This window comes from Centruroides sculpturatus, unplaced genomic scaffold (genome assembly GCF_000671375.1).
Source record: "Centruroides sculpturatus isolate CEXI.00-Female unplaced genomic scaffold, Cexi_2.0 scaffold483, whole genome shotgun sequence".
NCBI lineage: Eukaryota > Metazoa > Arthropoda > Arachnida > Scorpiones > Buthidae > Centruroides > Centruroides sculpturatus.
Genome location: NW_019384741.1, coordinates 411038 through 483126, shown reverse-complemented (window position 1 = coordinate 483126; position 72089 = coordinate 411038). Strand labels below are relative to the sequence as shown.

Genomic DNA, 72089 nt, shown 5'->3' with positions numbered 1-72089 from the left:
GCTGAAGAATTTTTACAATTCGTTTCGGATTACCAAACCATTAAAAAAAATAGATGATAAGAAATTCGACAAATTGAGATCGGAAAAAGTAGCCAAAATCTCTCTAAAAGCACCGTACACGCGACCTCCAAAGTCACAATACGATGACTAACTGGATACATCACGGTATCGTGTGTTTATAGATCTTAAACTGATGGCGGCAAGTGTGGTGCCATCTATTACGAGGTTTTATTTTTAAAACGTTTTTATATTAAATTAGTTAATTAATTAATTATTATATAACGGCAAAAGGATTAATTTTCAGGAGAGAGAAGAGCTTTATAAAAAATTATAAAAGTTTAACTAGTCTAACGAGTAAAATTTTGATTAAATCCACCTTACTCTAGATATGATATATAACTCCCTCTCTTTCCCCACGCCTTCTACCTTTAACCATCAAAACGTAAAAGCATCAATCCCCCTTAACAGGCAAATCTGTCTGGAAAATTTCAGAAATTTTCGTCAAAAAGCGTAGGAGTTATTAAGCTTCAAACAGGGTGACAGAATCGTGCCCCACACACGCACATACCTACTAACACAAAAGAAAAAACGAATTTTTCTATTTCTTGAAGTTTCCCGAGTCCAAAAATATATATATATATATGCCTATACATATAAAACTTTGCATCCGTCTTTTAAGGAGGAAAAAATTCCAAAATTAACTTATATTATTTTAGACGTCATCATATAAAATTGGAACAATTGGGTATGGATACAACTTTGTCTAATAATGTAGCTCGATATTTAATTAAATATTCTATTCAACAAACTGAAACGAAGGTTTACAACGGTATGAAAACTAACATTATATCTTATAAATAATTTATAAAAATATATTACACGAACAACACAGTGTTTTAAATATATTTAGAAACTTATAATACGCCTACTTACGGAGAACTTCATAACGTACAGTATCTGTCAAAAGTTTTGATACCGAGTGTTATCTTTTATACTGTCCAGAAAGAAATGGCAAAGTTTTGCTTAGCTCCATTCAAAAATAGAACACCGAAAGATTACAAAATCGTTTACTCTATAAAGAATGGACTTTCCTCGTTCTACGAAAACAGCCAAGGATAACAACTAATTCACAAAACTTTGAAAATAGTGCGTAGATGTGATGTCGCCAAGACGTAGCATTTTTACAATTTTTTTACCTTTCGCAGACTTCTTATTTTCGGATTAATTAAACAACTTTTTCTGTCTTTTAATACGGTTTTCGAAAATTTTTCATCTATTTTCAAATATGTTATTTTCTATTTAATAGCGAGGTTGCGGCCGAAGTTTTCATCTCTAAAACGTGAACGTGAAACGTCGAGCGCCGCTTACAAGATACGGAGCTGGACGTTCGACAATCTCGCTAATTGCTTCAATTTTTAACCGTAATTTAATATAAATTATATGTTTGTTCCAACGATTAACAGTTGAAAAATCGTTTCGAATATGCTTTTTCGTTCGGATTTGTTATAAATATAATTTATTTCAAAACTAGAAGAATAATAATAAAATGGGTTTGCGCATTTATAATATAAAATTTTAAAATTCGATTAATTATTTTGTTTTAATCACGAATGTGACGAGACTTACAACGATTCTGTTGTGTCTGCGATAAACTGGATATATACATCGCGTGACTTTTGTTTCGTAGAAATTCTCACGCCTGGAGGAAGACAACTTCGGAGTGCAAAAAGGTTAACTCCTTCACCTTTCGATCGGCCGGGAATAAAAAGAAAGATAAATAAAATTTTAAACAAGTTATTCGAAACTCTAAAAAATATTTAATATTTTTTCCACACGGCCCAGGTACTCTGGTCCCACTCTGGTGTGTCGCGGCACACCGATTGGATAACGCTTATGTACACTATTGTGAGCCGCCGGGAAGGTTGAAAATTCCCTTCCTTTACGACAACGGGTCGGTGACCTACTTTCTTGTCAAGGATGCCGTTTACGTTCTGTCACGTGTTACCCGAGTGGAGGAGAGTCAGAGGGATCGACGATAAGACGATGGCACAGTCGAATAAACAGTGGCGTGCCGTGGGACATTTGATGATAGGAAAGCCGCGCTTCTATAAGAGGCCGACTTCCAGGTTCAATCAATTAATTCTTTCTTTAAATGTATTTTTAATAGATTATTTATCTGACGTACTTAATAAATAAACGAGTTCGATATAATTACCTCCGTTATTAGATCCAATATATTCCATACGCCCTCTAAATGCCGGTTCTCGCTTCGATAAAAACGTATAACATCTATTCATTTAGATATAATATATCTATTAACCGTAACTATCTCGTTATAATTTTCAATACAGTATTTATTTTATATTATTTACTAATGTTAAATTCTATTCCGCTTCGATTTTCAAATTGCTTCAAATACGAAAGAATCGACGATTTTTCGCGTTTTTGCCAGCTAAATTGTCAAAGCCACTCTTATTCCACACTCTAATTTCATTCGAAAACAGCAGGCGAGCCAACGAAACACTTTTTGCATTTTTACGCATTTACGGAGCCATTTTATCGTGAAAATGTTGAACAAATTTTTTTATCGAAGCGTTTATATTTAACTTAGGCATTGGCCTTTCTCTTTTAATAACGTTTTCTTTTTCATTATATTATCTCGAGCCAAAACTTTTTAAATATAAATTTTCAATATCGCAATTACATTCGGAATCGCTAGCCACGATATAAGGGCTAAAATTAAAAATAAAATTATAAAAACTTACTCGGTGAAATAAAATATAATGTGGTGGATATACGTACCCGGTACAAAATATTCTTCGATTGTACGAATATACTTTTAAAGAAAATTATAATTAAATATAGCTTTGTAATGAAACGTACGTACATAAAAATAACAAAATATTCTTTACTCTTTAAATCTTAACCACTTAGTCAAATAGCTCCCTACGAGTGGAATCGGAGACGGTCCCGCTAGGTGCGCGGTACGTGCATGCACGCGGGCTGCCAAATCCCGAGGGTGCCCATCCCGGTCAATGTCAAACGCCCGTTTATTCGCATTACTTCTTCTTCTTCTTCACATGCCATGCCCGGTCCCCCGGACGTTGGCGATCACCAAGGAGAGGGAGTTCCTATCTTCGGCCGTTCTCATTACATCCCCAATGTTTTGTATGCCTGTCCATTTTTTAACATTGTCCATCCATAATAAATGTCTTCGGCCTCGTTTACGCTTTCCCTCAATCTTTCCATTGAGGATTAGTTGTGGGATTTTGTATTTTTCTCCTCTAGTGATATGTCCCAAGTATGCAATCTTTCTGCATTTGATTGTTGACAGCAATTTTCTGTTTGTTCTTGCTCTGCTTAGAATTTCGTTGTTGGTCACTCGATCCGTCCATGGGACTCTCAGCATCCTTCTGTGAATCCACATCTCAAATGCCTCCAGTCTTCTTTCTGTATTCCTTTTTAATGTCCAGCTTTCCACACCATAGAGGAGAACTGACCAAATATAACATTCGGCCATGCGTTGCCGCAATTTCAAATTTAAATTGTCGTTGCAGAGCAGGGTTTTCATTTTTTGGAAGGATGTTCTAGCTGCTGCTATCCTGCATTTAATTTCTTTCCCTGAATCTATATTTTCTGTAATTATGCTTCCCAAGTATTTAAACTGTTTGACCCGTTCAATTTTTTTTTGGTCAAGAACAAGTTGTGCCTCTCTGTGTGGGGTCTGACTAAAAATCATAAATTTAGTTTTGTTTGCATTTATTTTGAGACCGGCATCAATTCCTGCTGAGTTAATTTTGTTTAGTAGTACCTGTAAGCCTTCTAGGCTGTCGCATATGATTAGTGTATCATCAGCATATCTAATGACGTTAAGAATTACGCCGTTGATTTTAATCCCATAATTTGAGTTTTCTAAGGCATTTTTGAAGATTTTGTCTGAGTACAGATTAAACAATAAGGGCGAAAGAATGCAGCCCTGCCGGACTCCTCTCTGTATTTCAATTTCTGCTGTTTTCATTGTTCCTAACTTGACTTCTGCTGTTTGACCCCAGTATAAATTTTGAATTATTCTGATGTCCTTGCCATCTAATTGAACTTGGTGTAAGATCTCTATTAATTTGGAGTGTTTCACACTATCGAAAGCCTTTTCATAGTCGATGAAACAAGCAAATATGCATCACTAGTATATCTCAAAAGACGCGACGGGGTTCTTGTAAATTTTAAACATTTCTCACCATAGCCGTAAAAGTCTAAATACGTTAAACTTAATAGATTGTCCGTCGTTTGTTTTCTAACTAATTCCTTTTAGGACCATGTGTCGTCGACGGAAAATTCCAAAATTTACAACTTTTCGGTCATTCTTGTCCAACTGGAAAAATGTCTGTCATTATTACATCTAATATTTCGAAGAAATCAGTCCCACTGTACTCGGCTAGAGATTGGTTCGGTTAAGCTTTCGTTTAAGTAAAATTTCGGCTCTTTCGTCGGGTTTTGTTTACGTCCCCAATTCCCCAATCGCTTAATTATTTAACTACTTAAGTAGAAATAAGTCGAAACCAGTTACTTCGTACTCGAATATTTGTAGTCTCGGGAGAAAGTGGAAAGACAAATTTTTATGACAAACGTAAATTGTAAATTTAAGGAAAATAAATTCTAGAGCTTTTTCCGTACCTCGCGCATCTCTCTCATTCATTAAATTTAATTGTAAATGACACTGTCGAAGTAACGGTTAATTTTTTTAACATTATACAAGAAATGTACAAGTTTTTCTTCTACATCCCCTTAAAGATGCGACGTACGAAATCGTAATATCACCAATTTAGCATTGAAATCCGTGAGTAATATAAAATCGGAGAGCGGAATAAATATATCAAATATTTTAACGGATTTTTTTAAACTCCCGTCAACTATACAGAAAAGTATCGTAAAAACATACAGGTAAATTCTTATCGGTTGGGTTAAGTTATAAATCTACTCGAGTATCGCGTAATCGGACGAGGGCGGCCAAGTATCTAGCGGGCGGGCGACTAACGGCCCGGAACCGGTCCCGGATAGAATTGGATGAGTTATACGCGTAGCAGCCACCCGAGGTCCTAGGCTTCCACCGGCTAAACCGCGTGAGGACGGAGGTCTGTGCTCCGTAAAGCACGCGCGCGAATCTGGCTTTTTGTATGCCAATGATACAACGTTTCCTCTCCGCTACTCCGCCACTAATATTCGAATATACGATAGCGATCATATCTTTTTTCTCACGTGTGGTATAGAAATTTGTAATAAGATACGTAATGCGGTTATGATAAAATATTGCGCGATTATTTTCGTATAATTAAAATTAATATGTATTTATTTTTTTAGAAAATAAAAGGAAAGCGGCGCATCCACCGCTCCTAATGACGGCACGCCACTGCGAATAAAGACACCAGTTTTAACAAAACAAACCGTTTATTAAAGTCAAGTAAAAAAAATTTCTAAGACATTAACCTTCTAATTCGCGGAGGAGAGAGAGAGAGAGAGTTTACAATAACGCTTTCATAGCTCCTGAGGAGACATCAGTGTAATAATTCTTCGGTAAATTTCGGGGAATTGGCACAGGTCCTACGGGGCTCGCAAGAGGTCTGGCGATACAGCAGTATTCGACTTCTGTTGACAAACTTCGAGCGACTCCCCAGAGAGGGGAAGGAGGATTGCTGTTATACTTTTATGGTGGGAAAATAGACCGGGTGATCAATTGTTTTAGCAGGTGTGAAGGTTAAAGTTGGTGTTAGAATGACAACAATATGACGAATTTCGCCTGTAATTGTAAACTAGACACGGTTTTATCGCGAGAATGTTTATGTTTGCAGGAAGGGTTATAAAATTCCCACGGACTCTGTAGTTCGTTTCTGTAGGTAAAGGATTAAATTCTTTTATGAAATTACATAAACTTCGAATTTCACACTATCGTTTTCATTTCGGTTTTCCGCTAGAAGTTATTCCTGTCGCAACGTGGAACCCGTCTACGATAAACTATATCGGGATCCCTATTATGAATTATATATTTTGGCAGACCGCTATTTTAATTTTCGCTCATTAACAACAATAATAGTCACCATTCGATTTATTGGTTATTGATTATTGTTTTCCCGGCTATTATATATAACATCGGTCGAAAAATGACCTTCCCCCGAAGATTTCTACATTTTTGTACTCGGGAAACCTGGAAACGTCGAGAAACTTGGAGGATTTTCTGTATGGCTGTCAGGGCGTATACGGGGGAGTTAATTTGTTCGTCCAATTTGTAGCTTAATAGCTCCCGTGTCTTTTGTCGAACATTTCTGAAATTCTTCGGGATGGTTTGTGTATAAGGGTCCACGATGCTACTAAATTTTGGCGATTGAAGAAATGGGGGTAAAAAGATACAGAAGTGTAATTCGTCATGTCTCCAATAGGGCCGGACATAATGAAGATTTTACTCGTTGTTGGAATTTACATTTTTTTTAATTTTTTAAAACCATATGTACCCTCAAAACGATGTTTTATGCCATTTTATAATAATTAATTATATGTTATTAATAAAATATCATAAGAGATAGCGCCACACGCAATTTTGAAAACAGTTGACATAAAATTACGCAAATCGTCAGTGAATTTTTTGACGGTTTCCGTTTGCGTTAATTTCAAAAGTTTTGCTAAAATAACACAAGCGAGAAGACATAAAATTTAATAAAAACAGTTAACTTCTTTACTTTTTAAAAAGTTATAAAAATAGAACATTTTAAGGTAAAATATACAAATCTAAAGTTTAAATTAGTTTTAAAAATGTTTTAAAATATTTGCCGGCTAATAAAATAAAACCAATTTTAGAAACTCGCTTACGGACCCCGCAGATCTGTAGATGACAGTTTCTTAAGTATTGACATGTATGTAAGTTCTTCGTTTAGTTCGTTACTACATTTTAATAACTTATCGTAAGTGTAAAGAACGTGGTACGTTTACTTTCTCACTTCCTATTATTCAACAAGTTTCAATGCGAGTTTAACTTATCTGTACAAAAATTATGTGTTTTCTTGCTATTTAAAGAAATAAAATGTATGATATTTAAAATCAAGACGTATGATAAGTTCGATACCGTTCTGGCCACCTTTGCCACTCTTCCCGGCTAAAAGGTCGCATAAGACATTCGCTGATTTCATTTTGTCAGCCTATAACCTATTCGCATCCTCTCGTATACTTTAAATCGTTTCTAGATTACTTATAATAATCGATTACGAACTAAATGCTACGATCGCGTTAAAAGATGTTTAGTGTGTTGTTTAGGGTGGCGTAACCCACCCTCGAAACGGCAGATAACTTGCGTGACGATTTTGCAGTTTGCAAATTATTACTAAATATTTAAGCATTTTCTATTGTTTAGTCTTTCGAAAACAATAAAATTCTCTAGTTTCGCTCTTATCTGCTAAGATTTATTCTTCGCAATCCGCAGGAGGCATAATTACGCCGAACTTTTAGTCTAGCTCCGGTTTTCCTGTGTGTAAATTGATTCTTTTTTCGTATACACACTCCTGTTTTTCTCTCTAAAGAGTGGATTAATACGTTGCATTATTTTTACTAATCGTAATTCTAAATGTGGTAAACAAAAAATAAAGGTACAGTACCGCACATTCTTCTTCATAATTATTGTTAAGTAATTAAAAATTAATATAAAGTTAAATAATCGTTTTATTTCAAATTTCACCATTAACAGTTTCAATCAGTTACCTCCTCGCAATTTTCCGTCATTAATTAGCGCTTACTGTCTGTACGAGTATATTTGATTTAGAAACATCAAAACTTCGATTATATCGTCTGTTAAAAGTAAATACGTGGGGCGTCTGTCGATCAAATAAAATTAAATCTATCGACTCGTAAAGAAAATTAAAGACAGTACCAAGTCGTGTATAGAAATTGGCAACATTCTTCTGTTTCGTATTCACATTGTTCGATTACTTTAAAAAGAGAAAAGAAAATGAGCTTTAAAACTATAAGAAACTAGCAGGTAGGCCCGGCGTTGCTCGGGCAGAAGTAACGATAGCGAAGATTAAGATTATTACGTTATAGTCAACCTTAGCCGTTTGCAGAGAATGCAAGAATTGAATCCCCCTGTTTCCGGACTAATTAGAGGATTTTTAGATGGGTCTAAAAGTATGTTCGATTTCCCGCTAAACGAAAAGACTGCATCTGCGTCTTGCACGTCGCTTTCTCTTAACAATTCCATTGTTACGTAACACTTCCATTGTTGACACTTCCATTGTTACCTAACACCGCCATTGTTACTTAACACTTCCATTGTTGATGGAAGTGTTAAGCACTAATACTGTTCCTCTTCTCCGTGGGAAGGAATTTCGAAAAATCCCTTCTTAGTGTGCGTTCTCGTGACGTACCCTAACTGCGTACCAAATTTCAACATTCAACCCCTAACCGTTTGGGCTCTGCGCTTGTATTATTATTATTATTATTAACTCGTTTCCAATATATAGGCCCTATAAAGATTAATGGTTTGTGAAGAACGATATAAAGAAAACAAAGGAAAAATCAGGCAAAAATACTGCGCAAGAGACAGGGTGAAAAATAATACAAAGATACAAAAAAAAAAAATACATGGAGGTAGGAAGAAGTAAGGGGAAATGCGAAAAAGAGTTTCGTGGATGTAGATTGAAAACCTTGCAGGATATTTAATTGTATTATGTGTTGGCGGAGAAAAACAGAAGAGACTAAAATCAAAGAAATGAGAAGTACTAAAGTCTCTAATTTCTGTTCGGCCTCTCCACTCAACAGAACGTGAAAAGTGAAATTGTGAAGTGCTTTACCGTAAAAATCTCGATGAGTGTAACATTTTGAGATTATTAGAACGCATTGTATTTTATTTTATTATGTTTAATTACATAAAATACACCATGTTAAGTGCTGGACAGTACTAGTTTGGTATTTTGAAAGTTAATTAAATCGAAACCTTTAGTACTTCGAAAGCAAACAATTAACATATGTTTGACTGTTTTTATATTTTCAGTAAGTTTATTTTCACAACTTATTTTTTGAAAATAGTCAAAGAAGTTATAAAATTCATGTTTAAATATGTTTTAAATGCGCACGAAGTTAACAGGTATGGAAATTTAATTATGTAACATATGGTAAGGTAATGCTCTAAGTTACGTGACCCGCGTAACCAAACAGTAATAATACGTTACATGATTTTCGATTCATTTATTAATAACGTTTAAAAAATCGTATAAAGTATTCGTAACTATGTTTCCAAATTAATCTAAATTCGCATATTTCTTGTCTTACATAATATCTGTAAATAGTGTTTAATTATATATGTTTTTTCTATTAAAATAAGAACTTAAGGTAGACCAACAAAATTGTCCTATTAATGGCCCGGACCGTCTTAATTTATCTGCGGATATGTAGTTGTAGATAATTTTCATCTTTCATTTATAAAATTAATTTCTAACTATAACAAGGAAGATGATAAAAATAAAAAATTAAATTTTATATTTTAAATCATAATTTACACGAATCTGGTAGTTACTATAGGAAATTTAATTAGGCTTGAGAAAATATCGCGTAACGCGCAGTACTTTTTCATAGCGTGAATAGTATATTAATTGTTAAACAAGAACGTAAATCAACCTTTATTTTTAANAAAATTAGACAGGTAATAATTTTTTCAGATTTTTCACACAATTAGAATTTTTACATGAATTAATAAAAATCGATTGGCGCCTAATCGGCACTAGGCGCGTGCCGACGGGTTTTAATTAATTAATAAATTTACACTTGAAAAATTTCTTCCGAATCGCATCTCAAATTACTGATTATTTTAATTAAGAATCGTTTGCAAATTAATTTATGAATATTTGGGCCACAAAATTTAGACTATTTTTTTAACCAATTCCAATCGTCCAATCGACAGTTTAGTCATTTTTTAACGACTAAGCTATTGATTAGACTTTAGTGATTATCTTAAAAATAAGCAGTAACGAGTTGCATAGATTTCGGGCAAAAAGTTAGAATTACAGTTAAGTCTCGTAACAGATGCAAAGTTTATACAAAGTCAAGACACCAATATTCCTTACGGAGCCGCCATATTGAATCTTAGTTCGAAGGTCTTGCTATGTACAGTACGTGCAGTAGGTTACTATGATATATAAAAAAGTAAAATCATGACTCTTCCGAAACTGTCAGCGGAATAAAGGAACCATCTTACACTTTTGGCTGAAGAATTTTTACAATTCGTTTCGGATTACCAAACCATTAAAAAAAATAGATGATAAGAAATTCGACAAATTGAGATCGGAAAAAGTAGCCAAAATCTCTCTAAAAGCACCGTACACGCGACCTCCAAAGTCACAATACGATGACTAACTGGATACATCACGGTATCGTGTGTTTATAGATCTTAAACTGATGGCGGCAAGTGTGGTGCCATCTATTACGAGGTTTTATTTTTAAAACGTTTTTATATTAAATTAGTTAATTAATTAATTATTATATAACGGCAAAAGGATTAATTTTCAGGAGAGAGAAGAGCTTTATAAAAAATTATAAAAGTTTAACTAGTCTAACGAGTAAAATTTTGATTAAATCCACCTTACTCTAGATATGATATATAACTCCCTCTCTTTCCCCACGCCTTCTACCTTTAACCATCAAAACGTAAAAGCATCAATCCCCCTTAACAGGCAAATCTGTCTGGAAAATTTCAGAAATTTTCGTCAAAAAGCGTAGGAGTTATTAAGCTTCAAACAGGGTGACAGAATCGTGCCCCACACACGCACATACCTACTAACACAAAAGAAAAAACGAATTTTTCTATTTCTTGAAGTTTCCCGAGTCCAAAAATATATATATATATATGCCTATACATATAAAACTTTGCATCCGTCTTTTAAGGAGGAAAAAATTCCAAAATTAACTTATATTATTTTAGACGTCATCATATAAAATTGNATTATAAAAGTCTAACTAGTCTAACGAGTAAAATTTTGATTAAATCCACCTTACTCTAGATATGATATATAACTCCCCCTCTTTCCCCACGCCTTCCACCTTTAACCATCAAAACTTAAAAGCATCAATCCCCCTTAACAGGCAAATCTATCTGAAAAATTTCAGAAATTTTCGTCAAAAAGCGCAGGAGTTATTAAGCTTCAAACTGGGTGACAGAATCGTGCCCCACACACGCACATACCTATTAACACAAGGGAAAAAAACGAATTTTTCTATTTCTTGAAGTTCCCCGAGTCAAAAAAATGTATATATAGGCCCATACATATAAAAATTTGCATCCGTCTTTTAAGGAGGAAAAAAATTCCAAGATCAACTTATATTATTTCAAACGTCATCATATAAAATTGGAACAATTGGGTATGGATACAACTTTGTCTAATAATGTAGCTCGATATTTAATTAAATATTCTATTCAACAAACTGAAACGAAGGTTTACAACGGTATGAAAACTAACATTATATCTTATAAATAATTTATAAAAATATATTACACGAACAACACAGTGTTTTAAATATATTTAGAAACTTATAATACGCCTACTTACGGAGAACTTCATAACGTACAGTATCTGTCAAAAGTTTTGATACCGAGTGTTATCTTTTATACTGTCCAGAAAGAAATGGCAAAGTTTTGCTTAGCTCCATTCAAAAATAGAACACCGAAAGATTACAAAATCGTTTACTCTATAAAATCGACATCTTTCCATCAACGGAAGTCGATCGCATCGTCCCGGAGTCGTCGAGACGTCGGTGGAATTGTTCATTCGCGAACAAGGGACACTCCTTCAAAATGAGACTATCTTGGAAAAGAGAGGAAGACCTAGAGCCGCTGCCGACGTAGAACTTCTACGATCGCGGAAATCTTGTAAGCATCTTTCGTGTATAATAAACGGGTTTTGTTGTTGTAAACGAGGCATCTATCTCTGACTCAACTGCTTCCACACGTCGTTGATTGTTACCGCTCGGATGTCCAAACGGCAAGGGANTTTTTTTTTCTATTAAAATAAGAACTTAAGGTAGACCAACAAAATTGTCCTATTAATGGCCCGGACCGTCTTAATTTATCTGCGGATATGTAGTTGTAGATAATTTTCATCTTTCATTTATAAAATTAATTTCTAACTATAACAAGGAAGATGATAAAAATAAAAAATTAAATTTTATATTTTAAATCATAATTTACACGAATCTGGTAGTTACTATAGGAAATTTAATTAGGCTTGAGAAAATATCGCGTAACGCGCAGTACTTTTTCATAGCGTGAATAGTATATTAATTGTTAAACAAGAACGTAAATCAACCTTTATTTTTTAAAAATGCTGTCAAAGATTAAGATAGTCACTTCTTACATTGTGACTTGTTCCCAAAAATTATGTAGGTGTCCGGAAAGCTATAGTTATTTACTCGTGCTGGAGCGACGGTTAGATAAAGAATTCGTAAAAGTTGTGACGTACAGTACTACAGCATTATTAGGAAGTCTCTCTCATTTGGTGTCTTTGTGACTAATATTTTGTCTTTTATAAGTAAAAAATATTATTATACTTATTATGTGTTTAATTTACAGTGGGAGATGCTCCTGAACTTCATCAATATTTTTTTATTCTGTTTTAATTTTGTAATTTTTAAGTTGATTGTAGTTCATAAGAAAAGTTTCGTATTTGTGAGAGAGTGTTTTTCTTCCTTGCGTGGCGGAGTTTACTTAAATGGGAATTATGAATTTAGTATTTTATTATATCCGGGGCATACCAGGAAGAAATGTTTCATTGTTTCGAGTAGAACAAAATGTACAACGAAAAAGTCACGCGGTTGAAAACTTTGAATCGGTAGAAGGAAATGATAAGACACGCTGAAAATTTGAAATCATGGAATGTGGCTGATTAATCCAATTTCAATGCAAATTTAATATATCTGCCTGGAAATTAACATTTCCAACGTATTAAAAAATGAAAAAAATATATTTAAAGTGAAACTCGTTTGATAAGTTTACCTAACACAAGAACAATACGCAGCAATGAATTTGACGGGTTTGTCTAAATTAAAACGATTTATATGCCTTTGTATATTGCTTTTCGATACAATTGCCACGCATCCCAAGATAGAAACGTGTTTTTAATTAGAATTTCGCCCGGCTCCACACACTTTGTCGTCTTTATTTCATTATTTCTCGTGGCCGACTATCGAATTCAGAATGTATTATATAACTAAATGAAATATTTCTACGTACCGCCACGCATTCGGAAAGTATTAATGATTATTTCCACAGTTTCAAAAAAATGAAAACTTTCAACGCAAAATTGACAATCACTCGATTATTGTCAATTTTGCGTTGCAAATAATTTTACTCGATTATTTCCCGATAAATATTCGACGGATTAAAGTAATGAAAACGATGAATTACGCGATGTTAGAAAAGTGAATTATTATTTCGCGAATGGTGTATAATCGCGTCACCAGTTTAAATACAGTAAATTCTTACTTATTCTAATTATTACAAAAAATGTAAAATATGTAAAATTCTTTGTTTGTTTGAAAGTGCCCAAAGAAAAAAAATAAAGAAATGAAAAACTCGTTAATTAAGAAAATTTTCGTCGTTACGAATAGTTTAAAATTATTCTTTGAAATTTTTTAAATACGAAATTAATTTGTGTAAATTGTAAAATTAACGGAAGTACGCATTACTAATATTTCTGCAGTGTCAAGTTACTTTATTCTTGGAAACAAGAATATACATTTATTTGAATTCCATTTCTTGAAATTTATAGCAAAATATAACCTCGTGCGTCGTTACTAGTAATTCAAAATAAATGTCGTAGAGTCCCTGAAAGTTGCAAGAAAACGTAAAAGAAATATACATAAATATATATTCGGAGCATTAGAAATACTCGTTGGAAGTTAATTGTATTCGCGACTTACCGGTAAAAAAGTTTGGGTAAAGTAATGCAGACGTCCATTGGTCCCGCTTCAACACATGGAGGCTTGTTTGAATTTCTCACAAACTTACTAAAGTCTATTGTATCTTTGTATCTATTGTATCTTTGATGCAATAGATTTTGGCATTTTTATCACCCATACATATTTTAAACATTTCGAAAGCCTGCGGCAGAGATATTGTCCTGAAAAGTCATTTTTAATCTTCTATAGAGAAAATATACATGAAGTATTTTTTTATAAATACTTTCTAGTCGTTATAATTTAGTAATTTGATATAATTTTATTATCTTTATATTTATATTTTATTATTATTAGTTTTTTTAGTTGAAAGTCTCACAGCACTTCCGGTTACAAAATAAAGTCTTTATTGCATAAATTGAACGTAGGCTACAAATGCATTTCGGATTGTTGTAAATATACAACCCCTCTTCAGTGCCGACTATCAAGCACTTATATGCTTCAAAGAAAAACGACATAAAAAGATTCCATTTTCGCAATTTGTATTTTTATTAATATACATTAAAAAATCCATTATATCGTATAAAATATAATGTATATTTATGGAAAATACAATTTGTGAAAATGGAATTTTTTTATGTCGTTTTTCTTTGAAACATAAGTGCTTGTTGTAAACTTTTTTTTTTATAATATATAAGTAATGTCGGGTTCTTAATTATAATGTTGTTCTTTCTTAGCGGCACTGAAGAGGGGCTGTATATTTACGATCCGAAATGCATTTGTAGCCTGCGTTCAATTTATACAATAAAGTCTTTATTTTGTAACCGGAAGTGCTGTGAGACCTTCAACGAATAAAGATTTTTTGGATTAAAGTGACTATATATAATTATATATAAACTTGAATATACAGCATTCATATTACGATAGACCGCCAGGTGGCGTCAAGTTTAAACAGCGCTTTGCTTTTGTTCTGGTTTTATTTTCATATTTAATATATTTTCCACCTCTTTAATGACACTTGATTATCTTATTTTGGCTTCTTAACCTTTGTTGTGCATGTGAGTACCAATTTCTGTTTTTACTTCGTTGCTAGTCAACCTTACTGTCGACCACGTGGCTTGGTGAGTTAGCTAAGCCTAATCTGCAGCACGATGCCGGGGCGCAAATCGAAAGCCACCCCAGAAAACGTGTCTGCAACTTTAAATGAAATATCGNATTACCAAACACTTTAAAATTCGATTCATATTCCATAGTTAAAAGGTAATTCAGATCATAAAAACATTAATTTAAAATATTTTATCGATTTTCCATTTTTTAATGGTTAATCAAATAATATATTTTACCAATAAGTGTGGGTGTCAAATGTTTTGTTAGATTAATGTAATATTACGAAACGGTGAGAAACTGCACGAATATTATGATAGAACCAAGACAAAGAGTTTTTCGTATTCCAATAAAGCTAAAATTCTATTGTCTCGGCAAAAGGTTAAAATTATTTAATTAATAATACGAAATTCAAAAACGCACTCACCGCAATACGATACTTCGTAACACTTTACCCACGAAAATTGAATTAGTATAAGAAAGACGATCAAGGCGTACGACATATTTGCCATCTTATAACAATTCTGTCGGGAATAAGATACATTTATACCTATAACTGGGTTTCTATTGGCCGATTATTTATAGGGGGACTGTTTGCTGAGCAACAGCTGCTGGTCGACGAAATATGCAAGTAAAGTTTCACTTTTTCATTGTCTTGTTAATAATAACGAATTTTAATTTAATTTTCATACTCTGTGATAAATACAAAGACAAATATTTTAGCTTCAAATTAATTAAGTATATTTTAATTAAAATAAATGAACGAAAAAATAAAAAACAACGTCAACATTTTACTTTCTTACGTTAATGCTGGTCACGTATAATTTAAAGTCAGGAAATCGACATTAGCACTGGAGTTTATTCAGCCGTAAAAATTCCTCCCGGAAGATTAAATTCAAAGAAATTTCTAATATATTTCGATATTATTTAAATATTATTAAATACTATAGAAAATTTTTTGTCGTTTTGTCTCGGAGATTTGTGTAGTTCGTTACTGACGTCATAACTTATTCATCGATATTTGTAATCAAGCGAGGTGATGTTCTTTCTTCTCGTACGGTGTCTTGTTTTCTATAAGCTGCAAACTTTTTAAATTAATTTTTAATCGACTGACCACGGTGTCTTTTTAGTGTGCCAGTTAATGAGTAAATTGTGTTGACTGTTTTTGAAAGCGAGGAACAATCACGTGAAGTATACGATTGGTTATTCTGTGTAGCCAAACTCGAAAACGGCTCGACTTTGTAAATATTTAGCAACAATGGAATCGAAAATTTACGGGTTGGCAACTTTGAAAAAAATAATTTACTCAGATTTGACGAATTAATTTGTTTGTTGGGCGCTTCACCGCAAGAAAGCAGAAAATAATTTATCCTACACGTAACGATGCCAACGATTTTCTCTTCTCAATTATGAATTTGGTCACAGTATAATGTCAAACACTCGATTTATGCGGAAATTATCATGTCTAACGTCCTTCGGGACAAGAAAAACGATTGTGTATGTGGAAACAATATTTGCTTGTTGAAAGCAGTCTTAAATTCTGCAAATGAACTTGGTTTGCACGCAGAAAAGTATTCAAAAACACTTTAATTAGTTATCTAAATATATAAAATTACTTGTCCTGACTGACTGATTCATTATTGCCCAGAGCAAACCGCTGAACCTAAAGAAGTGAAATTTGGTACACAGTTAGGGTACATCATGAAAATGCACACTAGGAAGGGATTTTTTAGAAATTCTCTCGCAGGAGGGACAGAGGGAGGATTAAGTCTTAACCCGAAGAACGGCTTCTACTGTACTATTTTAGATGCGATTTCTTGTTTTCAACTACGTCCAGTCTTCATGGAGTACTTAGGTGTATTAAATTGATAACATTTCAGTCATGGTTATAAATATTTTTATATATTTCGATGTTTTAAGCAAATGTTCGAACCGTTTTAAATCGAATTTATGTATCGGTTTGATTATGGAACGATTGTAAACGTTCCAGAAAATTGATCAAATTAAAAATAGTTCGTTTGATTCTCGGCGGTAGGTGTTATATAACAATTACTACGGTTGTTGAAATACTGAATATAAATGAGGTTTGCTTGCAAAATTCGCGCGGGCGATGTCGCGGGTAACAGCTAGTATTTTATAATTAAAAGTTATATGTTCTTTATAATTGGAAAATCATTAAAATTAAAATCAAAATATTTTATTAAATTAAATTAATTTATCCTGTTATTAATTCACAATCATAAATCTACACGACGTTTATTTAATTATAAGAATTTAACAATTGTTTTGGCAAACATTTTAAGGCTGTTCGTGATAAGAGCTTCTTATTAAATGTTATTGGTTTATATTTATTATTACTTGTTGCAGTCTCTGTATTGTGTAATTTCTGGTGGTGTCGAAAGGGCAGACGAATAAATATTGTAAATAGTATTGCAGTAAATGAGAATGAACGCATCAAAATCATTAGTACTAGGCCGAACAGTTGTTACTCCGTCTGCAATGGCGCCTGTGCTGGTCCACCTGAACAAACATACGTTTGCAGAGCAGATTGCTTCGTTACATCTGGGATTTGAAATGCAACATTTAAGAACGATTGTATTTTATTTATCGCATAAGCGTATATATTCTGCTTTACGTCTGTATATCATACTTTTCTCAAACTGCAAATGTGCTAAAGTGGAAACTACTTATATGTTTCGTAATTGAGCAACAGATTTATTTTTCTAAATAATAGTTACTACACTTATACAGTTACGGCAAGAAACGAAAGGAAATTGTACTCAAATTATAAGTTTTAAGTTAAAATAAAAAAACTGATTATAAAAGTTCTTGGCAATTAAAGTTTATGTGTATGTGTTTATGAATTTTCAAATGAATTTGTATTTCACTTTCTTACATTAAGATGTATTCTTTAAAGTAACTTCTGTGTATTTTTATTTAAAACTCCAGAATTTTTAATCGAAATTACTGCATTTTTGCAGCAGAAATAAAGAGTAAACGATAGGTTTTGTTCAATGTATGTTATTAATTAATATTTTTATTTCAAATTACCAATGTGAAACTCAAACAATGAAGAAGTTATGTATTTTCTTATACGGCAGAATGGTCATTTTATATAAAGTCTGAAAGATCTTTTTTTTTGCTGTTACAAATGAGAAACGTCAAGACTTTTAAATGCCTTTGTCGTCTAATGAATTTTGAGTAGATATTTAATAATATATACGTGAAAGTTTATTCCACAAAGTTTAATTCACGAAAATCAAAAAAAAATCGCTACTTAGGAAATTAACATAAAGACGTTAACGACCGAGTTCTGCATCTTTAGAATACAGTTGATCCCCCTATAACACTGTTGATAATTACGTTTTATATGAATTCCATGTTGTACGAGTCACTTAGATTTTACAAATACGTGAATCGTTCACAGTCTGGCACACGATATTTGTAAAATTTAAGTGACTCGTACAACATGGAATTCATATAAAACGTAATTATCAACAGTGTTATGGGGGGTCGACTGTAAAACAAAAGCATTATTTTCTGTCTGCCAGTCTTTGTGCAATTGTCGCTATAACACTGTCTGTGTCTTCCCATTATGTGTATTTTAAGTCAGAATCATTCGGAAACGACCAACAAACGTACGAGTTGTAAAGGAGTCAATGTCCGATCGTTATTTTATGTTTTGGGGCGTTATTTTATTTAATTATTTTCTTTTCGGGGTTCTTTTTAGTTAAGGACAAACTCCTAAGCACCAGTGACCATGAAAGAAAAAGCAAACTTAGTTTGTATCGGTGCCTGATCCTGGAACGACATCTTATGTAAATTAAGACAGTGCGGAGCTGCACTCGAGGTACAATAAAAACGGCACATCCACGACGGAGAAGTTAGCTTCAGGTGACCACTGTGGGAGCGACGGCGGTAATAAACTAGTGGAAATAGTATCTTTTGCTGTAAAATCATATTGTTTGAGGTGGAGATAAAATATTTTTTTTGTTGCTTACAAATACGTACAGGTAACCCCCGTATAACACGGTAGTTACGTTCCAAAAAATTGCCGTGTTATGCAAAACAAAGAACTAATACGAAAAGGAGAGTTAGGTTCCAAAAATTAAAAAACATGCTAATATATTTTCATAATTAAGATAAATATCTTCATTAAAATTTTCTTAAGTGATACATACATATTAATATAAATTAAACAATGTTTTCTTTGTCATCACTAAAAGCACTATTAACCGAGAGCGTTTTATTTTTGGCAAGTTATCGTTATCCTCTGAGCGTTTTTCTGCATTATCTTCAGATGCATGCTTTACCTTTTGCAAAAAGTGTATGTAATTTTAGATTGCTCGCTTCTAGTTAAAAGGTCTTTATAAATTTCCTTATATGGTGCTAAGCACTTATGGAATAAGGGAAAAACATCTGGCAACATCAGAAGCAGAGGCGTCGAGATATGGCAAAATTGAAACAATTTTCGCGAAGGACCATGTGTATGGAGACGAGAAAAGAAAATTTACACGCTGAAGTACTAATAGTTTACGAAAATAATAATTTTCGTGAACTATTAGTACTTAAGTATGTAAAAATTTATTACATTTCATGTTGTACGAGGGTTTTACCCATTTCTCGAACCGTGTCAGAGTGAATCCGTGCTATAAAAGTACCGTGTTATACGGGGGATGGTACCAATTCTCGAACCGTGTTAGAGTGAATCCGTGCTATAGAAGTGCCGTGTTATACGGGAGTTACCTGTATATAAAAATGAATGTATCTGTCTGTCCTTCATGCATTACTACATTATTTATCCGATTGCCATGAAACTTTGGGAAGTTGTTTAATACACTCTCGCGAAGGTTTCTGGCATAGTACATTTATCCTACGATAGGTGGCGCGCGTGTATACGAGCATTTCATATATAAAGTTGACACGAAGAGCGCATGCCCATAAGTTTGCCTTATTCGAACTCTTTGTCTTAATGTTCGATTTTATGTCTGAATTTATATTTATGAATGATTCTGGAAGATGCAGCTTATTTTTCGAATTTAGCAAACCTGAAGAAGAACCCAGAAAGAGTTACAAAAACGTTTATTCGTCACTTACATGCACTGGTTAGTGGTTGCAGTGAGTCTTAGGGTACGTTTACTTCTGAGCTAATTTTACTATCAGCACGCTCAGCCTGTATACTTTCGTCCGAGTGCCACGCTCATTGGCGTTTACTTTAGAGCTATGTGACGTCGTGTTTAGCGAAATTGGTAAGTTCGGAGTGCTAGCTAGTTCGTTGTCCAGCTTTGCAATAATTTAATATGGCTGCTCTCGTGAAAAAATTACTTTCCGTACAAAGTACTAAAAATGGAATTAGTTTTCGAAAAATAAACGGCAGAAAGTATCTTTATTGGTAAATTTCAATTATTTGTTGTGTAAAATGTTTACAATGATCTTTTTTTCATTGTAAGGTTCAATAGCTTTAGATGACTTTTTTCATAAACAGAGTTAATTAATGTGAAAAAAAATTAAGTTCGATTCATTGTTTACGATTAAAAGTGAGGTTTATCTAATATGCACTTGGAATCTTCAGAAACGTTACGTTCGGAGCATTAAATAAATCGTAAAGAAATGAACAGCATTAACAATAATCCAAAATTACATAAGTTTGTATACTTGAATGAATTTTCACTTACATATGGGAAATGACTTCTCGAGAAATTGTATCATTTGAATACCATTTTTTCATTACAAACTAAACTTATATGATGACAGAGTAATACTTATTTCTATTGAAATAGGTTACAGCTTCTTCAGTTGATGTCTTAATAGCCGTACGCTTGTCATCAATAGAGCCTCTAATTCCAGGAAAACCAGATTGGGTATAAAAAATTCCATTATTCTTACATCATCCTGCTGTGTGATGGCCGAGAGATCATTTTTCATTTAACACTAACTTGTAAGAAAGAATTAACAACTTTATTTAGAATATTCCACGCAGTCCGTCTAAACATATTAAAACGATCGCCAATACCCTTAGAGGAAAGAAAGAAAGAAAAAGTGTTTTGTATTTAATATCAATTATTTGTTAATTTTGAACTCAGTTTAGTTACACCACAACAAAACAACGTCACATCTATTTACTGTGTAAAACAATTGCTTTAAATATGTGTTATACGTATGTATAATCTACTATTCTCTTATAAACTGCATCTAATTTCATATATTACTTCGTATAAACAAACCCGAATGATTCTTGATTTGCCAATGTCCATAGACAGCGTAAAAGCTGCTTTTGAGGAGACACGGGTCGTCTTCCAGAGGAAGTAATTTTTCGGTGTCTCTAATTGGGCTTATTTTTTAGAGGAGAATTTCAAAACATTCTCTTGTAAGTCTAAGGTTGTTTAATTAACGGTTGGCTTATAAAAAGGTAGAGTCTCATAAATAAAAGTTTCTATCTTTTTTATTTTACCTTACTTTTCTTTTTTCTACAATTATATCCACAATAAAATCATCTTCGTCGAATTCGGAATCAAGTAGTTATATCTGTAACGTAACGTTTAAAATAGCAGCTTTGACAATATTGTTTGCAGGAAACCGCCATATTTCTTGTTAGCGTTCGCGTTTACTTTCGAACTGGACATGTAAGCACGAATACACGTGCTAATGACGTCACTTCCGGTGTTCGGAAGTAGCACTATTAGCTCAGAAGTAAAACGCACCCTTAATTATCGTTATCCCGGTGTGGTAAGCGGATATCTAAAAATTTTCTAATTAGTCTCAGAAGAGAAGGGACATTCTTGCACTCGATAAAACGGGTAAGATCGGCTATAATCTAATATCTTAATTTTCGCTATCAATACTTTTTCCCCGAGCAATGCCGGGCTCATCTGCTAGTTGAAAATATAAAAACAGCCACACGTGCGTTACTTGTTAGCTTTCGAAGTACAGAACGCTGCAACAATTAACTACAGGTTTTGATTTAATTAACTTTCAAAATACCAAACTGGGACCGTCCGGCACCTAACATGGTGTAGTTTATGTAGTTAAATATAATAAGATAAAATACACTGCGTTTGGATAATCACAAAATCTTACACTCATCGAGATTTTCACTGTACAGTACTTCACAATTTCACTTTTCCCGTTCTGTTGAGTCGACAGACCGAACAGAAATCCGAGAGTTTAGTACTTCTCATTTTTTTTTATTTTATTCTCTTCTGTTTTTCTCAGCCAACACATAATACAATTAAATATCCTGCAAGGTTTTCAATCTCCATCTACGAAACTCTGATTCGCGTTTTCCCTTACTTCTTCCTACCTCCATGTATTTTTTTTCCTTTTTTTGTACCTTTGTATTATTTTTCACCCTGTCTCTTGCGCAATATTTTTGCCTGATTTTTCCGTGTATCGTTCTTCACAAACCGTTAATTTCTTATAGTTTTAAAGCTCGTGTTCTTTTCTCTTTTTAAATTAATCGAACAATGTGAATACGAAACATAAGAATGTTGCCAATTCCTAAACACGACTTCGTACGGTGTTTAATTTTCTTTACGATTCGATAGATTTAATTTTATTTGATCGACAGACGTCTTACGTATTTACTTCTAACAGACGTTATAATCGAAGTTTTAATGTTTCTAAATGAATATACTCGTACAGACAAAAAGACCTAATTAATCACGAAATATTGTGTGCAGGTAACTGTTTGAAACTGTTAATGATGAAATTAGAAATCAAACGATTATTTAAATTTAAATTTTAAATTTCTTAACAATGAACGTGCGGTACATTTATTTTTAGTCTACCATATTTGGAATTACGATTATTAAAAATAATGCTACGTATTAATACTCGATAGAAAAGAAACAGGAGTGTCTATACGAAAAAAGAATCAATCGACACACAGGAAAACCGAAACTAGACTAAAAGTTCGGCGTAAATATTTAAAATGCCTTTTCCGGATTCTGAAAAAATAAATCTTAGCAGATACTTATAGTAGCGAAACTAGAGAATTTTATTGTTTTCGAAAGACTAGAAAATAGAAAATGTCTAAATATTTCGTGATAATTTGCAAACTACAAAATCGTCATGCAATTATCTGCCAATACGGGGGTGAGTTACGCCACCCTAAACAACACACTACAACAACTATTAACGTAAACTTAGCATTTAGTTCGTAATCGATTATTATAAGTAATCTAGTAACGATTTAAAGTATACGAGAGGATGAGAATAGGTTATATGTTGACAAAATAAAAGCAGCGAATGTCTTATGCAACCTTTTAGCCAGGAAGAGTGACGAAAGTGGCCAGAACGATATCGAACTTATCATACGTCTTGATTTTAAATATCATACATTTTATTTTTTAAATAGCAAGAAAACACATAATTTCTGTACAGATAAGTTAAACTCGCATTGAAACTTGTTTAAACAGCTTTATTGTTTGATTTCAAGTTTTTAGCGCATCGTTTCCTCTTACCAGTTTAAATTTCGCAATCGTGTGGCTTTCTCCTCGACCTCGTTGCCATCCACTCGAAACGATAAAACATTTCTTCCTCGTATGCTCAGGAATACTAAGTTTATTATATCTCACTATTTTTATTGATTCTTTATGTAAATCTCGCTTCAGCACAAGTAAAGTAAGTATAACTTTCGTACAGACGTAAAGCGGAATATATACGCTTATTTGCGATAAATAAAGGCCAATAGTTTTGAAATATTGCTTTTCAAATCCCGTACGTAACGCTGCAATCTGCTCTGCAAACGGATGTTTGTTCAGGTGGACCAGCACAGATGCCATTGCAGACGGAGTAACAACTGTTCGGCCTGTTACTAATGAGTTTGATGCGTTCATTCTCATTTACTGCAATACTATTTACATTTTTAATTCATCTTCTCTTTCGACACCACACGATACGAAGACTGCAAAAAATAATGATAAATATAAAGCGATAACATTAAAAAAGAAAGTTATAAGCAGCCCTTATCACGAATATTCTTAAAATTGTTTACCAAACATAATCGTTAAGCTCTTAAATTATTCGTACGGACTGCACGAGTTTAACCGCTAAATTATTATAATTAAGTACGTAGATTTATGGTTGTGAATTAATATGGGGATAAATTTCTTTAAGCTAATAAAATATTTTAATTTTAATTTTAATAATTCGTCAATTAATTAAATATAAAACATTTCGTTATAAAAAGTAACTAATTAAAGTGCTTTTGAATATTTCTAAGCGTGCAAACCAAGTTCATTTGCATTAACCGCTTAATTTTAAGACTGCTTTCAATAAGCAAACATTGTTTCCACATACACTATCGTTTTTATTGTCCGGAAGGACATTAGAAATGATTATTTCTGCATTAATCGAGTGTTTAACATTTTACTGTGACCAAATTCATGGTTGAGGAGAGAAAATAGTTGGCATTATTAGGTGCAGGATAAATTATTTTCCGCTTTCTGGCAGTGATGTGCGCAACAAAGAAATTAATTCGTTAAATCTGAGGACAATTTTTGTTTCAGAGTTTCCAACTCGTGAATTTTTTATTCGATTTTTACGAAACTTGCATTATTATTATTTGCATATTTCTTGTCTTACATAATTTTTGTAAATACTTTTTAATTGTATATGTTTTTTTCTATTAAAATAAGGTAGACCAACAAAATTGTCCTATTAATGGTCCAGGCCGTCTTAATTTACCTGTTAATATATAGTTATAAATGAAAGATGGAAACCATTTACGAAATTCATTTCTAACTATAACAAGGAAGAAATTAAATTTTATATTTTAAACCATAATTTACATGAATCTGGTAGTAAATATAAGAAATTTAATTAGGCTTGAGATCATATCGCGTAACGCGCAGTACTTTTTCATAGCGTGAATGGTATAGTAATTGTTAAACAAAAACGTAAAGCAGCCTTTATTTTTAAAAAAATACTGTCAAAGATTAAGATATTCACTTCTTAGATTGTGACTTGTTCCCAAAAATTGTGTAGGTGTCCGGAAAGCTATAGTTACTTTACTCGTACTGAAGCGACGGTTAGATAACTAATCTGTAAAAGTTGTAACGTATAATAACATTATTAGGCCGAGACTCCACTACCGTAAAAACGGCGTAAAATCCCCTCACCGTAAAAGCTTTTAATCACGTGACCCTGATATTTTACGCATGAGCAGGTCGTAAAACCAGCGTAAAAGCGAGTTGAGCAGTGTTCAACTTTCGACGCGAATACGTCCGTAAAACAGTACCTTCCCCCAATCAGAAGTCAGTGAAATATAGGTCATTGCGACACGGTGCTAAAATGGCGGAAAACGAGCTTTTGCGTACGTTCCCTCGTGGCTACTCTAGAATAGATCTGGAAAGATTTATCGAAAACATCCGAAAGTATGCGTGTATCTACGACAAGAGGTAACCCGATTATAATAATCGAAGCCAAAGGAAAATCCTTCAATTTAGAGGAGTATATAATAAAAAAGCTAAGCTTATAAGTGCTGTATATTATCTTAAAATAATACGAAAATAATATATGAAAGTAAAGATATTATTTTTACTACATTTGTAATTATAGTACAGAAAAAACTCGTAGAATATAATTATTGTCTTTATATCGATATATCACGTATACAACTGTCTTCCGTTTATACCAATTCACGTGCGAAGAAGTATTTACTTTCGACACTTGGGGCATCACCGTCGCCGTAAAAACTCCGTTAGCCGGACCTCCACTGCAATCCAGACGCAAACGCAAATAGGTCACGTGATTAAAAGCTTTTACGGCGAGGGGTAGTGGCGTCTCGGCCTTAGGAAGCATCTGTCATTTGGTGGCTTTGTGACTAATATTTCGTCTCTTTTAGATAAGAAATATTATTGTTTTTATTATTTCTTTAATTTACACTGGAACACGCTCCCGAACTTAATGAACGTTTTTTTATTCTATTGTAATTTTGTAATTTTTATGTTGATTGTAGTTCATAACAAAAGTTTTGCATTTGTGAGAGTTTGTTTCTCTTCCCCGCATGGCGAAGTGCGCTTAAACGAGAATAATAAATTTAGTATTTTATTATTTCCGGGGCATGCCAGTAAGAAATATTTCATTGTTTCGAGTAAAAGAAAAGGTAGAGCGAGAAAGTCACACGATTGAAAAATTCGAATTGCTAAAAGGAAATGATAAGACACGCTGAAAATTTGAAATCATAGAATGTGGCTGATTATCGTAATCCAGTTTCAATGCAAATTTAACGTATCTGACTGGAAATTAAACATTTCCAACGTATTAAAAAATTAAAAAATATATTTGAAGTGAAACACGTTTGATAAGTTTATCTAACACAAGAACAATATGCTGCAATGAATTTGACGGGTTTGTCTAAATTAAAACGATTTATATGCCTTTGTATATTGCTTTTAGATACAATTGCCACGCATCCAGCGATAGAAACATGTTTTTAATTAGAATTTCGAAGAAGAACTTTGCCCGGCTCCATACACTTTGTCCTGTTTATTTTATTATTTTTCGTGGCCGACTATCAAATTCAGAGTGTTTTATGTAACTAAATGAAATATTTCTACGTATCGCCACGCATTCGGGAAAGTATTAATGAGTATTTCTACATTAATTATTTATTTATTTAGTACAAGGAAACCCCTGTATGTGCGAGTTATTTATAACCAAAATTACAAACTGTTATGAATAACAATACAAAAAATAATAATACAACAATACAGCGCGTGACAATTGGACTAAAAAGAAAAGATAAAAAAAAACACAAGGTTAATATAAATATCATCTAAAATAATAATAATGTTTATATTCTTATAAGTAAAATACATGAAAAAGACGAATGAAAAAATGGCAGCGAAATTAGGTGCAGGATAAATTATTTTCCGCTTTCTGGCGGTGATGTGCGCAACAAAGAAATTAATTCGTTAAATCTGAGGACAATTTTTGTTTCAGAGTTTCCAACTCGTGAATTTTTTATTCGATTTTTACGAAACTTGCATTATTATTATTTGCATATTTCTTGTCTTACATAATTTTTGTAAATACTTTTTAATTGTATATGTTTTTTTCTATTAAAATAAGGTAGACCAACAAAATTGTCCTATTAATGGTCCAGGCCGTCTTAATTTACCTGTTAATATATAGTTATAAATGAAAGATGGAAACCATTTACGAAATTCATTTCTAACTATAACAAGGAAGATGATAAAAATAAAAAATTAAATTTTATATTTTAAACCATAATTTACATGAATCTGGTAGTAAATATAGGAAATTTAATTAGGCTTGAGATCATATCGCATAACGCGCAGTACTTTTTCATAGCGTGAATGGTATAGTAATTGTTAAACAAAAACGTAAAGCAGCCTTTATTTTTAAAAAAATGCTGTCAAAGATTAAGATATTCACTTCTTAGATTGTGACTTGTTCCCAAAAATTGTGTAGGTGTCCGGAAAGCTATAGTTACTTTACTCGTACTGAAGCGACGGTTAGATAACTAATCTGTAAAAGTTGTAACGTATAATAANCACACTAGGGAGCCCTCTTCGAAGCCTTGATTGTTCACCTTCCGGTCATATCGGGTCTTCATCTTTTCAGACATTTGTTGACCTGACCGTCGGATGTGGTCATATACGTCATTCATCTTATGACGTAAATCGTCTGCATAGTCAGTCATGCTACGTGGACTATCAGGCGGGGGTACCGGTAATTAAATCTGCGGGCAATCGTAGTTCTCTTCCAAAGTTTGCAAAGGCTGGCGTCACAGACGTACTTTCATGGACCGCGCAACTGGTACATCTGCGGCACCATTCTTCCACATCATCACGACAGTGGATCCAATAAAATCTCTCGCGGATTTTCAGTAAGGTTCTCTTCACCCATATGGCCTCCAGAGCAGCCGTCGTGGTACAGTTTTAGGACCTGTGGAACTTTTCCTTTGGGAACAACCAGTGGTGATATTCGAAATATATAACAAAGGGTTCGCTAACAGAAAATTTTTCCTTAACAATTTTCTTTTCGCTCAAATGGTGCATTAACAACATTAGCGCAAAAACTGATCTTAAGATACCCATATAAATAAAAAAGATGCGTTCGCAAAATTAAGTCAGTTAAAGTTTAACATTGTTTATGCCAGAACTATATATAGGCCTATTTATATTGATAAATAATAAAAAGAGTGTTCAAAATGGTTTATTTTGTACATATTTTAATATTTTTCATTCGAAGTATTTTATAAACATAAAAATTGGCTTATTTTTAATCAGAAAAAGTCAGGTTTAACTGCTTTCGCTATGACTTTTCCTCAAAAAAAAACTTTTCTAAATCATTTATTTTATCATTAGGTATTATTATAATAATAGACAGATGTCATCGTCTATCGAAATACAATATCTTTTTTATTTCGCTGGCAATAGCACGACACGTGTTCCGCAGCCATCTTGTATTTTCTCGCGCGCGTGGGATTGTGGGACCTCTCGTACGACCAGACTAGTTTCAAGAACTGTCATGAGTCGATCGAGATTGAAACGGTCGATGGAGGTTGCACCAAGGCGAACTGGGTATAAGGCTCTCGTGTAGTAGTGTTACAGAGTATAATACGTATATTTTAATATATTTTTTAAAAGAAACAAAACCACTGAAAAATATTACGTGTGTTTAACAACGGGTTCGGAAAACTTTGAAAATGTTAACAACGGGTTCGGTCGAACCTGTGCGAACCCGCTGAATATCACTACTGGAAACAACCACTTGCAGATGGTAGCTGTCCCCTCGGGTACTTTCCCACTTACGGCACAATATCCCATCCTGTATGGTCAAGCTGTCCCATTGTGCCCAGTAGCTCTTTGTAACTGGACTCATAGCTGCAACATCGCTCCAGTTAGGCCTAGGAGCATCAGCCTTCAACCATTCGAGGATCGGCTTAATGTGCGCGTCCTTTTCCTGAGCCTGTTGTAAAGTTTCCTTCCACTCGTTACCGATCTCCATTTTCAGCATTTGCACAGGAACAATTTCTTTAGCCTCTTGTCTGACACAGTGCATACATCCACACAAGGCCTTCTCGACAAGGCGTCAGCATTACCATGCATTTTCCCTTTACGATGTTCAATCACGAAGTCATACTCCTGTAGCAGCTCTATCCACCTTGCTACTTGTCCTTCTGGATTCTTGAAATGCAAAAGCCACTTTAACGCAGCATGGTCTGTACGCAAGCGGAATCTTCGTCCAAGCAAGTAGTTGCTAAAATGTTGCAAGGTTTTAACTACGGCAAGTAATTCCCTTCTCGTCACGCAGTAATTTCTTTCCGGTTTGGATAAGACTTTGCTGAAGTAGGCTATAACCGATTCTTGATCTCCTTTTCGTTGAGACAAAACTCCGCCGATCCCCGTGTTACTCGCATCTGTGTCAACTACAAAGTCATTTCCAGTGTCAGGGTAGCCCAAAATTGGTGTGTTGCACAGACGCTCCTTTAATTCCTGGAATGCAATATCACAACCCTTGTCCCAGCAGAATTGTGTCTTCTCTTCAGTAAGTTTATGTAGTGATTTGGCAATATCAGCAAAATCCTTCACAAACCGACGATAGTAGGAGCATAAGCCCAAGAAAGCTCTAACTCCTGTTTTGTCGTTTGGAACTGGCCAATCTTTTACGGCGACGATTTTATCCGGGTCTGTCTGCACCCCCTTTTCCGAGACAACATGTCCCAAGAATTTAACTTGCCGTCTAAAGAAGGCGCATTTTTTCGGGCTCAATTTGAGATTAGCTCCTCGTATTTTCAATAACACTCGTTCCAGGTTTCGAAGATGATCCTCAAATGTGCGGCCCACGATAATTATATCATCCAAATAGACAAGACAGGCATCCCCACTCAATCCAGTGAGTACTAGCTCCATAAGTCTTTCGAAAGTAGCTGGGGCATTGCACAGCCCAAAGGGCATGACCTTGAATTGCCACAAACCCTTTCCTGTGGAAAATGCAGTCTTCTCTTTGTCTCTAGGGTCTATTTCCATCTGCCAGTAGCCACTTTTTAGGTCCAGGGTAGTGAACCACTTCATTTCTGTCAGCGTATCCAATGTGTCGTCAATCCTTGGCAGTGGATAGCTGTCCTTCTTCGTAACGTTGTTCGGTCAACGATAGTCCACACAGAAACGCATGCTGCCATCCTTCTTCTTTACCAGGACCACAGGTAAACACCATGGACTAGATGAAGGCTCTATAATGCCATTCCTTAAAATTCCCAGAATCATGGCATCCACCTCTTGTTAACGTGCCATCGGTGGCCTTCTCGGTCGCTGACGGATTGGTAACTCATTCCCTGTATTTATTTTGTGCCGAACCAATCCCGTCTTCCCTATATCAGTGTCGCTTGACGAGAAAATGTCGGCATATCGAAGCAACAATTTTTTACCTTTGTTTAGTTCTTCTTCCGACAAATCCTTACGACATTCCTCCAGAAGCAATGACACATTGATCGCGGAATGTTTCATGTTGGTCACAGTAGGTTGTTCTTGGCATTTACGCATCCAAGCAACTTCTTCACAGGTGCCCATTAAAGTGCCTCCTCCAACAACCTGTTCCCTATCACCCGGATTTAGAACATGTACTGGCGAAACGTTAGTGGCCCTCACCAAGGTTCGCGCCATCTTCCATGGTAAACTGCTGTCTAAACCCTCTACAAGGACACAACGATTCTTCTGACCAGCGTTATCTGGTAGTTTAACTGGTACGATAGTTTCTGATCTTGGGGGAAAAACAATCTTATTTAAGCAGCACACATTATCCGGCGATGCACCGTCCATAAAAAGTTCTGCTAAACCGCATTTTAAGATTCCCTGCGTGACATCAATCTCACAATGATGTTCCTTCATGAAGTCCAAGCCCAGAATGCAATCGTCCCTTATATCGGCAATGATAACCTTATGCCGATAAATCTTGTTGCCTAGTTGCAATTCCACATCCTTCTCGCCTCGGACGGATATGTGCTGACCGGTCGCTGTTATAAGACGAATACGATCATGTCCACTGAAGTAGTCCCCAAGAAACTGATTTTCCAGTTGAGAACTGATGACCGTGCGAGAATCTCCAGTGTCCAATGTCAGCTTACATGGTGTTCCGTTAATTTCGCCTTGAATAATCAGGCTATTTCCATCGTGGGCTTGGGAGATCGAGATTTCTGGGGCTCCCTCAAAACCAGCTAGCACCCGCCCCGCAGTCCTGGCACTTACTCGTTTCCATGCTGCCACTGCAGCTGGGCGGTGGTATCAGTCACCTCTAGCTTCTGAAGTCCATCCTCTTTTCGGTCTCTCCCAAGATGCCCTCGCTTTGGGCAATTCATCTGCAGGTGTCCCCTGGCTTTACAATAGTAACACTGGGGACCTGTCATTACAACCTCCCTAACACGATGGGATCGATCATCGCGTCTTACTGCCTCCACCTCCAAAGCATGGGCCAAAGCATCCTTCAGAGTTTCATGATGTCTCAATCTGACAGCTGCTCGAACTTCTACATCGAGTATATTCCATCTATGAACGCTTGTACAAGTAGTCCCTCAACCAATGCAGGTGAAGACTGATACGCTTTTCAGTCCAGCTTCTCAACTTCCAATGCCCAGCACTGTAGAGTCTCGGCACTACGTTGCGCACGGTCCTTAAGCTGCGCCCGATACACGTGCTCAAGATGCTTGTCTCCATATCTGGACTCCAATGCCTCCACCAGTTGGTCATAAGTGACATCCTTACTGAGGGCCTCTAGTATAGTCAAGGCCTGATCGCGGAGGGCCAACGTGAGTGCTGTCATGGCCTGTGCTTTAGTCCATCCATTCATCCTCACCACGGCTTCAAACTGAATTTTATAAGCCGACCATGAAGATGTCCCGTCGAAAGGCGGTACTTTAAATCCATGTACTGCCGGTGTAGCTATAACGGGAGTGGCATTCCCAGTCTCAGATATGAGCTTGACCAAAGCTTTCTCAACATCTGTGATCTTCACTTCAGCTTTGGAAATTCGATTCTCATGCCGTTGTACCTGCTCTTCATGGTACTCAACCTGCTCCTTGATTACCTTTAAATCGCTGCCAATCGTTGCATGCAGTTCCTTCAGTTGACTTGCCTGCTCTTCTTGGCCTCGCTGGAGTTCTTCTTTCATTTGACGTGCCTGCTCTTCTTGGCCTCGCTGGAGTTCTTCTTTCATTTGACGTGCCTGCTCTTGCATATTTTTCAACTGATTGGTCTGCTCTTGCAACGCCGTCAACAATACAGATAAATCAAGCATAGCAGGTGCTGGAGTAGCGCCAGTGGTGCTGGCGGTTAAAACAGAGTCAGTTGTTTGCTGACCATCTAATGTCCAATCAGAAGATTCACTAAAACGTCGCTGATCCATCGCCTGTTGTCGCTGTTGACTTCGTGTACGAATCCCTTCAGTGTCTTCTTTCGGCATAACCGGAATGATTCACATCGCACTCCTGACACCAATTTGTTACGAGCTATGGGGCTCGGGATATAAATTCAGAACACAGTTTACCGAAACCGACACTTTTACTTAGATACACTAAAAAACAAAAACGTTATATAACTCGTTAAAAGAAAAACACAAATCTTCTCGAACGTCCTAATTTTTCGAATTGTTTTTTTTTTCCTTTTCTTTTCAAAAACATTCTTTTTTGTTTCGCCGCTCTCCGCATCATGGTGCTAGTCTTTTTTACAGCCGGCGCGACAATATTTATCCCAGTCCTGCAACAATCGTTTATATGCTTGGATCGAAAAACAATCTTCACCAAAACACTTTTGTCTGACTGCTGTCAGCGCCTTACATTCCGTTATTACATGAAAAGCGTCAAAATTAACAGTAGTATTACAAAATTCACAGTGCTCAATACATGGACTTAACATTCTTCTAATCATATTACATCGCACATATAATACTGCTTGTGTAATACAAAAAAGGTCTTTCTATATTCAGATAGGTCATCGACCCCCATTCATTAAAAACATCCAAATACCATTTATTATATTTATAATTAACCGCCTTATATTTAAACTCAGTTATATAATTATTCGCCAAACTCATTAAAATATCGATTTTATTTAACATTAACATTATCAGATCATTTCGATAACCAGATTTCTGCAACAAAGACACAATTCGATCTGCCCACGCTACTCTTTGAGAGATTAAAAATATTTTAGCGGACTCTGTAAGTTTTCTAGCAGACTGTTTGCATAACCATTTTAAATTATTTTTTATTATATTAAAATAAAGGGGGACTCTGAAACTCCAAATATAGGCCTATATATAATATACGATGGAATCCATCTCTTTAGAGAATATAAACGCTTAATAAAATTAATTTGTATATTATCATATCTATTTCTCCAATAAAAGCCCCAAATTTCAGATCCATATAACAATACTGATTGAATAAATGACTCAAATAATTTTAATTTATCTTTCCAACGTACCAATCTACCAGATACACAAGCTTTAATAATCTTATCATTTCCAAAGGTCGCTTTACTGTGAATATACTTTAAATGTTTTAAGAAACGCCCATTAGACTGGAAAACTACACCCAGATACTTATAGGCTACTCATCAACTACATCTATTTTGCGATTTTGTAAAAACCAATTCTCATTATTAGAATGTTTTTCTCCATTTCGAAATACCAGTATTTTAGATTTGTCAATGTTAACAGACAGTTTTAACTTTTGTAGTGTGTATCCTAAAAAGTCAATCATTCTCTATAGACCTATAGGCGAATCTGCCATAACAACCAAATCATCTGCATATGTCAAGATTTTCATCTCCGTTTCCAAAAGATCAATGCCCACCAAATTAGAGTCGTTCAGTTTACTTACAAGTGGATATAAATATAAATTAAACAGTATTGGACTCAATACACAACCCTGTTTCACACCTTTTAACGTGAAAAATAGATCAGTCGTACCCTCCTTAGTAGGTACGCACGCCTCTGTATTAGTATACAACTGAATCAAAAAATTTACAAATTTATAGCTCAACCCAATCTTCAGAAGTTGACTGCATAAAAGATCTGTATCCAACGAATCAAATGCCGACGTCAAATCAATGAAGAAGGCGTAAAGTTTATCTCGTTTCTTCTTTTAAGACTTCTGTATTAAGGCATATAAAACAAAAATATTATCCGATGTCGAAAAACCAGACCGGAAACCAGCCTGGAAATCTAAAAATATTTTAAACTTATTCAGCCGATATCAAACTCATACATAAAATTTTACAAAAGACTAGAAATTGTCGGTAGTAACGAAATTGCTCTATAATTATCAGGTAAATCTTTAAGTCCCTTTTTAAATATAGGAATAATCTTACATATGCGCCAGTCTAAAGAAATCATCCCTGATTGATAAACATTATTAAACAGACCTACCATATATCCAATCAGATCTGGGAAATTCTTACATAGTTCCACCGGTATCCCATCAATACCTGGAGCCGTACCATTTTTCATAGTAGCTAGAACCTTTTCGACTTCCTATTCTGTTATCTCCGTATCCAACAACTCGTCCTGCCAATTCATACACCAGTTATATACAGACATATCCGGTAAATATTTATTAGAATGAAATTTCTTTGAAAAAAAAAGCTACCCAATCAAGATCTGGCAGCTCCCTGTATTTACTCTTAACAAAGAAATCGCCAGAACTGTTTACTATCACCAGACGCCAAATTCTTATTGATCTTATGCAAAAAAAGCTTTTCCTTAGCTCTACATAAATTGCGAGTCACATTAGGTTCTTTAACAAAATTCTTCACAGCAACACTATTTCCACTCTGCTCGTCTCATACTGTTCAACGCCTGATTTCTTCTTGCAATACTCAACTTACAATCCATATCAAACCACACGAAATTGGAAAATCCAACCGGCCTTTGACACCAATATGAAAATGATGATTTAATAAAATTAGTTAAACCTTCGAACGTTAATACTGACTGACTCTGAATCGCACACAATAGTTCCCTATACTTATAATCAGGGCTGTGGAGTCGCGTAAAAATCTACCGACTCCGACTCCGACTCCGGCTAAAACACTAAAACTCCACGACTCCGACTCCACAGCCCTGCTTATAATTTATCTTTCCACTACCTTCTTCCCTCCAAAAATTCTCTCACTCTTACTCAGACCTCTTAAATGATTTTCGAATTTTCTTCTTAGATTTACAATCTAAAACTACACTTATCGGAAAATGATTACTATACACTTTATCTAATACAGAAAACCTTGTTACAATAGATAATCTAATCTATTTCTAGATTAACAATAGCTTCGTCCAAATTTTCTACCCAGGACTAGATTCTATCAGTTTTAGCAATCATTCTTTCCAATTTCTTATTCTGCTTTAAATTTAACTCAATAAGTAACGATATCCCATCCTTAATATTAAATTCTCCCTGAAGTAACTCCAAGATACTCGTCTCCTCCAATGGGTCAAAATGAAAAATCTGAGATCTACTATCCGACTGACTTACTGGTCTTCCCTTTAGACATGACGAAACAAACCAGTGAGCTTACCTGCAAAAAATTAAACAATTATTTAAAATACGCCCAATAGTGCCGACCATAAACGCTGCTCTTTCTACATTAATTAAAATATCTATAACCGTGAGGCAGATAATAGTAAGGGCTTATCACACCAATGATAATGGGCACAAACGCTCAAGAATCAAAGTGAAAACATTTAATAAAACAAAAAAGAATGTACAATAAGATGATTACATAAGTATAGAAACCGAAAAATCCAAAATGCATTACCGGGGCATAACAGGAAGAAATCTATTATAATGGACTATTTTCCAATAGAAAAATCATCAGTTGGTATTTACGAGAGGTTTTAGTATACTGAAAAAATTATACAATGTGACAAAAATAAATTTAAAATCAAACATAAAACTATGCCTAAAGCTATACAATACAAAGATGAAAACGTCGCCATGACTGTATATGCAATAAGCATTATCAATGTAGACAGGAGTAATATTTCTTCATAACGTTGTATGGTAACGTGATTAACAGGGTGCTGATACAAAAATAATTATGAGTTAGCCGAATTATCGGTTTACAGTTATAAACTAATGTTATGCAGTCATTTTAAATTATAAACATACCAAAAACAACAGGACAACAGAGTTGCAGGTTCAGACATTTCTACAAGATGTAGAGAGCGGTTACAACGAAGGTGTGTTAACTTACACATCTGGAGCACAAGTGGTGACAACATATGATGCAGCCAGATTTCGTTGTTAATTTAATCTATTTCATCCTTTAATAGATGAGTGTAAGATCTTGGATACCCCCGTTATTAATTAATTAAAAGTTTAAATAGTATTAATGAATTTAAGAAATAATATTTCTAATTTTTGATGGAAAAAGTTTAAGTTAAAAACGAATGAAACTGGTAAAACACACTTTCTTTTCAACGGAAGTTCCACATCCTTTCGTTTTTCCCTTATCTTCGAAAATATGAGTCACACAACGTACAGTTACCCCTCTGTAAATCCCACTCATCCTGCTCACGTGGGAAGAATACAATATTTTCATTGAAGGAAAACATCGAAAAAGGAGACTTTTTTGGTTTTGCTTAGGGAGTACGCCACCGACTCTAAGAGAAGAAAGACGTATTCCATGCCGTCTCTCCATAGCCAACGCCCAAGGTTCATAAAAAGTTTGTCTCTATGTTCCCGAATGAAGAAAATGTTTTATGAAGTGCCGCCTGAGATTTACAAGGGACTAGCTGTTACCCGCGACTTCATCCACGGAGGTTTTGCGAGCAAACCCCATTTACATTCAATATTTCAATAACCATAGTAATTGTTAGGTCTATATAACACCTACCGCTGAAGAGAATTGCCGAGAATCAAACGAACTATTTTCAATTTGATCAATTCTCTGGAGCGTTTACAATCGTTCTATACTCGAACCAATATGCAATAACAAATTCTAATTTAAAACGGTTCGAACATTTTTAAAATCGAAATAGATAAAAATATTTATAACAATGTCTGAAATGTTATCCATTTAATCCATTTAATACACCTAAGTACTCGATGAAGACTAAAACTTCTCCCTCTCCCGCCTGCGGGAGAATTTCGAAAAATTCCTTCTTAGTGTGCATTGCCGTGGCATACCCTACTAAAACGCAGATAAAAACAAAAAATCGCATTTAAAATAGTACAGTAGAAGCCGTTTTTCCGGTTAAGCCTTAATCCTCTCCCTCTCCCCCCCGCGGGGAATTTTCGTAAAATCCCTTCTTAGTGTGCGTTTCCATGACGTACCCTAACTGTCTACCAAATTTCACCTCTCTACGTTAAGCGGTTTGCTCTCGGCGATGATGAATCAGTCAGTCAGTTAGTCAGGACAAGCAATTTTATATATTTATATATTTAGACAAGAATGAGAACCTGAAGAGAACCAGAGAAATTAAAAACATTCACATCGATACGAATAGAAAGAATACAGAAGAATATAAAATTTGTGAGGTAGTATGATTTTTGAACCGAAGTGTAATCTCTCTCTCCGCGACATACATATTAATACGTTGAAAGTATAATTTGTATATTTGATCTCGTTTTATTGAATGTTTAAAAAAAGCCTCATATATGTCTGAATCGAAAGATCTCCTCTCCGTATTAACGAATTAACCGCGAGTTAAACCTCGAGATAATTGTTTAACTGGTGTCAAAAATCCTGACAAAGAGAAGAATTTGATTTCGAAATCACTCTTCCCCTCGGCATTTACTTTAAAGCCTTCCTAAATAAAGTGAGCCAATCTAACGATTGTGTGTCATTAATTAAGAGATGTAGAAAAACTCTATGTCCTTGAAAACTCACACGAGGGCCGATGCACAAATATGTGCCCATTATCATTTGTGTGATAAGCCCTTACTATTATCTGCCTCACGATTATAGATATTTTAATTAATTTTACTTCGGGCTAAAATTAATGTCTATAATAATAATTATTTCTACAATTTAAAAAGAACGGAAACTTTCAATGCAAAATTGAGAATGACTCGATTATTTCCCGATAAATGTTCGACAGATAAAAGTAATGAAAACGATAAATTACGGGATGTTAGAGAAGTCAATTATTATTTCGCGAATGGCATATAATCTCCTCACCAGTTTAAATACAGTAAATTCTTACTTATTCTAATTATTGCAAAAAATGTAAAATATGTAAAATTCTTCATTTGTTTGAAAGTGTCCAAATAAGAAGAAAATAAAAAAATGAAAAACTCGTTAATTAAGAAACTACGAACATTTTAAAATTATTCTTTGGAAATTTTTAAATACGAAATGAATTTGTGTAAATTGTAAAATGAACGGAAGTACGCATTACTTTCATTTTTGCAGTGTCAAGTTACTTTATTCGTGGAAACAAGAATATACATTTATTTGAATTCTATTCCTTGAAATTTACAGCAAGATATAACCTTGTGCTCCGTTTTTAGTACTTCCGCATAAATGTCGTAGAATCCCTGAAAATTCCAAGAAAATTGCATTAAAATATATTCGGAACGTTAGAAATACACGTTGGAAGTTGATTGTACTCGCGACTTACCGGTACAAAAATTTTGGGTATAGTGACGCACATCTGCATTGGTCCCTTTTCAACTTGACGCATGTTTCGATTTCCAAAGTTCCTAAAGTCAGATGGATTGTTAATACAAAAGTATTCGGCATTTTTATCTTTCATACATTGCTTAATCATTTGGAACACCTGTGACACAGATAATGTCCTGAAAAGTAAATTTTAATGTTTTATTGAGAAAATATACATGAAGTAATTCGAAATTTTTTAAGAATTTTTTAGTCGTTATAACTTAATAGAATTATATCAAATTACTATCTTATATATAGTCATATTAATCCAAAAAATCATTTTTAGTTGAAGGTCTCACAGCACTTCTAGTTAGAAAATAAAGACTTTATTGCACAAATTGTACGCAGGCTACAAATGCATTTCGGGTTGTAAATCTACAACCCCTCTTCAGTGCTGTTAGAAAAACAACAATATAATTAAGAACCCGACATTACTTATATTGTAAACATAAACTTTTACAACAAGCACTTACATGTTTCATAGAAAAACGACAAAAAAAGATTCTATTTACACAATTTGTATTTTTCACAAATACAGTAGAGCGTCATTTATCCGAAAGTCTGTTATCCGAAACGTCGGTTATCCGAAAGCATTCCAGTCTGCAAATTTAAATTTTCGCTAGTGCTGTGGCGCTGCAATCTTTGGCTATATCTTGGGCTACGCCAATATTTTTTTTGTTGGTGCGTGTGTTTTAGCTGTCAGCACTGGCGCTTTTGTGTGGTGTTTGTTTGAGGACAGTGTGTCGTGCTGAATCGAACGTTTTTGATACTAGATCAACTTCTAAAGCAGGGGTGTCCAACCCGCGGCCCGCGGGCCGCATGCGGCCCAAGGCAAGTTCCAATGCGGCCCAATAAACGTGTAAACAAAACCGACAAATGTTTTAATTTTTTTATTATTTATTTATTTCAACGGCATAAACTCAAAAAAAAAGTTTCACAAAGCCGTAAACTTTTATTCATATTTTATTTTTGAATGAAAAGAAAATATTTTCAAATACTTGGAGATGTGTGAATGCGGAAGGATTACTAAATAAAGCTGGAGTTGTGACTCAAAGGATTATAGACCCAAATTTGGGAAAAGGAGGGAAAGATGAGAAAAAACAAAAGATGTAGTAGTGAGAAAGGTTAAATAGATCTTCTGTTGACCCTTAATTTTCCAACCTTTCTCACTTTTTTATCTTTTGTCCTTTCTCTCCTTTCCCTGCACTTGGGTCTATAATCCTTTGATTCACAACTCCAGTATTATTTACTATTTTTTCCAACGTTGCAAGATTTGGCTACATTGCGCCAAATGTGGCTACTTTTTTTGTTCGATGCAAAAAATATCATTTGGCGCTTTGGCTACTTTTTGGGCTACCTATTATTTATATTAGTTGAATAAAAATGCACTTTAAAATGGTGTTTCGTTGCTTTTTATTAATTAGAGACCCAAATATAACAAACGTCTGTGTCTTTCAAATAAATTTCCGTTTGTCTCTTTTATAATAAATGAATTTATCTATTTCTAAGTAAAAATTGAAAGTGTCTGTAGAAGTAATTTTTTAAAATATCCTTTTTTCTTGATAAAGTTTTAATACTTATTATTATAATCTAGACATGTTAATTTTTAAATATACTTGTATATTGGGCCACAAGTATATATTATATATACTTGTGGCCCAAAACTCCTTGACTTCTTCCACTGCGGCCCAGAAAAACAAAAAGGTCGGACACCCCTGTTCTAAAGTATATTTTTTTTTCATTTTATATTTTTCAATATATTTATTTTGTTTGTACAAAATAAAAAAATAATTTTTAACGATACAATAGTCACGATTATTATTTTAAAAAGTTTTTGTTAGGCTTAACATCGACGAAAATTCAATGCGAAGCGACAAGCAACGGAGAAAAATTTCAACATGGGTAGGTTAATATATTTTTTCGTACATAATCGATTGTCCGAAAATAAGTTATCCGAACAACCCCATTCCACAATTCATTCGGATAAACGACGCTCTACTGTATACATTAATTAAAAAATCCACTATATCGTATAAAATATAATGTATATTTATGGAAACAATATATAAACTTGAATATACAGCTAATTAATATGCATCTATGTCCTTAATTTAATCAAAATTATTCTTTCAATCACTATATCAGTGTATTTCTATTAATAGGACTTATGATAAGTCCTATTAATAGAAATACACTGATATAGTGATTGAAAGAATAATTTTGAATATACAGCATTCATATTACACAAAGAACATAAGAACACGATAATAAAATTACTCTTAATTTAAAATATCTTAAATTAAATTCTGTAAACATACATGTTCTTATCGCATTTGCTCTTGTCTTCGCCGGATTTTACAGCAGTTAAATGAAATAAAGCACTGCACGGCATGTTTTCTCGAAAATTCCAATCTATCCAAACAGTAAACGGCTTGTTGCTATTGATTGGATATGGTTCAAATCTTTGGACGGAATATTCTAATTGTCGACTGTTTTCATCGTCTACGAACGATACAAAATGTTACCAATGAGTCGCGGTAAATTAAAAATCACCAAACACTTTAAAAATCAATTCATATTTCATAGTTAAAAGATAATTCACATCATTAAAAACATTAATTTAAAATATTTTATCGATTTTCCATTTTTTATGGTTAATCGAATAACATATTTTACCAATAAGTATGAGTGCCAAATGTTTTCCTAGATTAATGCAATATTACGAAACGGTGAAAAACTGCACGAATAGAACTACGACAAAGAGTTTCTCGTATTGCAATAAAGCCAAAATTCTATTGTCTTGGCAAAAGGTTAAAATTATTTAATTAATAATAATAAATTCAAAACGCACTCACCGCAATACGATACTTCGTAACACTTTACCCACGAAAATTGAATTAGTATAAGAAAGACGATCAAGGCGTACGACATATTTGCCATCTTATAACAATTCTGTCGGGAATAAGATAAATAAATACCTATAACTGGGTTTTTATTGGCTTGATTATTTACGGGGGGACTGTTTGCCGAGCAACAGCTGCTGGTCGACGAAATATGCAAGTAAAGTTTCACTTTTTCATTGTCTTGTTAATAATGGTGAATTTTAATTTAATTTTCATACTCTGTGATAAATACAAAGACAAATATTTTAGCTTAAAATTAATTAAGTATATTTTAATTAAAATAAATGAACGAAAAAATAAAAAATAANATAATGGTGAATTTTAATTTAATTTTCATACTCTGTGATAAATACAAAGACAAATATTTTAGCTTCAAATTAATTAAGTATATTTTAATTAAAATAAATGAACGAAAAAATAAAAAACAACGTCAACATTTTACTTTCGTACGTTAATGCTGGTCACGTATAATTCAAATTCAGGAAGTCGACATCAGCACTGGAGTTTATTCAGCCGTAAAAATTCCTCCCGGAAGATTAAATCCAAAGAAATTTGTAATATATGTGGATATTATTTAAACATTATTAAATACTATAGAAAATTTTTTGTCGTTTTGTGTCCGAGATTTGTGTAGTTCGTTACTGATGCCGTAAGTGATAAATAAATATTTGTAATCAAGCGAGGTGATGTTCTTTTTTCTCGTACGGTGTCTTGGATTCTATAAGCTGCAAACTATTTAAATTAATTTTTAATCGACTGACCACGGTGTCTTTTTAGGGTGCCAGTTAATTAAATTGTGTTGACTCTTGTAAAGCGAGGAACAAACACGTGAAGTGTACGATTGGTTATTCTGTGTAGCCAAACTCGAAACGGGCTCGACTATGTAAATATTTAGTAACAATCGAATCGAAAATTCAAGGGTTGGAAACTCTGAAACAAATAATTTACACAGATTTAATGATTTAATTTGTTTATTGCGCACATCACTGCCAGAAAGCGGAAAATAATTTATCCTACGCGTAATGATGCCAACGAGTTTCTCTTCTCAACTATGAATTTGGTCACAGTATAATGTCAAACACTCGATTTATGCGGAAATTATCATTTCTAATGTTATTCGGGACAATAAAAGCGATAGTGTATGTAGAAAAAATATTTGCTTATTGAAAGCAGTCTGAAAATCAAGCGGATAATGCAAATGAACTTGGTTTGCACGCATAATAGTATTCAAAAACACTTTAATTAGTTATCTAAACATATAAAATTATTTGTCCTCACTGACTGATTCATCATCGCCCAGAGCAAACAGCTGTACCTAATAAAAAGGTGAGATTTGGTACATAGAGTACATGAAAATGCACATTAAGAAGGGATTTTTCGAAATTCCCTTGCAGGAGGGAGAGAGAGAGAGAGAGAGTATTAAGACTTAACCCGAAGAACGGATTCTACTGTACTATTTTACATATGTTTTTTTATTTTCAACTACGTTCAGTCTTCATCGAGTACTTAAGTGTATTAAATTGATAACATTTCAGACATTGTTATAAATATTTTTTATATATTTCGATTTTTTAACGAAATGTTCGATACCATTTTAAATTCGAGTTTGTTATTGCATATTGGTTCGATTATAGAACGATTGTAAACTATCCAGGAAATTGATGAAATCAAAAATAGTTCGTTTGATTCTCGGCAATTCTCATCATTCTCAGCGGTAGGTGTTATATAACAATTACAATGGTTGTTGAAATACCGAATATAATTGCTTGCAAAATTCGCGCGAGCGAAGTCGCGGGTAACAGCTAGTTTTTTTTATAATTAGAAGTTATATGTTAATTTCTGGTGGTGTCGAAAAAGATGAATTGAAATTGTAAATAGTATCACAGTAAATGAGAATGAACGCATCAAACTCATTAGTAACAGGCCGAGCACGACATTTATTTAATTATAAAAATTTAACAATTGTTTTTGGCAAACATTTTAAGGCTGTTCGTGATAAGGGCTTCTTATTAAATGTTATTGCTTTATATTTATTATTATTCGTTGCAGTCTTTGTATCGTGTAATTTCTGGTGGTGTCGAAAGAGATGAATTAAAAATGTAAATAGTATCGCAGTAAATGAGAATGAACGCATCAAACTCATTAGTAACAGGATAAGCAGTTGTCATTCGTCTGCAATGGCGCCTGTGCTGGTCCACCTGAACAAACATACGTTTGCAGAGCAGATTGCTTCGTTACTTCCGGGATTTGAAATGCAACATTTAAGAACGATTGGCCTTTATTTATCGCAAATAAGCGTATATATCTCGCTTTACGGCTGTACATCATACTTTTCCCAAACTGCTTATATGTCTCGTAATTGGGTAACAAATTTTTTTTTCTAAATAATAGTTAGTTACTACGCTTAGACAGTTACGAGAAGCGACGAAAGGAAACACCATTCGTATGCGTTTTATTACACGGAATATTAGCATCGATACATTCAAAAATTGTTCAGTAATTTTATGTTTACTATTCTCAGGAAACAATAAAGCAATAAATTAATAAAGTCTAACATATTGAATAACATAGAAACACGACGTTTTCTACGAATATAGCAATGGGAATGAATTTGAATAAAAATTTTGAATTTTTTATTTCCGTGAAATACACGAGATAGGTTAACAACCATTCAGCGCAAACATTAATTCTAAATTATGCCATGACCAACTTGACCAACAGCGCTAATAGCAGAAAGTGAATTTGTATAAATTTATGGTCATAGTTACAAATACTTTATTCGTAATTTGTATTAATTAAAAATGAAAATAAGTTAAATTTTACCATACTTAAAAATGAATTTTTTCCATACGCAACGTTGGTCTCTTTGCCCAATCCGAAGAGTAAAATAGCACGTTTATCATTCGATTACCTTACTATAGACGTTGTGGCCTCATAGTGGCATAATTTAAAAGTAATGCACGCAAAAGCGCTGACGTTGCTTCTGTTTCCTCGCATTAATATAGCATGAAGCCGAAGCCGAGTTTGCATGATGTTCTTTGATGCAATATTAGTAATAGAGTAATGAGTGGCACTAATCACAAATTTAATTTACACAAATAATTTATAAATAAATTTTTAAAATCGTGGCACACAAATTTATTCTAAGCGAGGTGGTTCGTAAAATTTGTTAGGAATTGTTCATTTAATTGTTGATACTGGCAAATTAAATTCCATTTTGCAAAATTAATATGTTGTATAATAAATACGATTTCAAATTTGTAATTTTACATATGTATTCCTAATTTAGTTTATCCGCAAATTCCGAAGTAATCGTGTTAGATAAATCGTGTCGCCGACTGATGATATCCCAATCAACATAATTTTAAAAATGACGAATAGTACGTTCTTCTAATGGCGAAGACGAGAAAGTTTCCCCAGTCGATGGGGGATTGTGAATTGTCTACAAAGAAATATAGAATTCTTTTTCATATTATTCGTTTTTTATTTGAATACAGATTTAAAGTGAGTACAAATACAAAATAATATTTGAATACGTATATATCAACAGAATAATGGATTTAAATTGAGTACAAAATTATTTTTGAGAAAAGGTAATCCTGATACTGTACATTCTCCAAATCCTTTTTCATCTCTGTCAGTGATGTCTAATGAATCTGTTTCTTTAAGAGTTGGATGCATAAAATTATTTGAGCGATAGCTGTTCCATCCTCAAAAATAATAATTTCTGCCCCAAAATTTTACATCACAACTCCAACGTTTGCGAAGTAGTCACAATCAATTACTCCCGCATTAAATTAATTATAATATTATTCAGAAATAAAGTCTTATTTCAGGTTTCTGATATGCCGCTAACAATTCGGGAGGGACTAGGGTCTTTTGCTTTGTCATCAGATTTTTTTTCTATTACTTTACCAATTAGTCCTCCTGTCATAGACAATAACGTCGCCAGTAGAAGAGGAAGGAATCCACCAGATTAAATAACCAAAACTTTTTTTGGTATTTAAAGGAACGTGTTTTTCACTTAACTTCATGATTATTTTTTATATTTTCGTAATTTATGAACATCAATGAGTACATTTCCTCTCCGTAAATTATCGCATATTTCTCACAAAACTTTAGCTTGATCGGGTGTAACTTCTTTCAGCATTGCTCTTTTTTGAGAAGGAGTAGTTTTGTCTAAAAGCGCCAACATATGATATAATTTTTCTTTAAGTTCTTCATTTTATCGTTAAGTATATCCAAAAAATACCTCGTTCATCCAGAAAACATGAATCCCTCACCGAAAGTATCTTGTTCGTTTTAGGGAAAAAATCCAGTAACAAATAACCGAATTCCTTTTCTGTTGCTTTTTTATGCGCATCCATAAAAAAATTAGATTTTCCTGCAAAAGCTTGTCGTCCGAAACAACTTACTTGACTTTCGTCGCGATTATTTTTAAACAAAATCAAATAATGCGTATTTAAAGTTATATCTTTCATAATTGTATTTTTCGGAAACGGATTTTGCATTATCAGGATCACGTTTACATAATAATGGTGAGACTCTGTCGTGAACAGGAAGGCAGTTTTTCAACTGAGTTCGTGCATCGAATCATCAATTATTACTAAATCCCATTCTTGCCCATTCTTGCACGGATTCGGGTAGACTATACACGAATGTAATATTTTTTTCGTTTCGAAAAACGGAAAATATACAGAATAACACCGTAAAAAATTGTTTAATGATTTTTCATAAACTTTACAACAAATAATTTTTCTTATTTATTGTTCTCGAAAGACTAGAAAATAGAAAATGCCTAAATAGCTCGTAATAATTTGCAAACTACAAAATCGTCATTCAAGTTATCTGCCATTTCGGGGGTGAATTACGCCACCCTAAACAACACACTAAACAACGTTTAACGGAATCTTAGCATTTAGGTCGTAATCGATTATTATAGGTAATCTAGAAACGATTTAAAGTATACGAGAGGATGCGAATAGGTTATAGGTTGACAAAAAAAAATCAGCGAATGCGTTATGCAAGTTTTTGCCAGGAAGAGTGACGAATGTGGTGAGAACGGTATCTTCGATAACCACATTTACGCATCAAATACATTGCAGCATATTGTTCTTATTTTAGACGAATTTATCATACGTCTTGATTTTAGATATCATACACTTTTATTTTTTAAAATAGCAAAAGCACATAATTTCTATGCAGATAAGTTAAACTTGCATTGAAATTTGTATAAACAGCTTTATTGTTTGATTTCAAGTTTTTAGTGCATCATTTTTTCTTATCAGTTGAAATTTCGCACTCTTGTGGCTTTCTCCTCGAACTCGTTGCCTTTCACTCGAAACAATGAAACATTTCTTCCTTCTTCCTCGTCATTACTATTCGGATAGTTTATTTAAATCTCGCTCCCGCACAAGTAAATTAACTATAGCTTTCGGGACGCCTACAAAATATTTTGTAGACACATCGTAATCCAATAAATGAATATCTTAATTTTTTGACAGTATTTTTATAACTTCGTGATGAAAAAGGAAAGAGTGATACCGCGGTACTCAAATTCGGTTTGTTCCTAGAGAATCTTCGAATTCGTTTTTCCCCAAAATGAATCATGCAAAGTGAATAAATCTGTTTTCAAATCACAAAAACGCCCATTTTAATTGTAAAGACTCAATTTTAACTAAAATTACAGAAATAAATTCACTTATGAATACGTAAAACAATGAAAATAATAACTCGAAGTAATTTTTTGGCCGATCGTCCGGCATAGGTTTTTACAGGTTACATCAAACCGTTTAACTGAAATGGCGTTCGATATAGTGGTTTAATAAACTCTCAAGAATATTGAAATAAAATAATTAACCTTCGTTTAACCAATTAAATCGGCTTGGAAGACCAAATTGCCGTAACTGCCATTCGCACATGTTTCCAATATTAGTTACGGTAACCACTTTTAAAAAATAAACATTTCTACATGGTTATTTGAAACAACTTTTTGTTTTATTTGATTACTGAGGGATTTCCCCGACTATCCGACTTAATAAATAAATGGGTTTTTGATAAATCATTTTAAATAGATTAAAAATTTGCAGCCCGATATTATGACCATGTGACAATTAATTAATTGCTCGTATTTTTTGCATTTTTCTGGAAAGGTTAAACTTTTTACATAGAATCGAACTACAGTTGATTTTTAATTTAAAATCACGCTTTCCACCTGAAATTAGTAGTAGCCTGCTTCTGTACATGATACTTTTTCTTTAACAATAGAGTCAGTCATCCATCTGAACACCTTTAAGTGGAAATTTTGATTTGAAATAATGCGACTTCTAGTTTGCGTCAAAAGTTCGTATATAGTTAGTTTTAGCCTCCTGCCCCTAAACATTCTATTCCCTATTCTCGAGATTAAGGAAAGACACACAGACGGACGTGCTACAGTGGGTCTACAATATTACAATAGCGACGCTTGTCAGATTTCACAGTTCGGATAGTTGCCTTTACAATCGGTTACACAGCACCTGTACGATATTTTGTACGACCTTATCTATCACGTTTACAAATTCCTAATATTTATGAAATGCTTCTATAACACAGTCAACAAACCAGTAACCCAAATATTCTAATAAAAATTACCCAATATTTCAATTTAATTACGACAATTGAAAGCACGAACACTTAACAGCATATGACTGACTACTCTTGTAATGGCGGATAACAATTATCCCATGAGAACTCGGGCCTGTTTATCTAGATGGCGTTGCTTTTAGTCACCTCTGGAGAATGTGCACCTTTGAATACGACGGAAAACAGCCGATTTTATTCGGTCGCTTCCGGTTGTTCGAGTTGTTAATTAAGATACGTGTCCGTGTGCTCTTTCTTCTCCCTGGTTTCGTTTGTGTGCCTCCTTTGGATTTATGTGGTGATGGGTTGACCGTCGTCCTTCTGCTTGTGCGCTTCTTCTCATCTCTTCTGCTTTAATGAATGTTTAAGTATAGTTAATTGTGTTGACCGACTTCTTTCAAATGAATCTCCTCATTCCTATTTCATCCTCTTACCCCAAGTGTCACATACGAGACCGCGTCATTGTCATCCACAAAAAGCTCAAAAACTCACTGTCAGAATTTTCCGAGTTCAAACACATTCACGGATAAGAAGTCCCTAAGGCTGTAGGAACCTCTCAACTGGTGACAATTAGATCATCTTGGTCTCCACATTTCATGCGTTAATATCAAGAATCTACGGACAATATTTTTCTATGAACACTTTACTGCCTTAAACAATTATTGAAAATTAAGTTTAACAACTAAACATTCATTGAAGGCAGTTTTAATTCCTTTCTATTAACGAAAATTATTGTGTCTGAAGTTAATAGTAAATGTTAAAACAATTAAAAAGTGTAGGTTATAGCAAATATTTGTTAATTAGCAGTATTTAATCTAAAGTATAATAGAAGTAACGAAAGATCATTTTCAGTTTACTAAGGAACAACAAATCACAATCAATAGTTTACATCACTCGTTATCCTCCTATCACTCACTATCTGTGTTCCATGTGTGGCTACTGGATTTATGAGCTCAATTACATTATCTTCTAAATTATATTAATTCTTAAAATTTTGAGTAAAACAGATAACGATTGCCTATTATCAATCACGTGTCGAAGCAGTTCCCTAGAAAAGACAACTTAATGATTATTTGTTTAAAGGTAACGATGATAATTACAGTCAAATGTCTGCTTACAATAAACAAATCTATATTATGATTTGAGAAGCGTAATTACAATTCCTCGACATTAAAAATTCACTAAGAATAAAACAAAACATACTTTATAAAATTTATTTTTTTATTTAATTTTAAAATTTTCTCTCCGTCTTAAAATGTAAAATATTTTCTCAGCATATTTTATAGAAAATACAAAATAACATGTAAAATCTGTGTTCTACACGAATATTGTGAAATCCGCTTTCTGCAACTAGTGGCAATCCATATTTCGTTTTATGACTTCCAAGAAAATTTCGTTATTATTAAATTAAATCTCCCACATTATATGTCTTAAAAATCTTACAAAACGTTTTCCATTTTTAAAAAATAATATCGAATTTAAAATATAATTCTGTTGACAACCCATTAGACTTTTTTCTTCGTATTAAAAGTTACAAATTATATTATTTATAAATTGTGATATTACTAGATTTTAAATAAAAATAATTCAAAAACGCAATATCGAAAACGTTAAAGCGAAAAACAATAGAATTTCCATGTTGTGGGTCAAATTTTTTTCAAGTTTTCGGCCGTGTTGCACGAGTTATTTTGTTGAAAATGTCCCGCAAAGAATAGAAATTCACAGCACTCGCCTTTGTTACAGGAAAATACTAAGAATATTCTAAAGAAATTATTAGAAAAACAGGAGGAACTATCATGATTTTAATAAATTAAATAGCGGAAAGAGGGCATAAAATAGAATCGAAATAAACGAATTTCAATAAACACAGAAGATTGAAACACTAAAAATAAAAGTTGTTGTTCCGTAAATTCTGATTTCGTCATCACTTTATCATCCTAGATTTAGATTCTTAACACTCACTAAAATACACCATTATAACATGTAGCTTTATTTTTCGAAATTTCAAAAAACGTAAGCACAAAACTTTTTATATTTATTTTTTACCCTTAATTTATGACCTCCACGTTTGACAATTTGTAGCAAGATGTTACGGCTGCATTCCTCTTAAACTCGATGAACACGTCGTAATATCCCTGAAAACAAGTCAAGAGTTAACTTTTAAGTAATTCGAATGCGCAAAATCAATTCGTTTAATCCTTACCGGTTTGAACATGCTTGGTAATTTGCAGCATGCGTACATACTTCCCGGTTGAATGTTGTTTCCGTTTTTCATCTTTTTCATAGGATCTTTCTCCAAACAAGAATAGTAAGCTTCCTTATCGATGGTGCAATTCTGAATAGTTCTCATCGTCTTTTTCATATCGAAAGCACTGTAAACAATTTACAACGTATTTTAACTAATATCAAAATAGAAAATTCTTTCATTCTTTCCTATTTTTCGGTTTACAACATTTTCGTTCGAAATATCTTCTAATTAGGCCTAAACTTACAATGCTTTGGTGGCTTCATTCTTCTTTTTTCCGTGCTCTACGACGGTGATGTAAAGTATGGCGTTGCACGTCACGGGTTGCAAAAACTCCCAATACATGGAGAACATAAAATTTGTTTTATATTTAATGGGATAAGGATTGGAGTTTGCGTTTGACATTTTCACTTCGTAGTCGTTCTCGTCGTCTGAAATGAATTTAGAAAACCAAAAGTAGCATTAGTGTGGATTTTCAACATACACAGTTGACGATGATGTTTTTCTACTTCATTCTCTCCTTCTTCCATCCTTCAGTCTCTAAAAGACAATCGTTTCTCCTTCCAATAAAACCAGGCCCCTTTTCCGACCTAATTTAATTAACTTCTATACACCTCCTTCTAAGCAACTACAACTAATTATATCAACACACATGAATTTTTTGCCGAGCATAAATTATTTTATTTTTCTAACGTTTTCAATCTACTTAATATAGGCCATCTTCGGGCTTACGATTAAACCGTTCCAAAACGGAACGCATCGTTTTTCAAATACGTTTTATTTTAAATTTAAAAAGTTTACAATAATTGTGTATATTAAATAAATGAAAGCATAAATAAATACAATAAATAAATAACAATAAAAATAACATAAATAAATAAAACATAGTAAAGTAAGCTAAGTATAACTATTACAAACATTAAAGGTTTTTAAGTCCCGTGCTTTTTTCTATCATACTTTCACGCTGTTGTAAGCGCATTAGCATCCTTGGCATTTAGGCAACGATTTTTCATTTTACTTTTATATATTTCCATCTTTCCATCTCCAAGGCAATGGATGGAGAGTGGACCGTTTTAATAACTTAAAAAGATCGCGTAACCCCATCCCCCATATGCCTAGAATCTTTGCATTGGCAAAGACACAGAAAGAGAACGAGGAAATCGAACCAGTAGTGGAAAATGTAACGCACCAACATATATACTAGTTAAATAGGTTGAAAACGTTACAGAAATAAAATAATTTATGCTCGGCAAAACATTCAGATGTGTCGATATAATTAATTAACCTCTTAAAGTATCCCTAATACGTCATGTTCGGCAACTATATCCAGCTGCAAGTTATCCGCCGAAAGGATGCGCTTCTCAACTTCTCAATCAATTGTTTGACTAAACGCTTTCTGTTATTGTTAGTGATTAAGTCTTGGTTGAAGCCAAAAACAATTTGCTGTAAATAGGAATGAATGGAAATAGGGTAATGAAGACAAAGAGAAGACTGAAACACCAGATCGAAGAACAAAAGCTTGCCAGAAAATTCTGAAACTACTTCTGTTTCAGAATTTTCTGAAACAGAAGTAGTTTTTCCATTTTTAAATTTCCTAAAAGTATTTTCCAAAAATATGCTTTTCGTTTTTGTTTATCATTTTCTACTCTCCGATTACAGAATATGCCTATACTGTACATTAATTGATATCATATAGATTTCTGGTCCCAAGCTATGCTGGAAAGAAAGAATATTATTGACAAGTATCTATTCTGAACTACTATTCAATTTGCATTTCTCGTTAATTCTTATTTGCGCTGCAAAAAGTAAGTAATGATAATCAAACTCACCACAATAAAATTGTTCANCTTCGCTCAGGTTGCGAAAAGAAAATGGGGAATAAACAATGACACTATGTCTATAATATACGACAGCATATTTCTACCGATGGTCACCTATACCTGCGGCACCTGGGAGTGGGCAGCTAGAAAGGTTCACACAAAGAGAAAGCTCATTTCATCGCAGAGACGAGCGCTTCTTTTAATAACTAAATGTTACCGTACCGTGAGTAATCGATGCCTTCAGGCGCTTGCTAGGAAACCTCCCATAGATCTCGAGATTTTTCAGAGGGAAAAGTATCAGCAGATTAAGTGGGGCAGCAATATTACGGTCTCGAACAATACCATCCAACCAGAAGACATAGAATGGACAATCCCATATAGCGAGACTCTATTTCCTATTGGGCATACTGCCAACACTGAGGAGAATACCAATAACAACTATATAGACATCTACACTGATGGTTCGAAGATAAATAACTCTGTTGGCTGCAGCCTAGTTGTGTATGAAAATTCTCTGGAAACAACACATCTGACTTTCCGCCTTGATGACAGGTGTACAGTTTTCCAGGCGGAGTTGTATGCCATTTGGAAGGCTGTTGAAACCATTGATAAAAGTCACAACAACATCAGTGTTACTATAAACACAGACTCCTTATCCGCATACAAGATTATTAAAAGCACAAAATTGCATCCACTAGCTGAGAACATAAGAAATCAAATCCGACTGTCAAACTGTAAATTCCAACTAACATGGGTCAAAGCCCATCAAGGGGTGGTTGGCAATGAGAGAGCTGATTCTCTTGCCAAGTCTGCCACTACTTTGGACAAGAAACATATTGTCTACAAGAAAATTAGTCGACGTTCGCTGCGCAGTTTGTTATGGGAGGAAACTTTACAACTCTGGCAGACAACTTGGGACCTAGATAAAGATCACATAACTTATAAATTCATCCCTGATATACAACAGCATCTACGGAATAAATGGTACTCACCTAATTTCTATGCTAACCAAATATTCACCAACCATGGTAAATTCGCTAATTACCTGGCAAGGTTCGTAAATTACACATCCGATGTATGCAACGCATGTGATGTCAGGGATGGACCAGACCATTATCTTTTTAATTGCATCGCCTTCGAAAGGGAAAGATTAGAATTTAAGATATTGTTGGAAACCTACAAGATCAGTTGGCCATTCAATCATCATGACATTTGGATAAATAAAGATATTTACCATAATTTTATACAGTTCGCTAAGAGGATTTACACTGTTAATAAATCCAGCTTACACAGCTAATTGCTTTCTTAGGCACCTATTGATATGTTGTCTTCTACCCGTAGGGACCACTTCACGCGAACTGTTGTGACTGCGGATTCCCTGCGGCCTGTACATTATGTTTTTATCTCTGCTCTTTGTTCACTCTTTACAATTATATATAGTAATCCGGTCATATTTATATTGTAATTGTAATTGTAATTAATCATACTTGTATTCTAGCCCTGATAATGCTACATGCGGGGTCAGGGCATGTACTTTGTACATAATAAATTAAATTAAAGTAAATAAAAAAAGTAAAGTAATATGCCAAGATATTTAAGTTCTTTCACCACCTTTACGCTTTTACCGTTTATCCTAAGAGTTGGAACACGCGCATATAAGTTTTGTTGTCTTGGCTTATTAAAGACAATAGCTTTACTTTTATTCGCATTAAAGCAGAGTTTATTCGTTATGTCCCATTCATATATCATGTTCAATGCACGATTCCCTTTGTATTCCAAATCAGCACGTGACTGCCCACCAAAAAGAACGAAATCATCCGCATAGGCAATCATGACATCCTGCCCAAATTCCTGGCAAAGAAATCTATCAAAAAGTAAAATCCAAAGTAAAGGTCCGCAAACGGAGCCTTGTGGGCACCCTCTCAAGACTTTACGTTGGAAAGAAAGATGGCCCACAGAAAAAGTTTCAATTCTGTTTTCGAGATAGTCTTTAATAAGTTGGTATATGTTGCTGGGGCATTGTAAGGTCCTAAGTTGATGAAGGACCAATGGCCACCAAGCAGAGTCGAACGCTTTACTAATATCAAGATTCAGGCCTAAAACATATTTGTTGTCTTCTAATAGGCTCCAAATTTTTCCAACAACCATTTCAATCGCAGTGGTAGACTTCTGATGCCTAAAGCCGTATTGAAAGTTATTGAGTTTACCTAAGGATTCTAGGTGCCAAGAGAGGCGGTTAGTTATCAGTTTTTCCAAGATTTTACCCAGTATTGGCAATAAGGAGATAGGTCTGACATCATCAGAAAAAGATGATTTAGGTATGGAAACAATGTGTGCAATCTTCCATGACTCTGGAAAAATACCAAATTGCAGGCACATGTTATAAAGCTGAAAGAGCTGTGTAGGCATGACATTCCATAACATTTTTGCGATGTCAACCGTTAGACCATCAATACCAGGTGCCCTACCCTTCTTTAATTCATGAAAAAACATCCACCTCGCTATAGGTGAAGGGAGGAGAATCCTCAGATATTAACGGAAGAGACCAATCAGCACGCAAAGTCTTATGCCAGTCAGAATCATCATCAACAGAGTCATCAACACAGAATGTATCCAACAGAGTTTCAACAGTGTCAAATAGGGTAGTAGTGATGGTAGTTCCAGTATTGAAAGTGGTAAGGATAGAATTCTTTTTTAATTTCTCAGTGCACATTTTTATAATATAACTCCAGGGATTATCTGACGCACGAGAACAAAAGTCTCTCCAGGACTGTAATTTGATATTAAGCATACGATCTTTGTAGATCCGTTGATGTCTTAAATACTCATAACGACGCCTTTTTCTTACCAATGGGTTAGGACAGCGTTTGTATTTACAACGTAAGTGGATATTCATTTTACGAAGCGTGGTGAGCTCACCGTTCCACCAAGGAACCCGTCGACGCTTTGGAATGGTTTTAGGAATATAAGTATCACAAGTTAGATTAATATGGTAAATACAGTGATCAATAGCACATTTGGCATCTTCTTTAGTGTTACATACAGAGAGATCAATCACAGAGTGAAGATATTCGGAGATCTCAGACCAATTAGCGCGTGAAAGATTAAACCGCGCTCTATTTGCCAGGAGTAGGAAAGAAGCACTGCCATTGATTTAAAAAGTGATGTACGCATGATCAGAGAAGTTATGCTTGTTCAAAACACGCCAATCAGCTATAGAGGTGAAGCAACAGCTGGAACATGTAGTAACATCAACCCAGGAAAAATAATTATCAAGAACATTAATGTCCTCACTTTTCTCGAGATCGACAGCAATACCCCATTTCCAATCCTACGAACTCTGTCAACACCAATCTTTATCCTCGATAGATTAACTCATTCCTTAATAATTTTACATACGTCATCACTATTACCATTGTCACTAGCATAATAGATCAGAAGAACATTTTTTGTTGCAGGCACATGTTTTTGATTAGTAGAGGAACCCCTGGCCTTAAGTGCAGTACTATACAGCTTGGTAGTGTTACTAACAGTACTTTTGTTAGTGTCAAGAGCAGTTAGGCGTTTAAGTACCCCATTCTGTTTAACAAGTATACTGTCATTTTTCAAATTATGATCATTCATTGTATCTATTTTCCCTGAGATTTCTTTTAACATATTAAGAACAAAGCTTTGTTCATAAATATTAATGACCCTAGTAACACAATCCAGAATATATTCGGTATATCTTACAGTGGAAAACTTTGAGTTAGCGTTTTCCGCAATGTATTCCTTAAGCTCAGTGATTACTTCTGAAGCTGCTGCACGAGCAGCAGNCCGAAAATCCCGGGATTAGGAAAACTTAATCCCGAAAATTTTGGGACTGAAAAGTGGTCGGGCTCCCGGGATCCCGATTTTCGAGATCCCGGGATCAAATCCTCTAAATACGATACATGTTACAAATGCCACGTTGTTAGGAGCAGCTGTAGTCCAAGTTAAAGAGACCATCTCTATATAATTTATCTTCTCTGTTCTTCTGGCTTCCTTTCTATTTGTGTCGATTTTTCTACAAAAAAGTTGTTTGTAAAGAAACAGATGCTACTTAACAAACAAAAGGAAATACGTGAGCGCAAAGTTATATTTTCCCATTTTCATTTCAATATTGCACAGTTTAAATGCTTAATGAATTTTTTGTCGAATTTTTCTTTAATCCGCAATGAGAGTAAAGTAAATAATATATAAAATGTTGATTACGATTAATTTCCACTCCATAAAATTAAAATATGCAAAGCAATCGGATAAAGAGGAAAAGGTTTGTTTGCTTTAATGGACGTTCTCGGGAATAATAAAAAGCAGGAAGCCGAGTTAGCAATCGCGTTTATTCAGCCATTTTGACGAAAAATAAAAATCGATATTCATAAATAAAAGAGCTTCGTTTACGAAATTTTTTTTTTTTTATAATTGTCGAAATTGTCTTTCTACTATTATTAAGTAAATAAGAATTTGGAAATGGTAAAGGGAAACGATTCATTTTAGTAAAGTAAATAATCACGGAATATTGTTTTTCGTAACTTTGTAAAATTGTATTTTTAATTATTTTGTATGTTGATTTCTAATTTTTGAAGTGTTGCGAAGAAACCGAATATATGATAAAAACGGTATTTATATTTATAAAACTTTTTTATTCTGAAAGATCTAAAAGTGCGGATCGTGTCTAGATTCGATTTTAGTTCTGAAAACGGATTATTTTAACTCGTAACACAGTAGTCCCTGGTACTTCGCATTTAATTCATTCCAGAAGTAGGTTCTAACTACGATTCGTTCAAAGTCTAAATCAATTTTTTCATTACAAGTAATGAAAAGCGAATTAATCCATTTCCAGATCTCAAACAATATTCATTTCGATAAACTTAAAACGTAAAAAAATAAAAAGTTCAAGCCTGTTCCAGTAAATCTTTTTAATTTTCTAACGTTTTTGGCTATTTATGCAGCTTCATCAACGCGATCAATAACGATCCCTACGGATTAAAACTAGCCCTGGACCAATTCGGTAATAAAGAAACACACTTTCTGGATCTGAACATCATCCTAGTAAATGGGAAGATACGCACAAAGGCCAAAATCAAACTTATTATACATTCCTTACTCGAACAATCCTAACAGACACAAAATGGCGGCTTTTAAAGTCCTTATTACAAGGGCTTACACACACACTGCACAGATGTAAGGGTCACCATAAAAGAGTCGAATAGGATCAGAAACATAATAGCCTCTCACGGATACAGCCAAAATACCATACACGTTAGTTAATAAATATAAGCATAGAACACCTACTCCATCCTTGTCTGTGCCAGTAACATATACAGTAGAGCCTCGAAAACTCGGTACTTGATAACCCGGCACTCCGGATAACTCGGCCACACCCTGGCAGGGCAAAAAATCCTTAGTTAATTAATTTTCATGATAAAGACAGCTTTATGCCTCATAAAGCATTTTTCTGAGGTCTGTCTTATCAGGTAAATTACTGTACACAGTGTATTCTTTAATTTTCATTTTCATGTAGTAAAGGCTCTATGCCTTCATAAAAGACGTACTTTTCTTTTGTTTAAGGGTATTTGGGCAGTTTATTCTCTGTTGTATTCTCAAGTAAACAATACATACACTTACTTTTACTTTTTTTACTTACTTTAATTTAATTTATTATGTACAAAGTACATGCCCTGACCCCACATGTAGCATTATCAGGGCTAGAATACAAGTATGATTAATTACAATTACAGTTACAATATAAATATGACCGGATTACTATATATAATTGTAAAGAGTGAACAAAGAGCAGAGATAAAAACATAATGTACAGGCCGCAGGGAATCCGCAGTCACAACAGTTCGCGTGAAGTGGTCCCTACGGGTAGAAGACAACTTATCAATAGGTGCCTAAGAAAGCAATTAGCTGTGTAAGCTGGATTTATTAACAGTGTAAATCCTCTTAGCGAACTGTATAAAATTATGGTAAATATCTTTATTTATCCAAATGTCATGATGATTGAATGGCCAACTGATCTTGTAGGTTTCCAACAATATCTTAAATTCTAATCTTTCCCTTTCGAAGGCGATGCNAATTCAAATTTGGCTGTACCTATCGAAATGAAATTTGGTAGCATTGTGACATTTATGATCCTCAATAAAGCTATTTAAGAATTTTCCCAAAAATGCAACCAGAAGCCCACAATACAACGACGAAATTCCACCGGAAATAAGCGATATTCTCATATCTACTGGACCGAATTCGACAAAATTCAAAATTGTACTCACAGAATTAAAGTGAGTCAGAGCCCGTGTAGCGATTCGGTAAATCGGTCAGCTGTAATACGAAAAAAAAAAAACGGAACGATCAAACCGCTATATACTCGTATTCATTGATTTATTTTCAAGATATGCTGAAGCCGTGGTTATCCCCTCAAAAAATGCAAATACAATCGCCGAGGCATTCTTTTGCAATTTTCGACTTTCTATACATATACACTATATCCAGTCAGTCACATAACATCGAACTTCTGAATTTGACATACTTCTCTTTTCCCAAAGCTTTCGTAAAAATGTCGGCAATGTTTTCGTTTGTACTGACATGTTCAATTGAAATTTCTTTGTTTCTACACGGGTCTTTGATCTAATGGTATCTTAGATCAATACGCTTAACCCTCTTTGAATTCTTAAACGTTTTCATCATAGAAATCGCACTTTTGTCAACATTGAGGATTGCAGGTTTACACTTACCAAATTCTGACAAAATACCTTTCGAGTTCATTAATTCTTGCTGAGATGTATTCAGTCTCCATGTATGACAGAGCCACACAGTTATATTTTCTGGAGCACCATGCGATTGGATTTTCAACATGAAAAACGATCAAATTCCGCCCACACTTTTCTGGTTTTAGTATCTCCTCCCCAATCAGCATCACTCGTGCCTACCAGACTGTTTAAACCTTTCGAAAAAGAAGTGTAAGATATCTCGTGCAGCTTAAGTATCGAAGAATTCTTTTATCCGTTTTCCACAACTGATCTGTTGGTCTGTCTAAATATCTACTAAGATACGATACACTATACTCAATAGCCGGTCTGCTATTAACAGAAATGTACTGTACATCAGACTGGACACCAATCTACGAAATGGAATATTTTCACTCAAATTGGATTCTGTTAAATGGGAATTTGTTTCCATAGGTGTGGCAACTTCTCGACACTGTTCCATATTAAATTCAGTTGAGAATTTAATATGGAACGAGTAATTATTTTGGACTGACTGATTTTTAATTCCTTTTCATCTCGGTCAAACTGCATTCCTAAGAAGGATGATACTTCTCCCAAATCTTTGACATTCAACTCTTTGTGCAGATCATTTATTAATTTGTCACTCTTTGCATCTTCACCTGTAATGTCAACGAAAAAAGTCAAGTAGGCGCCGTTACTACACACAAACAAGAGTCGTACTTCGACCTACAAAAACCTAACTTTTCCATGACTTCCTTAAACTTGTCATTCTAACATTTTGATGCATTTCTCGAACTGTACAATGCTCTATTCAAATTTCAATGTCCTTTATCGACATTTAAGCCCTTCTGGTGTATTGATATATACGTCTATTTCTAGATATCCGTTTAGAAAGACAGTTGGAACGTCTATCTGACGTAGCTTACAGTTACGCTGTACTGCCACGGAAAGTAAAATCCTAATTGTAGACATCCTACAGACTGGCGCATAGCTAAAATCTCCTTCTTCTTCATAAGGTACTTGGAATTTTCTTGTCATTAATCTGGCCTTCCTTGTTCCATCTTCTTTGGTTTTAAATATCCATTTTGTATCTATAGCTATCTGGCCTTCTGGCAAATCTACAGGTGTCCATGTTTGTGGTTTCTGATGAGAATCTAATTCTTTCTCTGTAGCTTTCTTCCATTCTGGTGTCTTGCATGCTTCTTGGTACGTTTTAGGCCCTTCTGTCGATAACAACAAACAATATAATCAGTATACGATACAAAATCATTTAAATGAAAAGGTTTTTTAACGTTTCTTCTAGCTTAGAATTTTCCATTTTGTCTTCTCTTTCATCTTTCCGCTCGCTGTTGTCATTGTTTCCTAGCATTCTTCCTTCGTCTTCTTACTCTTCTTCAATACTGGGTATAATTACAATTAAAGAAACCACCCCTGTTGTTTTTGTAACAGGAACAAATCAAACGAGACGGTCAATTACAGATATACATAATTTTAGGAGAAGTAAATAAAATATTAAATAAATTTGTAAATAGAACAAAATATGGCAGGTCTTCCACGTGCGTTGAAAACTTTAAATTTGACGAGTCAGTTGGGACGTAACAGATGCGCGACCCAAAACGATCAAATTTGGGAGAAATATATTTTTAATTATAATAAATTTGTGTTAATTATATTTATATATCTTAATAATANTATTGTCATCCATACATCTTTGATATCTTTTCCTGAGTTTACGACATTCTTTCCTGAGATTGGTGAGTCCTGTAGTCCACCATGGAACACTTCTTTCTTTATGTTTCTTTATTGGTATATAATTCTTGCAAACCTTATTTATTGTTTTTATATCTTGGCCAATTTGAGATCTGACTTCAATCGAATCCTGGGAATAGTTTTCTTTCAGGTGTTCTTGTAAGAAATGCTGGATTTCTTCCCAGTTAGCTTTTGAGACGTCAAATCTACGTCTGTTGTTAAAAACTGGTATGTTGTTATTCCCTGCTCCAACAATTTCGTATGCTATGTAAGCATGTTCACTAATGCTATCCTCTTCCAGAACTCTCCAATTAATGATGTATGGGAAAAGGTCCTCATTACAGGTAGTGATGTCAATCCAACTCTCACCTCTGCTTGAGGTGAAAGTTGGCGATGAATATGGGTTGTTAACTACGTATAGATTGTTGGAGGCGAAGAATTCCTCCAAAAGGCCTCCCCTAGAGTCAAAACATTCTCCACCCCACGCCGGGGAATGGGCGTTCAAATCTCCACCAATCAGAATGTTAATGCCATCGAAGTCATGGACAATGGTCTGTAACCTGTCTATAAATCTGTCAGCATCTGCTCCCCCCGGGAAGTACACATTCACAATAATGATCCTTTCATTATTCAACATTAATTCCGTGGTAACGATGAATTCATTACTGTATTTGTCATGCTTCATAATTGACAAGCAGTTCTTAGAGACCACAGTCATAGCCCACGGATAGTCTTCAGTTCCTTTAATAATAGGGCATCTAGTTGGGAGGCATGATGGTATATTATTCCAGCAGTATGGTTCCTGCACCAATATTAAGTCATATTTCAATGTCTGTTTGCTGAGCAAGGAGGTGGCAGCAATGCTCCTCCCCACATTGACTTGCAGTATACTAACTTTGTAATGGTTAGACTGTTCCATAATCAGTTCTTGCTGTAATATTACTCTTGATTCTAATGTATATCGGACAGGATGAGTCTCGTGCATTATGCTGACTATTGCTAATCTTTCCATGTTTACAGTTAGTACAGATGGGATCTCTTTCCCTATTGGGACATTCTCTGTATAAATGGTCTTCCGAACAGTGACTGCAAATTGGTGTTTTGTGAAGACAATCCTTTGCAGCATGATTATATTCCAGACACTTATAGCACTGCAGGACCGGACAGAAGGCCGCAACCCTGCAGAGCGACCACTCTATGTTAATTTTGTTTTGGTTTATGAATAATCTTCTTATTTCGAGAGAAACATCCACTACCCAGTTTTTAAACATGGAAGCCTGCTTTCCCAGTGTAAACTTTACTTTGAACTGCTGGTCAAAATCCTCTTCACTAATGAAATTTCCAATGGCTTCATTTTGTTGATAGATTAGAGTTCCAAGATTCTCTTTTGCTATATCTGTCTGAACTGAATAAATAACCAAATGCGGCCACCGCTTTTTGGGCCTTTTAGTGACTAGTTCTGGCAGAGCATCAGCAATATGGTCTTCTAGGACAGCTGCGTCTCCTTTGTTGCTAAGCTCTATTGCAATTCCCCCTCCTGCTATCTTTCTTATCCTATCTACTCCAACCTTCATAGCAGAAGGCTTCAGTTTCCCCTGCATTGTTTTGCGTACTGCTTCGCTAGTCATATTCTCCCTCTCTTTACCGTAGACTAATATAACTTCATTTGTATGTCCCTTCCTCACGGATGAGACATACGTGAGGAATGTCTCACGTATGTCTCATTGATTATGCATTCATTGATTTTAGCAGGACTTCTGTTATTTGTCACTCGATTAGAGACCTTCATATTTCTTAATGCGTGTTCATTAATTCGTAGAGGAAAAATCTATTATATCTTATAGGATTAATTGAATAAGGATATTGGACGGTTTGCTAAAGTCGAGAGTCTCCCTAGAGAACTTGTTTCGAAAACAGGCTCCAATTTAGGTGTTAAATACGTAAATAAAACCCGAAAAACTTCACGTAGGCATCGCGTTGGTGAGGGGCAAACCTAGAACCAGTGTCTGGTGGTTTTATTCATTCGGCCATTGGTGAGTTCTATACATTAATGCATAGAGCCACAAGTTAAAGTTCTGCCCTGGGAATCGGNCCTATAACGAGGGCGATTAGGTGAAGAAGGAAGAGTAATGTGGCAAATAACATTAAAATAACTGCAGCTATAGAAACGTAATGCGAGACTTTCTGTTATTTGTCGCTCGATTAGAGACCTTCATATTTCTTAATGCGTGTTCATTAATTCATGAAGGAAGAATCTGTTATATCTTATAGGATTAATTGAATAAGGATATTGGACGGTCTGCTAAAGTCGAGAGCCTCCCTACTGAAATTGTTTCGAAAACAGGCTCCAATTTACGTGTTAGATACGTGAATAAAACCCGAAAAACTTCACGTGGGCATCGCGTTGGTGAGGGGCAAATCTAGAGCCAGTGTCTGGTGGTTTTATCCATTCGGCCACTGGTGAGTTCTATATATCAATGCATAGAACCACAGGTTTAAGTTCTGCCCTCGGAATCGGACAAATTACCAATTAAACCTGTACGAATTTATTTCTGTACAGGAATATACATCGTGCATGAAATATTTTCTTACAATTGCTATTTCTAAAAAATGTTTTAATGGTGTCTACAAAAAATTTTCAACAATTCGCTTCCGCACTTTCTGATTTCTGTGTCGACGAAATCTTCTATTTTCTCACAAATACGAGCAGAAATATTATGTCAGTAAACACGTTTACGGCCTCGAATCGGGTCAGTTACCGAAGTAAAATATGCAAATTTAAATAAACTTTTACGCCGTTGGACGTTTTAAAATTGCCATCATCGACTTTGATCGACATCCAGCTGTCGCGCAACCAATGAAATTACGACGAATCGCACATTTCTCCTATATAAAGAAGTACCAATTGCGTGTTGTCGGCGTACAGGAAACAAAACTTTCGGAAACAGCAGAACGAGTCGGAACTCCACAAACAGAAGATGAACAAGTTGCTATTTACATTCGTCGTTATCGGTAAGTAAACTTTATAGAGTATGTATTGACGAACTTTAAATGATTTTGTATAGTCCAACCCGCAAATAACGGCCACCTCCCGGCAAACGGCCATTTTTAAAAGCTTTTCGTTTTTCCTAAACTCTTTCTGAGGTACAAGTGCGTATAAAATAATTCGCAAAATCTTCCATTTTTTTAACGTTCCTTCAGTGGCCGTTGGCCAGATGTTTAACTGGATTTGTAAGTAGCTCGATGGTAAAATTTATTATTTTTTCCAGGAATTATTTTGTTAGAAAGTGGCGAAGGTCGATACGTGAAAATCGAAGGACGTGATCAATTCAATTTAAAACGAAGAAATTCCGAAGGAAGTCTCGCAAATGTACAAAATAAAGGTGTTGATGTTGTAAATGCTAACGTAGTTAGTGATCTGGGTATTTCACTAGATTGCGTAAGTAGTGATGAGACTAATAGTGAGGTTATTGGTAGTTTCGGTGGTTTTTGATGGTATTCTTGGTGGTGCTGGCAGTGGTCTTGGTGGTATGATGGGAAGAGCCTTAAGAAAAGAAAATATAAGCAAAATATTGAAGGAAGCACTAAGTAGATTTTATAAATAGAATGAAAGAAGGTCAGTATCACTAAAAAGAAAAATTTCTTAATTTATTATTGAATGAAATCAATTTATTTATTTTTAAAATTATTTATAAAGTAATTACTATTTACTTTCATTTGCAAGTACAAATGTCTTTTTTTATGCCAATTTGTTTTCCTCCAATTTGTAATTATTTTAAAAAAGGTTAATTCTTGCTATGAAAAATAAGGACAAAATATTATTTAAAATAATCAAATGCTCTTGAATATTCATTTTTATTTATAACATGGTATATTAAAATTTTTTCTTTATTTATAACATGGTATTTTTCTTTGTAGTTGACCTATAATTGGTCCACTTCAAAGTCAAACTTCGTGTTTCACTTCTATAATATAATAAATGTTATATGTTGGATGCTTTTTAAAAATTGTAACTGCAATATTAAATTATTAATAAAGAACTTTGGGTCGTGAAAATGTGTTTTGTTTTATTCTTATTTGTACAAGTGGGCGATACCTCTCGGGAGGTTTTATAGTAAACTGGACCCTATTTAGGAGTTACTAACTTCAAGAACATCCGGAAAACCCATGTGGCCGGCCCGTTGGCCAGGCGCCAACCCACTACCGACACACCAGTGATTGGTGGTTTTATTCACACGGTCACTTTAGGCTCCATATTTGTTAGGAGTTGTTGCATCTTGAATTTAGAAATTGGCCGAAAATGTTGGAAATTAAATTGTTGCAGATACAGCAACGCCACACTTGGGCAATCTGCCAAGGGATGTTTTCGAGACGATTGCCCCTATTTATATGTTTAACACGAGAAGAAAATCTTACGGACAACGCTACCAGTGTTCGGTGACTTCATCCACTCGGCCAGTGGTGACAACCGAAATTCATTTCTAGAAAAAGCTGAAATTCGTAAAAACAATTTAATAAATTATCCTCCTCATAATATTCTCAAATTACCATCGGAGAAGGCGTCAAAGAACACGTTCGTAATGTCTGACGTCTGGGATTTTGACTCTTTCTATAATTCTGATTTCCGCGTAACGTTATAAATCTGTGCAAAATCGAATGACGTTACGAGAATATTACGTTAGGCGAGGTGTATTTTATATGTAAATTGGCTAATTTTATGTTAAAAGTGAAGATATTTTATATAATGATACGTAAGTTTAACTGAAAACCGTGTTTTAATTAATTGAACAAATACAAAAGAACAGAAGAGCGCAAGCCTTCGATGCTATTTAACACGGCGGAACACGGTACAAAAAAAGCGACGGAAGATCTAACGCCCTCTGGCAGCTGAAAAGGACACAATATAGAATTCACATTTCTTGACACACCCCCTCATTTCCATGTCTCTCGAGATGTCGAAATGTAGTCCTATGTTTTAGATATTTATAGTACATATTATGTGAGAACTTTCTATACAGTACATATTCACCTTATCCAGTCAGTCACATAACATCGAACTTCTGAATTTGACAAACTTCTCTTTTCCCAATACTTTCGTAAAAACGTCGGCAATATTTTCGTTTGTACTGACATGTTCAATTGAAAATTCTTTATTTCTATACAGGTATTTGATCTAATGGTATCTTAGATCAATATGCTTATCCCTCTTCGAATTCTTAAGTGCGATTTCTATGATGAATACGTTTATGTTGTCAACTTTGAGGATTGCAGGTTTACTCAATAGCCGGTCTGCTTGTAACAGAAATGTACTGTACATCAGACTGCACACCAATCTACGAAATGGAATATCTTCACTCAAATTGGATCTTGTTAAATGGAATTTCGTTTCTATAGGTGTGGCAACTTCTCGACACTGTTCAACATTAAATTTAGTTAAGATACGAGTAATTATTTTGGACTGATTGACTTTTAATTCCTTTTCATCTCGGTCAAACTGCATTCCTAAGAAGGATGATACTTCTCCTAAATCTTTGACATGCAACTCTTTCTGCAGATCATTCATTAATTTGTCACTCTTTGCAAATTCACATGTGATGTCAACAAAAAGAGTCAAGTAAGCGCCGTTACCTACGTGCAAACGAAAGTCGTACTTCGACCTACAAAAACTTAACTGTTCCACGGCTTCGTTAAACTCGTCATTCCTACATTTTGGTGCATTTCTCGAGCCGTACAATGCTCTAGTCAATTTCAATGTCCTTTTTCGACATTTAAGCCCTTCTGGTGTATTGATATATACGTCTTTTTCTAGATATCCGTTTAGAAAGACAGTTGGAACGTCTATCTGACGTAGCTTACAGCTACGCTGTACTGCCACAGAAAGTAAAATTCTAATTGTAGACATCCTACAGACTGGCGCATAGCTAAATTCTCCTTCTTCTTCATAAGGTACTTGGAATTTTCTTGTCATTAATTTGGCCTTCCTTGTTTCATCTTCTTTAGATGTAAATATCCATTTTGTATCTATAGTTATCTGGTCTTCTGGCAAATCTACAGGTGTCCACGTTTGTGGTTTCTGATGAGAATCTAATTTTTTCTGTGTAGCTTTCTTCCATTCTGGTGTCTTGCATGCTTCTTGGTACATTTTAGGCTCTTCTGTCGATAACAACAAACAATATAATCAGTATACAATATAAAGTCATTTAAATGGAAAGGTTTTTTAGTTTAGAATTTTCCATTTTGTCTTTTCTTTCATCTTTTCGCTCGCTGTTGTCATTGTTTCCTAGCATTCTTCCTTCGTCTTCTTACTCTTCTTCAATACTGGGTATAAATACAGTTGGAGAAACCACCCCCTCTTCTTTTTGTTTCGATCCGGCTCGTTCGTTCTCTATCTACTCCATACGGCATTCATCAAACCGTACGTCTCGTCATCTTACTATCCTGTCTTCTGTCGGAATAGCTGCCACCACAATGTCTCACCATAACTGCACATTTCTCTCTTGGTTCTAGTTTATTTTGCTTTGGTAGGACGTTGTACCATGCTCGATATCCAAATATTTTCAGCTTGCCGATATCATTCCTTCCATGCCACAGAAGTGATGGTGTCTTCTTTCTCCGAACAGCACTTGTTGGAGATCTATTTAGTTCTCCAACAAGTGCTGAGCTCTTTAATGCTTTTCCCCATAACTCCTTTTGAGACTGACAGCAAATTATGCTTAATGTCAGGAACGATGAGTGCCTCAATGGTTATAGCGCGTCCCTGCAACGTTGCCTGCAACTCACCACTTTTAGTTGCCTTTAAAATTTCACCATTAGCTATATAAATAGTCACTTCGTGATCCAATGACAAAACATTACACATAAGACGTTCTAATTCCTGTTTCACAAATTGATTACTCATTCCCGAATCCAGAACAAAAGTAATACTATTCGAATTGCTTTTTTGATTACAGATGTTTGCTGCAAACGATTAAATTTGCTTTTCTTTACCAAAGATCGTGAGAGCAAAATGTCTGCCGTTCGCCAGACGTTTTGATCAATTAGTTTCCAGATATAATTTGTTATTTTCTGAAAGACGTATTCTTTCACAGCTAGTAACTGAGCTTTTGCAGTTTTACAATCCTTAATTATATCCAAATGTTTATCGGATATTTCTTGTATTATTACTGACTGCTCCTGTGCATCTTTCACTATATATTTCTTTCTTTCAGTTTCCTCGTCTGGCGGATCACCGTAAATCGCGTCTTCGCACTGTTCTCTTTTTAGAATAGATATAATTCCAAATTTCCAGTTGTTAAAATTATTTGCTTCTAACCCTTAACTGGTATCGTAAATTTTTCAAACGTAACTGGTATCATGGGGGCTGCGCGGCAACCAAGCAAAATTTGCCTTTAGAGAGCAAGTTTAACAATGTGACAGTTCAAAAGTGTATAAATGCTAAATGGAACCCTTCTTTAGTATAATCAACTTTTATATAATTTTCCTTACTTAATTATTACAACAGATCACAAAATTGTTACAACTTTTGGTGTATGCTTTTTTTAACAATACAAAAATCTACCCTATTGTAAGTTTTTACCAAAGATATTTTTTTTTCTTATTCTTAAGAAACTAATCTTATAAAAAAGTATCTCTTATAGCCTCTAACTATCATTTGTTAAAAAAACCACAGGTAATATAATCACTTCTATTTTTAAGACTCAGGAACATTTTAACGCGATTACGTAGTTCAGTCTTGAGAGTTATCACATAGTATTTTTGTAATACTATGCACTTTGCAAATAAATTTCAAACAACTGTTGCACTTAGTAGCATATTTGCCATCTTTTTTTCCAGCACAAAATGACAACATACTCTTTTCAGGAGATTTCGGCTTGATCTAGCAATTTGTATATTATCATCATATATTAGCAGTTCAAATGATTCTTTGGTAGTCATTTTGAATTTTTGATGCAAGATTGAGAATTGCAAAATAATTATAAAAATAAAAAAAAAACATAAAAACACATTTCCACAAAAAACCAACGTAACTGGTATCGTGGGGGCTGCGCGGCCCTCAGAAGGTACGTAGCTCCATCCTTGTAAGTGCTACAGGGCCGAATATTTGGCACTCGCTAAGAGTCGAGACGTAATGAGATTACATAAAATGGCAGCTGCGCACAATGCTTAGATTTTTATAAAATCGTAAAAATATGACGCGTGGGGGCCGCGCGGCCCCCAAGAAACCAGTTAAGGGCTAATACTGGCTCGACCGTTGCAACTTTCCTCGTTTCGACTACTCCACTAAACGAAGTTACACTATATAAAAATTAAGGAACTTACTGGGTTCTCTGGCTCTATAACCCATTAAAAGTAAAGATATTATGTATAATGATACGTAGCAAGCCTATTATGGGTTCGGCTAACCCCCAATAGATCGGCCGGATGAAAAGGACGAGGTCCGACATATCCGGACGGACCACTTCGAAAAATCCCGGTCCTTTTTCGATCGGTTCGAATTCGATAGCGGTAGGCCGTCACCTTAACCGCGCGGACATCATGCCAAAGAAATGGGCTCGGGATTAAAATGTATGAGGGAGGCCGAGAGTCCATAATTCTTTTTGGTTCCTTGACAAAAGTATAGATAGTTTTGTCCCGATTAGTATTATTGACGTAAAATTGATGTCCAAACCATATTCGAACCCGGATCTCATTCGGCAAAAAGCTGAAATCTAATCGCGCCACCGTCATTATCTTGGAAAATATTTAAATCGAAATAACAAGACTTCCGGTTTGCACGAAACGTTCCTAAATTGTTAATCGCGTCCTCTTCTCCGTAATACCTGGTCTTGATTTTCATGTATCTAAGTCCGTTCTCGAGATTAAGGAAGGACGGACGGACGGACGGGCGACAGTGGAACTTTATACTTCTACAATTTTTTTTTCAAATTGCAGCCCAACAAATAATAGGTGTTATTATAATACTTTTGGCATTGCAAGCCGTGTGAATTTTTTTATTTATTCACAAAATGTTCTCAAAAATTGTGTTAGTTTTTATAACTAAAATGTACTTCAGCTCACTAGTGACTGAATGGATAAAACCACTGAAAGGTGTAGCGTGATCGCGGGTTTGCCTCTCACTAACGGTAGTTTTTTTATAACCCTTTCGCTCCGACATCGCTAAGTGGATTTTTTAAGCAAACCCATTGTGGATCCGATCCCGAATCCCCCAAAACTTCAAGATTCCATCCGTCTAGTGGAGGTGTAAGACTTTTTTTCACGTCTCTAACACCTAATTACGTCCCAATTTCACGTAGATCTAACTCCCCGGAGGAATCTTTTTTTGGCAGACGGTCCAGGCGACACGTTGCCTTATCCCATTAATCCCACAATTGCATTCATAGAAGCGCTTGTAAGGAACTAATCGTACTGTATAAGGCAATCGGTTACCTTATACAGTACTTAATTCTATGAGAGGAAACTAAAATATTCAATAAATTCATAAATAGAACAAAATATGGCAAGTCTCTCACCTGTATTGACTTTTTCATTAAAATTTGACAATCGACTAGTGACAATTAACGGCTGTCTGACCCAAAAACAATAAAATTTGCAGAGTTAAAATTTTAATTTTAACGAATCTAATATATAATCGGGATATCCTGAAAATGAAATTTTCAGGTCGTATCCTGAAAATTTCATGTTCTGAATCTGAAAATTTCTGTATTTGAAAATTTCATGTCGTATCCTGAAAATGAAATTTTCAGGCTACGACATGAAATTCGAACATATTTTTGCTCCACGATACGAACAAAAATTCACCATACGACGTTACATTAATTCGCATTTTTCACTTGTTTTCCTTACTACAGTTATTTTTTTAAATGTATTACTTGGCTTTAATTCGAGTATGTTTTTCGCGTTGGAACGAATTATTTGGTTTAACATGTAATCGTATGGGAAAAGTTGATCCACCTTACGACATTTTCATGATACGATCTCAGTTTCGGAACGGATTAATTTCGTATCCTGAGGTACCACTGTAATAATAATCAGCACAGAGCCCAAACGGTTAGGAGTTGAAAGTTGAAATTTGGTACACAGTTAGGGTACGTTAGGAGAACGCACACTAAGAAGGGATTTTTTCGAAATTCCTCCCCACGGGGGAGAGGGACAGGATTAAGGCTTAACACTTCCATCAACAATGGAAGTGTTAAGTAACAATGGAAGTGCTAAGTAACAATGGAAGTGTTAAGTAACAATGGAAGTGTTAAGTAACAATGGAAGTGCTAAGTAACAATGGAAGTGTTAAGTAACAATGGAAGTGTCAACAATGAAAATGCTACGTAACAATGGAATTGTTAAGAGAAAGAGACGTGCAATACGCAGATGCAGTTTTTTTTTCGTTTTTGCGGGAAATCGAACATATTTTTAGACCCATCTAAAGATTCTCTAATTAGTCTGGAAACAAGGGGACCCAATTCTTGCATTCTGTGAAAACGGGTAAGGTTTACTGTAACGTAATAATCTTTATCTTAGTTATCGTTACTTTTGCCCGAGCAACGCCGGGCCCACCTGCTAGTCATTTTATAATTCCAAATTTTTCTTAAATATTCTCTAAATATACACCAGAATGCGATTAAAAATTATGATTATCGCCTTACTAAGAAGTGGTATTTTGTTTCATTGGAGTCCATCGTCGACACTTTAAAATATCATTTAAATGATATAAATTCAGACAGATTTGAAATTAGGACAACTCGTCTTGTTTAGTTGATGATAAATTATAATATAAACACATAAATTAAATTAATGGATGCACAGAAAGTAAACATTTGGGTACTCTTATCGAGAGAATTATTCTTTTGTTTAATTTGAATTCGTGTATTTAGATAGCGGTTAAAAATGATTGAGGATTCTCGCCTATATGTTAATAAATGTGTGTACAAACATTACATTTTCTGAAAAAATAGTTTATATTAATAGGTATATTTTTATGGAAATAAACGCGCATTAACGATCTGAGGACTTCCACGATTTTTCTGTATTCAATTTTATAACAAAACTATCGCTTTTTAAGTAAAATTTGCGATAATCGCTGTAATTACTATCGTTTATGTCTACTAAAAGACCTAAACACTGTCTAAATATATAAATTTACATGTAACTACACGAATTTAAGTTATGATTTTATGATGCTTGGAGTAAGGTATAACCTAATTTTACTTTCTGAGCATCCATTAAGACTATTTTTGTGTTTATATTGTCTTTTGTCGTCAAATAAACAAAATGAATCGACTTAATTTTAAGTTTAACTAAGAATATATCATTTAAAACATCTAAAGATGAAGTCTACCGAAAGAAGGAATGTGGCGACG

General features: G+C 34.5%; 4 protein-coding genes across 4 annotated transcripts; 1 reads left to right on the top strand and 3 right to left on the bottom strand.

Annotated features, from left to right (window-relative positions):
- Positions 1-31593: 31593 nt before the first annotated feature.
- LOC111628383 lies at positions 31594-32610 on the bottom strand. The gene has a single exon (XM_023372157.1). The coding sequence runs from the start codon at positions 32446-32448 to the stop codon at positions 31594-31596; it is 855 nt and encodes a 284-aa protein (XP_023227925.1). The 5' UTR covers positions 32449-32610.
- Positions 32611-38398: 5788 nt separating this feature from the next.
- LOC111628386 lies at positions 38399-41601 on the bottom strand. The gene is made up of 4 exons (XM_023372161.1): positions 41507-41601; positions 40970-41153; positions 38611-38788; positions 38399-38527 (listed from the first exon to the last, which is right to left on the bottom strand). The coding sequence occupies exons 1-4, from the start codon at positions 41589-41591 to the stop codon at positions 38441-38443; spliced, it is 534 nt and encodes a 177-aa protein (XP_023227929.1). The 5' UTR covers positions 41592-41601; the 3' UTR covers positions 38399-38440.
- Positions 41602-50220: 8619 nt separating this feature from the next.
- Positions 50221-50947, bottom strand: LOC111628382. Its single transcript, XM_023372156.1, has 4 exons — positions 50902-50947; positions 50665-50848; positions 50376-50544; positions 50221-50307 (listed from the first exon to the last, which is right to left on the bottom strand). The coding sequence occupies exons 1-4, from the start codon at positions 50945-50947 to the stop codon at positions 50221-50223; spliced, it is 486 nt and encodes a 161-aa protein (XP_023227924.1).
- Positions 50948-52310: 1363 nt separating this feature from the next.
- Positions 52311-53534, top strand: LOC111628381. The gene has a single exon (XM_023372155.1). The coding sequence runs from the start codon at positions 52311-52313 to the stop codon at positions 53532-53534; it is 1224 nt and encodes a 407-aa protein (XP_023227923.1).
- Positions 53535-72089: the final 18555 nt, after the last annotated feature.

Excerpts from the sequence above, each read along its gene's own strand:
- LOC111628383 (XM_023372157.1), bottom strand. The coding sequence starts at position 32,448 with ATGCCGAAAGAAGACACTGAAGGGATTCGTACACGAAGTCAACAGCGA.
- LOC111628386 (XM_023372161.1), bottom strand. The coding sequence starts at position 41,591 with ATGGCAAATATGTCGTACGCCTTGATCGTCTTTCTTATACTAATTCAA. Across the intron at positions 38,789-40,969 it reads AGCAAATGCGATAAGAACAT|GACATTATCTGTGTCACAGG; the intron begins GTATGTTTACAG and ends TTTACTTTTCAG. Across the intron at positions 38,528-38,610 it reads TACCCAAAATTTTTGTACCG|GGATTCTACGACATTTATGC; the intron begins GTAAGTCGCGAG and ends TGGAATTTTCAG.
- LOC111628382 (XM_023372156.1), bottom strand. The coding sequence starts at position 50,947 with ATGGAAGAAGGAGAGAATGAAGTAGAAAAACATCATCGTCAACTGT. Across the intron at positions 50,849-50,901 it reads AAAACATCATCGTCAACTGT|ACGACGAGAACGACTACGAA; the intron begins GTATGTTGAAAA and ends AATTCATTTCAG. Across the intron at positions 50,308-50,375 it reads TACCAAGCATGTTCAAACCG|GGATATTACGACGTGTTCAT; the intron begins GTAAGGATTAAA and ends ACTTGTTTTCAG.
- LOC111628381 (XM_023372155.1), top strand. The coding sequence starts at position 52,311 with ATGTCTATAATATACGACAGCATATTTCTACCGATGGTCACCTATACC.